This window comes from Cryptomeria japonica, chromosome 1 (assembly GCF_030272615.1).
Source record: "Cryptomeria japonica chromosome 1, Sugi_1.0, whole genome shotgun sequence".
NCBI lineage: Eukaryota > Viridiplantae > Streptophyta > Pinopsida > Cupressales > Cupressaceae > Cryptomeria > Cryptomeria japonica.
In genome coordinates this window covers 584781775-584853863 of record NC_081405.1, presented here as the reverse complement: position 1 = coordinate 584853863, position 72089 = coordinate 584781775, and the positions used below count along the sequence as shown (strand labels likewise).

The following is a 72089-nucleotide window of genomic DNA, read 5'->3' as shown; positions in this document are numbered from 1 at the left end:
TAGTCAAGTCCTCCAAATTGTCGATTAGGTCATTAGAATGCTTGATTAGGGTCTGATAGTGAAGGAAGCATCTTCTTATATAGAAGACACAATATAAAATGGAGGGATAAGATTAAGAGGTGTAAAAGGAGGTCGGCTATGATTAGAGGGTAGGTAAAAGAAATAGTAAAATAATGAGAGGGGTAGGTAGTGTATGAGTTAAGAGATGAATGACATGTGTCATGTGTAGAAAAGGCTAATGAATTAATTAAATAAATAAAGATTTATTTAATTAATAGAAGAAGTGGGATAATTAAATAAATAAGATATTTATTTAATTTAGGAAAAGGATAATTTAAATAAATAAATGTATTTATTTAAATGAGAAATAAGGCTAGAAGAGGATAAATGAATTAATTAAATAAATCTTTAGGCTAGAAGAGGATAAATGAATTAATTAAATAAATAAAGATTTATTTAATTAATAGAAGAATTAGGCTTAGATAATTAAATAAATAAAATATTTATTTAATTAGACTGGACAATTTTAGGTGTCTACAATTATATATATATATATATATATGAGATGACCTATCCTCATGATAAGTATATACATGTGTTCTTATATGATGTTTCTATATGCTTTATGATTACGTGATGTGATGATTCTATATAATGATGCAGTTTATATATGATACATGTTATATTATAATTCTATGATGCCTATGGAGACGCAATGGGATACGTATATGATACAATGCATTGTTTTTTGTGCTTTGATGTTCTATTTTTACTTATATGATGCACTATATATACATGATGGGATGCATCATTTTTATGTTATTTTTATGATTTATATGAGAATGCAAATACTTATATGAGATACTAATAAGTGGTGTGTGCAGGATGTGATATTATTATGATTTGCATATGCGTATGGTGAAATTTACTAACATGTGATGATGCAGATGCACACTACATGAGATGCAGATATTTTTTGTGTATCATTATACTCAGTCATGTGATAGCGAGCTACATGGATAAATGAAAGACAAAGGGAAAGGGGGATGGAAGGTAGAAGATATAGAAGTGAAAGAACTTCTTGTGCTATTGTCATCATTGAGCTTTATTATGACAAATAGGTTATGACCATCCAGGTATAGGTTCGACCTAGAAATTCATTGTACCCATTTGCATGGAGATCAAATAGTCACAAACAAAGAATTCCCCTGTTCACACTAGAGTCACAGTGTCCTCATATCCTTGGATGAGCCATAGTATTACTAAGAGACAATCCATAGACAACAAAATAGGTGAACATATCTCATCCTCGTCTTTCTAGTCAAAGACATCTTGGAGATAGAATTTGTAGTCAGAGACATCCTGGAAAAGCTAAAAGATATATCACCAAAAGATAAAATCAAAAGAAAACCAAGACTTGACACCAACATCCAATGAAATCCTCAAGTTATTTGTGTTTCTTGCCACATATGTTAACATGTTTGATTTGGTCACAATGTTATTTTCCTAATAAAGGACAGAAAATGTTGAAAAAACCCCGTTGTTGCCAAAGTCTGTAGAAAGATTTGATTTGTTGAAAGCCCATTGTTGATTGCGTCTCATCTGAAATTGACTAAATCCATAAAACTGATACCTTTATTGCGGAGAAGAATGAAACTTTATTACAAATCGACAATGCAAATGTCCTTTTATTGTGAATCATGCGTGAAAAAGGAGGTATTAAAAGACAATGCTCCTCAAAACACGTGATGCTCAGGGGACCACTTCCATCACTAGATTTAGGATTTTGCCCCAGTTTCAATTTGGACTTGATTTATTATGGAAGGAAAAGGTGAAAGGGTATTTATTATGAATGACTAACTAATCTTAGGTAGATCTTCAACAAGCCATGATGCGAATAGATAAATTTATTATGGGATGGTAGACTGTGAGTGTGTGCAAAGTGAAAGGATGATATTGAATCCTGAAGGAGGGAGGAGAAAAGTCTCTACACATGGTATCGGTAACCCGGTTTTCACGATGGTACTTGCCTAGGGTGCCATCGAAGTGGTTTTCACTGTTGCATGGGTTTATTTCTCTTTACTTTTCTTTTTTTTGACATTGGGATACTAAAAAAAACTATGTAAAACCTATGAAGGTGCATGCTATTAATAGGATCCTCTAAAGGTTCTCCATCTGGTGTTGAGAGCTGATATGCACTTGATCCATAGATTGATGTGATGATGTAAGGGCCAAGCCAATTTGGTTCGAACTTACCCTTTTTCTCTCTATCTTGCTGATTTTTAGGATTTTCTCTTAGAACTAAGTCACCCACCTCAAATGTGTGAGGCTTTACCTTATGATTGTAGCTTCGACTCATTATTTTCTGATATGCTTTGATATGATTGAAAGCAGTTTGTCTACGCTCATCTAATAATTCTAAATCTAATAAGCGGGAGACCCTATGATCTTTATCATTGATTAGATTATGCAAAGAGACTCATAGGGATGGTAGCTTGACCTCAATAGGCAAGATATCTTCGGTAGCATAAACAAGTGAATAAGGTGTAGCTCTAGTAGGTGTGCGGACACTTGTGTGGTAGGCCCAAAGTGCAGGGTTAAGTTGGATATGCCAATTATGGCCAGCGTCATCAATAGTCTTTTTGAGGATTTTGAGGATAGTTTTGTTAGACGCCTCAGCCTAACAATTACCTTGGGGCTAGTATGGGGTGGAAAAGCGATCATGGATATGGAAATGATCACAAAGCTCATGAACATCCTAATTTTTGAATGGATGCATATTGTTTATAACAATGGAAAGGGGAACACCATATCAACAAATGATAAAGTTAAGGATAAAAGTTGCGATATGCTTTCTGGTGACTTGAGTGAGAGGAACAACTTCAATCCATTTTGTAAAATATTATGTGGCTATAATAATTAATTTATAGTCATTGGAAGGAGGGCGAATCTTACCTATGAGATCAAGTCCCCACTAACAAAAGGGTCATGGATTGTCAATTTGTTGAAGTTCCCGTGGTGGTGCATGAATAAGGTCTCCATGAATCTGACATCGCTTTCACTTTCTAACAAACTGATATGATTCTTTTTTCATAGTAGGCCACTAGTATCCGATCCTCATCAACTTCTTGGCTAAGGTTGGACCACTAGAGTGAGCACCGCATATACCTTCACGATCCTCATGTAATGCAATTTGAGCTTCATCACTTTCTAAACATCTAAGAAGAGTACCATCTAAACCCCGACGATAAAGGGTATCGACTAAAATGACATATCGAGAGGATTGACAAATGAAGGTATGATGTTGATTATTGGAAAGGTCAGGTGAGAGGACATTATCGCAGAGGTAAGTGAAAATGGTACTATACCAAGGGGAATCAGGACCAACAACACATATCATTTCGGCAAGAGTGATCTCATATGAGGGAACCAAAAGATTATCCACCAAGAACTCATAGCGGGTCTCATTCTAAGGCATATCAATCAAAGAAGCAATGGTAGCCATGGCATTTGTAGCTCGATTGTTATCCCTTGGAATCTGTTAAAAAATTATCTATGTGAAATATTGCTTAAAATCGTCCACCATTTTCTTATAAAGCATTAACTTTTCATCATTTTCTTGACGAATCACGAGTTGAGAGTCCCCAAAAACATGAAGTTCCTGGATCTTCCACTGAATTGCAAGTCATAGTCCTATTGTCAATGCTTTATATTCTGCTATGTTATTTATGCAAGGGAATGCCAATCGATATGACTTAGGAATGGAGTCCCTTTGAGGTGTGATGAAGAGGATACGAGCTCCTGCACCATGCTACGTGTATGAACCATCAAAATATAGTTGCCAAGGCTTTAAATTTGTCATTGTAAGAATGGATTCATCTAGGAATTATGAGACAATAGGAGTGTCATCAATCATAGGTGCATCTGCCAGTTGAGCTGCAATAGCTTGTCCTTTAATTGCTTTTTTGTCCACATATTCAGTGTCAAACTCGCTCAAGTTCATAACCCATTTAGTTAATCTGCCAGTAAGTGTTGCCTTATTAAGAAGGTATTTGAGTGGATCTATCCTTGCAACAAGCTTTGTTTTATGAGTTAGCATGTAATGATGTAATTTTTACGAGGCAAAAACTACAATAAGACATGCACACTCAATCGAAGTGTAGTTAAGCTCATAACCAACCAATGTGCGACTAATGTAGTATACTGCTCTTTCCTTGCCTTTGTTGTCCTATTGCGCCAAGAATGCCCCCAGTGTTGTTTGTGTAGCTGATATGTAAAGTAGTAGAGGTTTTCCTAGAATAGGTGGCATCAATACCGGTGGATTCAAAAGATAATCTTTGAGAATTTGAAAATTCTATTGACACTTATCATCCCATTTGAACTTGATATTCTTGTGAAGTAGATGCTGAAAAGGATGACATTTATCTGCAAGTTGTGCGATGAATCTATGTATCGATTGAAGTCTACCTTGCAGAGACTGAAGTTGACTAATATTCTTTGGTGGTGGCATCTCTAATATAACTCTAAATTTTGTTGGATCTGCTTCAATTCCTCTTTGTGAAAATGTATCCAAGGAGTTTCCCGAAGGTCACCTCAAAGACACACTTCTTGGGATTTAATCTAACTTTGTATTTTTCTAGATGTTCAAAAACCATATATAGGATATTTGGATGTGTTTCTCTTGTTACTGACTTTCCTAGGAGATCATCAACATAATCTTCCACAATGACGTGCACGAGATTGTGAAAAATGGTTGTCATTACTCTTTGATATGTAGCACCCACATTCTTTAATCCAAAGGGCATAACAATCCAACAAAAGGTACCCCAAGGACAAGTAAATGTTGTTTTATGCTTGTCTTCAGGTACTATTTTTTATTTGGTTATACCCAGATAATCCATCCGTCAAAGATAACATTGCATGACCAGCTGTAAGATCCACTATCAAATTAATGTTTGGTAGTGGGAAATCATCTTTAGGACAAGCCTTATTGATGTCTCTAAAATCTGTACATATTCTAATATTGCAATTTGGTTTACTGACAAGTACCAAGTTAGAAATCCACTCGGGGTAGTCAATTGGTCTAATGAATCCAACATCTAATAATTTATCCAGCTCTACCTTGATTAATAGTGCCACCTGCAGATGCATCTTTCTCAATTTCTATTTTACAGGTCTAGCTCCTAGAATAACTGTCAAATGATGCATTACTAGATCAGGGTCCAATCCAGACACATCCACATATGACCATGCAAAATTGATTTGTCATAATGTGAAGAAACTTATGAACTTTGGTCTTTCTTTTTTCTGTCAAAGACTGTGCTAAGAATATGTTGTGTGGAACTTCCTCTGTGCCAATATTTGTCTTGATAGTTTTCTCCATCAGCATTGATGATTTCTCTTCATATAATGTCATGGGAAGAGTGTCAAATCTTCCATCCTCAGGCGCCTCAGAGAGGTTTTCACCTTCAAACGGGTCCCTTATTTTTACTTTTTTAGGGTCAGATAGCGCCACAATGTGGTTTTCACCATAAGACCCATGAATTTTTATTTTTTTTATATTTTTGCGACTAGAAGGTTTGGCATTCTCTCCAAGATATGTCACACTATCGAGTTCTATGATGTATCCTACTTTGTGGTCCCCAATAGGAAGGCCATTTCTTATGCCAAGGTAGTCAATGAAGGCCTCATCATTTTGGAAGGTGTCTAGTTGTGGAGGCCCTTATTGGTTCCAATCAATTAGTTGTGGATGAACAAGGGGAAGGCCATCAGCGTTTTCAAAGTCAATGGGAGTAAGAGTAAAGACACAAGAGTCTTCGGGTATTTCAATGCAATCATCGGGGTCATCGCTAGAACTCTCTTCATCAACCTTGATTGTAAATGAATCCAAATTCGACATCGCTAGAGGGACACTTAGCAATGAGATTCTTCACTCTTCGTGGCTTTGACCTAGAACCTGAAGATGTTGAGGGTTCGGGATCCCAAAATGTTTTTATCCATGGATCTCCACTATCTTTATTTTCTTCAGATGTAGGCTCTAATAGAGTTACTTGACCAACTCTGAATTTTCTATTAAACTTTTCTTCTTTTGTGGGTTCACCTTGTTCTCTGAATGTTTTAGTGAGCTCTTAATCACTAGATGACTTATTTGAACCCCATTCCCATTCATTAGAGCATGTGGAATAGTGTTTCTATTGTGGTTGGTCATGAGGAGAGATAAAATCTATGATTTGCAATGCTTCTTTAGAACCTAATTTAAAGGGTATGAAGCCAAGTCCTTTGAAGTGTTGATTCTTGAATGTTAACTCTGGTTGCAATGGTTCAACAATTCCTTTCTTTTGTAACCCAAGAGGGCCTTTACCATCATAGCCAATTTTTTGTAATAACTTAAATGCTTTTCCACACTTCTCACATGGTATTTTAATGTGATGCATAGATTCCTCTTCAGGTCCTTTATAAAGCATTTTGTGAAGATCTTCTTCTTCCATCTCACCCCATTTTTCGAATATGGTGGGATCCCATTTTATAGTAATAGCGGATACTTTTTTAGAAGGATGTGGTTGTCCATAATCTTTAGGAGAATCCATTATTTGTCTTGAATACATGGTTTGATTCAAAGTATACTCTCCCACGCCATTGTCCTTGTATTTTCCTTTGAGCTCACCTTGTTTTGATGTAGAAGGCTTTAATGATTCTAGATCCACATATGCTGATGATGGAGTTGCTTCTCTATTTATTGAAATTATTATCTTCGATCTTGGTTAGAGGTTATTACAATATATGAACGGATTTGGATCACCTTTTATTGTTACTTCAACTCCATTATAAGGAAATTTGATACATTGATCACATGTCGATGGTACTGCTCTCATTTCATGTATCCATGGACGTCCCAAGAGTATATTGTATGTGAGATCTAGATCAAGGACTTGATAAATCACATCCTTCGTAACTGGCCCAATTCTCAGAGGTAAGGTGACTGTTCCCTTGGATGAGCATTCTTCGTCATCATATTCTTTAATGGTGATCTTATTCTTTGAATTCACAGTTTATTCAGAATATCCCAATTGTTTAATAATATTCAATGTACAAATGTTCAGACCGGCTCCTCCATCTATCAAGACTCATTTGATACGACTTTTATGGAGAAAGGCTTCAATGTGGAGAGGTGCATTGTGTGGTTGGCATACAAAGACATCATTAGATTCTATGAATGTAAGGCAATGTAGAGTGGAAAGATATACCACCATGGCTTGAAACCGGTCCACGTTCAAATTAGTGGGTACGGAAGTTTCTCTCAAGGTTTTGTCAAGAATAGCCTTATGTGAAGGGGATATACACAAGAGCTCAAGAATGGAAATGAGGGTAGTTGTCTTCCCTAACTGGTCTACAAGATCATACTCATTTTGGGTAGATGATGAGGCTGTGGTCTTGGGTGGAACACCTTGCGAGGTGACTTTACCTCGACAGGTTGTGACATTACATTCAAAGGTTTCATCACTAGATGGTGAAGAGGATGATCTAATGCCTTTCAAAACAACTTTACTCCTTTGGGTATAACCTTTGAGAATTTTGTCCTTTATGATAATGCTAGAAACATAATTGTTCTATTGAAATGTGGTTAACGGTGGAATCATAACCATAGGACATCTTAGCATAGTTAGCTTGATTATCTGCTTTGGCTTTTCCTTTATCACGTTTAAGAAATGGTTCCTTAAACATCACATGTTCCTCTTTGGAGGCGTGACCATCAAATTCTATGTCGCCTTTGTCAATAAGATCTTGTATAACATTCTTCAATTTGTGACAATTGCCAGTTGTATGTCCTTTGCTCTTGTGATATTCATAATACTTATCATCATTCCACCATGCAGGTTTTACTTTTGGTTCATAAGGTGGATTCTCTAGTATTGTTATAAGCTTTTTTGCAACCAATTTCTTAAATGGTGTATCTATTGGTTCTCCTAATAGAGTGTATTTCCTTCGAGGCTTTGATGGCCTTTGAGTGTTCACTTGATTATTTGAGTTAGATGAACTTGCACTGGGGAACGCCATTTTTGGTTTTACAATATTTGCATCTACTACCTCGTCATTGACTGTGTCCTTATTCTTGTTCCAAAAGTGAGGTTTATCTTTCCCATTTGATTCCTCTTTGTTTTCCTTGAATAGCTTGATGGTGCCTTGTTCAATAAGGACTTTTTCAGTTGCCAATTCCTTTTCTATGACTTCCTTAAAGGTAAACAAACAAGCTTTTCTTAGTTCATAGCCAATGTCCTTGTTGACATTTTGAGTGAACATTTCTACCATTTGTTTTTGTGGGATATCACAAGAGCATCGACTAGCAAGACCTCTTCATCACTGTAAAAATGAAGCAAAGGGCTCCCCATTTTTCTATTTGGTATTGCACAAATTAGTCTCTGACACATATATTTCAATATTGTATGAGAAGTGTTGTATGAAAGCTTATGCTAGATCACTCCATGACTTGATTCTGGGTGGAAGTTGGGAGAACCATTCCATAGCTTGTCCACCTAAAATTTGTGGGAACAATCTCATCAAGTATTTTTCTTCATTGGCTACCTCAATACATGCTGTGAAGATTTCTCTTATGTGTGCTTTAGAATCTCCTTTGCTTCTATACTTATCAAATTTTGGTGTCATGAAATGTGGAGGTAATGAAGGCATTGGAACACTTCTATCAAATGGATACAGACATATGCCTTTCATTGTATACTCTTGCTTTGGTGCATTCATGTCTGCCATTTATTTTTGTAAATTATTGATTTGTTGTTGCAAGTCATTCTTGGGTGGTGTCTTTTCTCTTTGAGTTAGTCCCATGCCTGAGCCACTGGGCAGAGGAGGGATATAATGCATGTATGGATGGTATTGATCACAAATGTATTCATATGGAGGAGGAGCATAGTTGTAGCTAGCATATAGACCGCTTGGTATTGTATTTTAATGAGGAGCACTAGGTCTAGGTCAATACATGTCATGACCATGAGGATAGGAGGTATCATAAGAATGATCTTGGATATTGCCCCCAAATCTGACATGGGGTCTCCTTGTGTCATGATTTTGAATGTTCCCTTGAGTATAATTGCATGCATTGGTATGATCTTGGGTATTATCATGGGTATGAGCATGTGTATTAGCATTTCTCCTCCACACAAGAGGATGATTATGGGGTTGTTCATGAGAGTTTCTAGCAAAGTTGGCTTGAGCATGAGTGTTGGTAATTTTTGGTTTTTGCAATAAAGATGAGGGTGACTTAGGCATGAAACACTCTCTCCTATTTCCACCATTATGTCCTCTAGGATTTGTATTTGCTTGATTCACTTGATTTGGATCCTCCTCTAAAATTTGTGACACATCAAAATCATGAGGTAGTCTTGTTCCACTTTGTGCCATGACTTGAAAGAAGTTTTGTCTGTCTCTTCTCATGATTTATTCAACCAATCTATTGAACCTTGGATCTATGATAGTCTCTTCAATGTCTGCGAAACTGATAGATGCATTGTCATTATCATTGTTGTTCTCATTGTTGTTTTCATTGTCATTGTCTGGCATATTGTTGTAATTCTCAAATGGGTTGTAAAATTTATCCCCATCAAACTCATAGGTACTCATGTTTAGAGATCTTAGAGCTTCCTCAACTTCTCTTCTAGACCTTTGGGAACGAGTTTCAACCATGAACAAAACCTTGGCTAAAATGAGAGATGGAAGAAAATGTAAAGACCATGGAAGACCAATAAGGAATATGGGATGAAATGAATCTAGGGTTGTCTTGCAATGTCCAAAAATGTAAGTCCAAGATATGTGTGATCTAGAGTAAGGTGTGGCTTCCAAAGAGATGATAGATCTCTTGTTGAGGTAAGTTGACCTTGACTAAAGAGGACCAAGTGTGACCCTAAGATGATAGATCTGATGCGGGAACCACTTAGTGATATGTTGTAGTGTGTTTGCAAAATATGATGAGGACCACAAAGCTGTTGGTATTTTGGTATGGTTTTGTCATTGATGACAACCCCTGCTAAATACACCTACTTTGGAGATCCAGCAACATTCACCAACAATCAGTAAACTGTTCCGGTATATGGTTAACCAGCAGGATATAATGTTCACCGGTACCTGCAATGACATGGAAGACATTTGGTAATGTCGAAGACATCATGTGGATATTTTTTCCTTGAAGTAATATCATTGGTATATTCTTATTTGCATATTTGCTTTTACCGACAAATAGGTCCAGGTTATCTAGGGTTACACCGGCAGGTTTATCTTTTCCAGATCAGCATGGCACGCTATGGAAATGATTTATTATTGTTATAAAAGCATTAAGCCGACATGTTCAATCGGTTATTGCATCGGATATTGTATTATTTGTAAAATGTTTTATTGTAATATCTTGTAGAGCCGACCTACTAAAATTGGTCTTAGGGTATGGTATAAATGTAAGATCTTATTTGTAAGATCAAATGTGGAATGCGAAAAAGATTTAAGGATATATGTGAGATCAAGCAGAGATATACACGAAGACATCATTTGAAGGTGAAGTTAGGTTTTTGTAGAAGCATAACAGCATTACACAGGTACTGAATCCAGCATATGAAGATGCTATTTTGTGCAGTACATTCTCATTGGATTTAACCATCCAACTGTAGTCAGTGTGACTCCCATTTGTGTTTGAGCAGTGAGCTCTAGGCTGTTGGCTTTTCTGCATGTGCAGACCCCTCTTTGTACACTTACTATCTGCAGTAGTATCATCTGATTGTGGGTAAGGTTTCCCACCGTGGTTTTTCCCCTTACAGGGTTTCCACGTACAAATATTTGTGTCATGTGTTGTGGTTGACTTTGTGCTTATGTTTCATGCATTAATTCTTACTGGTACAACATTTCCTGTTAACATTGTTTACCTGCACAATTAACTGTCTTACCGGTATTAAGCAATAAGTTGGTTAATAAGATTTTGGTTTGAATTTATTTGACAACCGATTCACCCCCCCCCCTCTTAGTTGTCCCTGGGACCTACAAAAGCAACCTTTTAACTCTAGCTTGAAATATGTGTTTTGCAAATGAGGGAAAGATGGTTAAAAATGGGAGACAAGGTTAAGGACTAATTGACTAAAGGTGAAGCCCTAAAAAAAGAAGCTTCATTGGAAGCTCTTTGAATCTCAAAACCTAAGCACATTTTTCCTTGACAACTTTTGCAAAAATTTGTTCTCTGAAACACATATGCGTTTCTGCTTTGCGCAAACGCGGTTTCCTAATGGCTGGTGATTGCTTTTTGCATAAACGCGATTTAAAGAAACCCATACATAGTTTTAAATCACAAACACTGTTTAAACTGTCATAAATGTGGTTTTTACTATTGATTTTGACAATGTTCATTCTTTAATACACACGTGATTTTAACTGTCATAGATGCGGTTTTGAGAAAATTTCCTGAATTTGTCCAAATGTGTAATTGTTGAATGTCTTGTGACAAGAAAACACAATAAAAATGAAGGCACAATGTATGAAGGTGTTTTTGTCCAAACTTTTTTGTGCACGTTTAAAAGATTTCCACTGGTAAAGCACAAATTGAAGACACTTGAAAACATGCACAACCTAGGCTGGAAAGAGAAACCATTTAATGGAGCCCCCGCAACATAGAAATACCTCAAACAAGTGAACAACTAGAGATTCTGGTAGCACTGGCTCCCCCACCATGACACTCACTTCTTAGGCATACCAGATTCTCTCACCTGAAAAGACCAAAGATAAAATGAGGGATTCTTGTCTCAACATGAAAGGGTACATGAGCGATATCTATAGGGTACGATTTGCACTCCCTGAACCATCAAATGTAGGGATTTTTAGCCTCTAAAACAAAAGGTGTTTAGTGGGGGAACTTCTGTGGTCCCTGGTGTCTATCCATGCGATGGTAGCTCATTTAAGAACCCACTCCTAATCCCCAAAGAGGATTTTTAACGCATCCAACATGTGTGGATACTAGGAAGAACCGTCGGTGTAGATACATGTCACCAAGTCATCATGACTTTCGCCTAACGTATTAATTTATATAGCGGACATAAGAAGTATTGCTTGGGTCGTTATCTCTCACTTGGCCTTATGGGCTACCTGGGAGATAGGCCCTCCTACCTAAATAGAAAATGATAACAATTTCTTTTACACCCAAGATCCAATGGTAGGCGAGGGGAGAGGATACTTTTGTTATCACCTCTAGGGTTATAAATATAAAATGTGCAAAACACACCAAACACTTCAAACAAGTTCTTTAACCCCAAATGAAAAAGATGTAACCCTAATTAGACTAAAAATCAAAGACACACAACTAGACTACCCCTACAACAAATGATTAGTAGTTTTGATAAATTACCCCCACCTGCAAGCACACTAGTTAGGTAAATTTTAGAAATCCAAATCCAAATGTGAAAAGGGGCCTTCAACAATACGTTTTCTTCTTTTCAAGACAACTTCACCACTTGTTAGTTCAAGCAAGGGGTTAGGCAAAAAACCAGATCTAAAAACTCTAAAATAAAAAATAAAATAAAAACTGCAAATAAAAAACACGGTTATACTAGATGCAGATGTGTAAATATAACTCATACGCAAAAAACCTGAATGCATACGCGAAAATACCGTGAACCTAAACCTGCAAGAACAAACAAAAAATAGAAACGCAGAAAGAACTAACAGAGACACAATTTCTTGTTGGAGACGCGGAAAGACCAAACACAGATGCGAAAATACAGATTTGAACCTGCAAAACATAGAAGAAAAATAAAAACACGGAAATACGAAACCTAGATGCGATTCTGCACAAAAACATGGAAATATACAACCTAGACGCGAAAACAGATTCCTGAATCTGCAAGAAAATAACAGAAAACATAAACGTTGAAATATATGACACAGATGTGATTTGTGATCACAGATGCAAAAATAAAAGTTGCAGACCCGCAATAATTTGAAATCGTCGCTGATCTGACCTACAATTCGACAAAAAAGCTAAAAACAACCAACAAAAGTTAGAAACAAGGGGACAAGAGTCCCATCGGGCGTGCCAAAATGTATTCCATGAAAAATGATGATGATAAACTATTGTAAAACCACAAAGATCCAGCCACAATAAACCCTAGTTCTACAACCAAACATTCACCATACACCAATGAAGATACCTAAGAACATGCAAATCAACAAATGAAACAATATTACCATTCACATGCCAAGTAGGGTTTCAATCTCCATTGTCTCCTATCTCCATTGATCTTGTTTGATACATTTGCTCTCAGATTTTGTATGTGCACAAGAGCTCAACATAGAACAAATTGTTGTTGTGAAGTCGCTTGATTGCAAAAAGGCTTGATAGTTGTATAAGGTGTTGATTAAGGTTGAGAGCGATGAGAGAATCCTCTTATATAGAAGATGCTTTAGAAAATGGAGGGATAAGATTAAGAGGTGAAAGAAATAAATGGTCGGCTAGGATTAAAGGGTAGGTAGAAGAAATAATAAAATAATGAAGGGGGCAGGTAAAGGAAAATTAAGAGATAAATGACATGTGTCATAGTGCAAATAAGCTAATGAATTAATTAAATAAATAAAGATTTATTTAATTAATAGAGGAAGTGGGACCAATTAAATAAATAAAATATTTATTTAATTTAGGAGAAAAGATAATTTAAATAAATAAAAATATTTATTTAAATGAGGAAAGGGGCTAGAAGAGGATAAATGAATTAATTAAATAAATAAAAATATTATTTAATTAAACAGGATAATTTTAGGTGTCTACAAAAACAAAGGAATGATTCTTCAAATGCCTAGTTAATATTAAAATTTCTTTCAAAATTTGACACAAATTTATCTAAAAGCTTTACAACTTAAAAATACATAAAATAAATTTGTGTAGTGTTGATAGAATGTTTACAAATGTAACAACAAATAAACTTCATTTTCCCTCCAATTTTTATTTATATTTTTTTAATTTTGGTGAGAATCTAAATTTATATGATTGACAAGTGGTAGACAATATTCCCAAGCCAATGGGATAATTTCTAGACCCACCCCATTTTCACCTACTCAAATGTGCATGTCTAAAAAGTAAGAGCTCATATTTTACAAGAAAAGATTTCAAATAATATTCTAGCAATTTTTTTTCTTCATGAGACTTCTTGATCCTTCAAAATAGAAGTTGACTTTGTCAAAACTATTTGATCCTTGTATTTATCTAATATTAAGGGCTAGGATAATAGGAATAACTTTTCTTAGCACGAAACCATGTTTGGTTATGTACAATAAATGCAATTCCTTTTGGTTTTTTTATTCATTGAGTTTTTATGGCTATTATGAAAATTGAAAAATGAGGATATATTTCAAGGCAAGAGGAGACACCTTATAGAGTCTTCTAGAGGAATCATAGTTTATCATGTTGTGATGAAGGTTACCATGATGATTTAGATATCCAATGATAAGTTCTTGAAACTTATGGATGAAGAACAAGCTTCTATAAAGAGATTAGAAATAAAACTTACTTAGTGCTAGCCTCATAATGTTAAGCAATCTAATGACAAGTTCTTTGAACATTATATGCAGTTTCAAGAAAAAAAGAACAAAAAATAGTATTTTGAGAATCTCTTAAAAGATATGGGTCTCAAAAAGAAAGATACATATGTTTAGATGGGATTAACCTAGAGGTGGCTAGGGAGAATGCCAATATTTTTGCTATCTCACTCTCTGATGCAACTTTTTAAATTGACAACTATAGTGAAATTTGTAATAATAACAATTGAATGTTTTGATTAAGCAAAAACAGGTTTTATGGGGACCCGAAACCCCTTACAAAGCTGTTAAAAAGTAAAGCATTAAAGTTCAGGACACCACAAAGACCACAAAGAAAAACACACAAAACTGGAAAAACAAATAATAACAATTGAATGTTGTTACTTATACTTAGGATGGAATTTTTTTTTATGATTTTATATGATAAACTATAATTGATTAATCTTCTTTAATTGACTTGACAATCTTATCTTTTTGATCAAATTGCCCATAATTGAATCTTGTAAAGTCATATTATAACTTAATTTTCCTTAAAAATATAATATCAATTTAAAATAAATAAAAGTTTTCAAAAATAGACGTTAATTTCAAACCTAATTAACTTCAATTACATATACACTAGTACAACACGAAATCTTCAAAATTTATTTATTTTTAATTATTATTTAATTGTTACCTTTTACACTTGAATACGTTTGCTAATGTTCAAAAGCTCCCTCCATGGAACCACTTATATCGCTACAAAACGTGGCAAAATAAATTATTAATAGGCTATAGTTTACCCGGATCGTCGGAAAAAAATAATTTTCAGTAGGTGAAACATTCCTTATATTTTCGTTTTTAAAAGGCTGCCAAAATCTCGTCTCTTAAACCCCGATAGTTTCGCTTACTGTGAACGGATTGAAGCAGCAGGTGAAGGGAGAGTGGTTTTTTGTTCGTCTCAGTGTAAAAAAATTCTGTTGTGGTAGGGTTTCGAAATATTTTTCCTGCAGACTCTGCCTATTTTTTCTCATCAGCTTTGTTGACAGCACAACACAGTTTGCGCAGAATCTTGGGGTAGGTCATTTGGCATGGTTTTGTTGATTTTTTATGGGGAATCTGTACATGGCCCGATCATTTTTGTTGTATTTTATTTCGTTCTAAAACAATTCTGTTGTTATCTTTTAAATGAATGGCCTTGATTCTGTGGTTTTATCTATGGGTTTTTTAAATAAATGATATTATTGTAATACCTAGTGTTAGATTTTATTTACATAACTGTGAAATGAATTTTTTTTTTGGTGGTTTTAAATTTTTGTTTATTTTGTTTTCCTTCTTCTTGAGGTTATTTTTGTGACAATTTCACTGACAGAGTTATTAAGTTAGTATTGATTGGATACCAGCTGCTGCAATTTTCACATCGGGTGAATAGTAGAGATTGGACCATCTTCATTTGTTAAACTTATAAACTTATCACATACTTCTTCACAAACCTTATACATTGTACAGCATATTTCTTCACAGTTTTGTGCCATTATACTGGCACTTGTACTTCAAACACTGAGCTTCACAAGGCAAGGGATTGGTGTAACACAAAACGACTAAATTTTATAAATATTATGTTGAATAAGTGACAAACAGATTGGTTTTTCAGATGGGTACATCCTCTCACATGGCTGGTTACATGATTAGGACTCGGTGGTACAATTAGGTATCAATATTCTTTTGATATGATTACTTTTTTTTCTGAAGCCATGCATCTATGTTACTTCAACAAAAACAGGGGTGCTACATTTGAGAAATAATCTCCTCATAGACAAAAAGAGCTAGCTTCTCTGCTTGTGCATCAATTTGGAATGATTCAACATCCTTTTAGAAGCAATTCTAGACATGATTGTGTTTGACAGGCCTATCCTTAAACTATGAGGGTTTTGCAATTGCAAAGAAGAATTCTCTCTCTAAAAATTTGATTCGTATTTTGTATGCAAAAAATTTGCACGCACTTGTCTCTTCTGGTCTCTGATCATCCAGATTTCTTCGCTTAGTGTTGTTTTTCATTGCAAGCCACACAAAGAGTCCTCTATAATCTATTTTTTATGCACCCCTGAAAGGTTTTAGCACCTTAAGCAGAATTTTTGTTTCCAATGCCTGTAAAATACCATTGGTAACTATCATAGGTTGCAAACCATAGGACCTTGATGGCATGCAAGAGGTTCTATGGGACAACCTTTGGTAGCCATCATATAGTGTAAGCTAGAGGGTGTTAATTGAGAGATGGATCCTAGATTTACATTTTGAAAATTATGATAAACCACAATACAATGAGTTTACCAATTCCGCATGTATATACAGTAGAAACCCATAAACCTCCAGTCCAAACTATGGCAAACATTATAGCTTTGCTAGATCTTGTCTCTCTCTTAACAAATTCCAGATTACTCCTCAAAGTACACTGTCATCAATCATGTAGCAATAACAATCACCTCTATAAAACCCTTTTGTGATCTTACCGAATTCCAAAGAATACATGATTTAAAATCAAGATTACACAGGAAAACTCTCAAAGCACTTTGGTTTGCACCCCCAATACTGGCAGAATAACATTGAATATTGAAGACAAATTTTGTTTTCTTAAAACATTGTGTTGGGGGTTACAAGCTACTTCTAAATGTTTCAAAGATTGAATTCAGCACGTCAGATTTATGCTCCGTGTGACAAACTTCTCACTTAATAAGAGTGAAAAATAATTTTGCTTTATTTGTAGCAATAAATATTTACTGCTTCATTAAAAATATTTAAAATGATGTGTATAATTTAGTAAAGAAGGGTCACATAATTTCTTCTCACTAGTCTTTGCATTTTCCTTACTTTTTTGGTGCAAGTTGCTCGTAATTCAATGAGCTCACTTGGAAAGAGGTTAAATAATGTATAATTAGTGTAGATAGCTTAAATACATTTATATGCAACTTGTTGCATTTCAAAGCTATAAATAATATAGTTTAAAATAAAATAAAATTTGTTGAGTAATGATTGCTTAGGAAGAGTAATCTCAGCTTAGGAAGATATCTCTAACCCTGCTCTTGCTCATTTAGGAATTGTGATTTAGGGCTAAATTAGGGTATTCACAAATAGGGACATTACAACACATACACATACACATACACATACACATACACACTGTACACAAACGTGTCGTACCTAGGGGGAAAAAAATTGCCGTATCAACCTACCGGTACTGCCATAGATTCAAGAAAGGATAGTAGAACTGTAATGTCCCCACTTTGAAATAGAATTTAATAGTAAATAATAATAATAAAATTAAAATTCAAAAGAATAAAAAATTATATTTAAATTAAAATGTAAAAGAATATAATTAAAATTTAATTAAGTTAATGAATGGTCAAAAGACATGGAATGAAAAGTTGTGACCCCTCAAACATGAGATATAAAAGGGAGAAGAGAACCTCATTTGGGGGGGGATTTGGGAATCAGAAGTGCAGATCTGATTTAAATAATAAGTGCAAATCTGACTCAAAAGCAAAGATAATAAATCATAGGCACGAAATTGATTCAGTTTTTTTTTGAAAGTACTCCAACATAAAACATCACACAAAAAAGGAGGAAAGAAAACCTCAGAAAGAAAATTACAGAGCGAGATTTTCCAGAGATCTTTACTGATTTTAAATTTCATTAATTAAGAAACAGCTACACTACAGCCACACCCTATCATTTCTGTATGGATGTTGTGCTTCTAACCTTTTGATTGGACATTTTTTGGATCCTTTAAGCGATTTGTGTTTGAGTATATCAAGAAATAAATAATGGGAGTACTCAATTTAAGTACATAAAGTTATATTGCCATTCGTAAGTCACTCCACAATTCCATCCAAATGCCATCCATCCCTCAAAAGAGGATTATCTCCAGGTTCAATCATCCCATAACTAAATAATATCCTGTAACTAATGTCTAATTAGTGTAAGACTAAGTAGTATGTTATGATTATTATGCTTAATTCACCATTTAACCTACGTAAAATCAGTGACAATCTCTTGCATGGACAATCTACTTCACCTGATGACAATTTCTTGTATGCACAATCTACTTTACCCAACAACAATATCTTACATGCAATATCTGCTTAAATAACTTGCTTTGATGTTCAATATCATTTCATTTCTTTATCTTATGCTTTCTTTTCACTGACTTTTAGTATTTATGTTTAAATAATGCATGGAACTGTGCAGTTGTTATGCATTTTGTAATGCCACAATCCATATTATATGCTTTGTGATTTCACAATGTTGATGATTTAGTGCTGGCTGCCAGATTGCTTGATTATTGATTTACATTTTCCTCTTAACTCTATTACTTTTGAACTTATGTTGGGAAAAACTTGGATCAAATCTCAACATATGTGGTCGAAAATGATTACATTGAGAATGATTATGTTACAGCAAAATGACTTAATGTTAACAGTTCATTTGTGTAACTCATCTGCCGTTGCTTGCAGGAAATAGCTTACAACTGCATTCCTTGAAGAATTTTGAAGGATCAAGGAAAAGTACTTTTTAGCGAGCTTGATTGGGTTGGGAGAATGGCTCACCGCATCTTGCAGGCTTTTCAGAGATCACAGTTAGCTGCTTCTTCATCTGTAAGATATAGCTTGATTTATTCTTGTGGTCTACATCAATTCTTGTTCAATAAGCCATTAGGGAAGGGCCTGCCATATAACAATATGAGTTTGGACCATCAGATTAAACATTTTAATTTTTTTTCATATTTACTTTGTTATTTTCATATTGATAACTCAAGACTCAAAATATTAATAAACCTTGTATGTCTGACTTGTTGTTCTATGGCTTCTGTTGTGTCAAATACAGATGTATACCTGATATAACTTGTTTGATCTTCTATGCTTTATGTAAACAGTAATACATTTAAGAGGACATGATCACTCACTTAATTGAGTGATGATCTAACTGACTTCCAATGTAAACATATGGATATTTTTTCTCTCCCCTTCGCTTAAAGGCCTTTTTGTTTATAAAATTTTCTTTATTTGGTGCTTGGAGAACATATTTGTTACTTGGTCCTGCACTGGGCAGACAAAGCTCAATTTCTTTGTTCTATACAAGGCGGCTAATGAAATGCTGATGTACTTAGTTGTGGCTTAATGTAGGATTATGAAATAGTGTTGGCTCTGAGAATCTTTCTCAAACAAATTGATTTGCATGCTGCTTTACAACTGCTTAGAAGTGCACCTGTAAAATATTAATTCCTGCAGAGGAGGCTGTGTTTGAAATGAAAGCAGCATGTTGGAGTTGATATTCTGTTAACTATCCAACCTTTGCAATCTCTGTAGATATGGCCAGAAGTAAGTTGTCATTCTTTACATAGTGAAGCCATAATTGAAAGTGCCATTGAAATTTTTACAGATACACAATCTGTTTCAATGTTTTCCAGTGCACTTTTTTGGGAAAGTCATCAAAGATTAACCCATTTGAATTATATAACTGAGATTATGCCTAGTGAAGTTGGGATAAGATGAGCTTGCCTACGAAGCACTTATAAAGCCTCATTTGGTAGCTTTGATATCTTAGCATATGCCTCAATCTGTCTATAAATTTTGATGAGTGTTGATTGGAAAACATGCCTGGGTTGCCTGGATCTACAAGGTTCTCAGTCAGGCATGGCTGTAGTAAGTTGCTACAAGTGTCTAGGGGGTTGGTACAGGCATTGGAAAGGCTGTTATGGGCATGTCACAGATTGTTATAGGCAACTCGAAAGGTGCTATAGTTGTTGGAAATGATTAACAACAGTGTGTGTGTTTGAGGCATGGTTCGAGATGTGTTTTGTGGCAATCAAAATGTCAACGTGATGCAAATAGAGCTGGCTGTTTATTTATGCTTGCTACAGGGTAGTCTGGGATATCTATATCAGCAGTTGGAAGTCAGTAGGCAGTTTGGACTGGTAGTTGACCTTATTTGAGCAGCATTTTGGTCCTCATCTAGATGTCAGATCAGGCAGTGCTTGATTCCTTTATTGTGCCAAACTGTTTTGTTGAGTTGGCAGCCAATTTGGGGATGTGAAGGCTCATTTTTTCTTCTTGGTTAGGGTTATATCTCTTTGTCCGCATTGACAGACCGTTTTGCGTGTTTTATTCTCATGCAGACTATTGGTGCATAGGATTCTTGAGTGCCTTGGTAGTTGGATACATGACGGTCACCACCTATGCTAGCCATCCGCCTTTGATGGGGAAGAAGGAAGGGAAGCAAGAAGCCAAGTGATGCTATCCTTTAGCAGAGGCAAGTTGGGAAGTATATCAGGCTGAGAGGAAGCTAGTTAGGTGATTGGATAGCTTGAGAAGAAACAGAGAGTTGCAGATAATTGTTGTACAGTAACAAACTGGAGGTAAAGGACACAATGTATAGCTAAGAAGATCTTTGCAAGCCATTATTGACAATTTTATCTCTTGTAACAGCACAACAATTAGTAATGGGATGCTACTAGCATACTCTTACTGGAGTTGTTCACCTCATTGGCTTTCTCTAGAGAAACCTTGGTGTTGTGTGATTTGTGTTCTATTTTATTACATATATTCCTTCTACTATTTCAAATGTTATTTTTATTTTTGTAATAGTCACACAATAGACTCAAACAGCTAGGATCACCTACAAAACCAAAAACAACCTTCCACAAGAGGGTATTTGTTGATGTGTTTTTTATGCACATGCGAACATAGAATAAAATACCTAAAGGGTACCTTATCCTCTCTTGAATAAAGTCTCCGAATGCTGAAGATGTTGCGAAAAGGATCAATCGGGATGACTTCAAGGTTCTTTGTATGTAGGATCTCTACGTGTGGATAAACTCTTTGTGGTATAATGTGATTTTGCTGGAATCACAAGGGGACTTACACTTGATGACCTAAACGTTTGATTTGCTGGAATCACAAGATTTTACTGGCTTAGATTTGAAAAAAAGGAAAAAGGACGAGGTCGAGGAAAGGATCTAATTCTGATACTAAGAAATGTAGGAGAAATGATTGATCTTTGATGAAATTCTAACTAAGTCTTGTTTTGACATCGCAGGACCATCTCCACAAGGTTAGTGCGATCTTCGGAGGAAAGCTTTATGATGTTCAGATCATCGCTACAGGCATAGACACCATCAAGCTGATGCATATCAGTGAAGAAGCGACAATTGAAGTTGAGCTTAAGCTGAATGATTCCAGTTGACTACACAAGGCAAGTCTGCAATCAACAAACTGCTAGTAGTATGGAAATACAAATTTCACCATCAATCAAACACATTTCTTCCACTCATCTAATAACATGAAATCAAATCTGAGAAGTATAGAGACCATGCAAATTGTTGAATCGACCCATAGATTTCACCATTTCTTCAATGAAGTTTTACAAGTCTTTTACAACATCTTGGCAACAATCTTTGCCTTCTCTCTCTACTCTACTCTAATTGCTATACTATTAACTGACTATTCACTAACTATTTACCCACTATTTTCCACTATTCACTAACTACTTTCTATCAGCTTTTTCAAATGAAGAGCCGGGGCTTATATAGTGCCCTTAATACAATTCAATGGCTAAGATCAATTTGAGATCAATGGCCAAGATTTTACAATGAAACCCTAATTAGGGTTTTGTTACAACAAACTCAATTCTGACCAATGAAATAATTGTATTAATTGGACACATGTCTTCTTTGGAATATTTGACCAATGAATGGAGGGGGTAGGTACATCGAAGTTTGTGCCACCTTTAATGAGTCAGGTACATTGAATCTGGACATGCTGAGGTGGACCAATCCGACTGGAGGAGTGATGACTAGGATGCCACCTTGTCTGATACTTGCAACTTGGTAGATATCCAATTCGATGATGCTGAGAAGCTAGCTTTAATTAATTCCTCTGAAACTATCTGCTTCTTCAACGAACCCTTGCTCTGACTTCTTTTGTCTTTGATGTGCAGGATGATGATGTACTTCGCCTTGGAATGCTGGATTGGAAGAGGCTATTCCTGATGATGCTTGATCGAAGAAGGCCGTCCTTGTCGATGCTAGACGGGAGGAGGTCGCCCTTGTCCTTGCCCGATCTTCTTCGTTGAGAGTCTGCTAAGTAATAGATCCTCCGGCTTTGGGTGGTTATTTGAAACCTACACAAAATCTTAAAATTAGTCTTTGAGCATCATACCTTAAAGCATGAAATTTAAGACCTTTCAAGGGTATAACTTAAGATATTAATTTGAAAAAGACATGATAAATCAAGAATTATACATTTTCAAATTAACTATGAATGGAAATTGGATTTTCAAGACTTAGACTTTACAAAATTGCTATGAAATCACAATAAGTCTTGAATAAGAACTTCAAAAAAATGATTCTTCATACCTCCTCCTTGAATGATTAACTATGAACCTTGAAAAAATGGAAGAAAGAAGCTCAAAATTTGCTGGAAAAAGATTGAATTTCTGGCCTTCTTTTGGATGAAATATGCCTCAATTAGCCCTTTCGCCTTCCACTAGCCTCCAACCACTCAACAATTTCTGGAAATTAGCCTCCAATCTTAGCAAGAAATTCGCCTCCAACTCAGCTAGGATTCGCTCTTCTAATCTGCTCCCCAAATTCGCATGTGAATAATGAATGAATGATTTGAATTCACCACAATGCATCTCCCTTATATAGGGCGCTCACCCTAATCCTTGTTGAGGCCGACCTAGCAAATTAGCAATAAAATAAAACAAAATCCTTTTCAAAGGATGGCTGACTTGCTTAAAAAGATAAAATAATAAGTTTGAGCGCTCACCTTGATTTCTTAAATTTTAAAATTAATTACAAGGCTTCCAAGGGGAATTTTTTATTTATTTTAAGACTTAAAATTTAATTAATTCAATTGCAAATGCCTTAATTCATGCGAACTTGCTTTATCCTCCCAAATGTCTTGAATTTGGCAAATTTAGTGAGAATTGTGGGCTAGCTTAGGAATATTATGGTTTGATCAAGGCTCAATGAAGCTTCCTAATGATTTCGCCCTGGACCCTTTGGAAGGGTTAGGAGCGATTTTTTCAATTTAGGCCAAAATTTACCTTAGCTTGATCATTGAACTCTTCCAATGCAATCTCCAGGGTCCATTTCCTTGCATCACTGAGTTATCTCATTAAAATTTTGAAGGAAATAGTGCTTTTAGGGGAATTTCGCTCTGGACCCTCTGGAAGGGTCAGGAGCGAAATTCATAATTGGGCTCAAAATTTTCATTTTCTAAAGTTCAAAACCTCTTCAAGGCATTCCAAATAGGTTCTTTCACTGAATTCCAGGCTTAGTTTCATTCAACTTAGGAGGAAAAAGGTGGATTTAGGTTTTTTCGCCTTGAACCCTCTGGAAGGGTCAGGAGTGATTTTTCCTCCTTAGGCTTACTCCTTTATCAACTTTTGTTGAATCTTTCACTCTTAGCTAGGCAATGTTCTTCCTTATTCACTCCACCCAAGTTTGGCTTGTTCCTGCAAGGTAAAATAGGGGTTTTTCAAATTTTCGCCCTGGACCCTCTAGAAGTGTCAGGAGCGATTTTCCCTCTCTGGCCTAGAATCATCAAGTTTTGAAGCAAACAATTACTCATTAATGGTCTTAAAGGTCATTTCTACCTTAGTGCATCCTTGCCTTAGCAAAAACTTAGAAGGAATATGTTGATTTTATGATTTTCGCCCTGGGCCCTCTGGAAGGGTCAGGAGCGAATTTTGAGTTTCAGGCATAGTTGAAAAACTCGGACTCGCCACGGACTCGGCAAACCAAAAATTTGGACTCGGACTCGGACTCGTGAAAGACTCGGCAAGGACTCGGCAAAAAAAAAAACCGTAGTTTTACAAAAAAACATAAAGAAATTAATGCATTTAGAGAACATAAGAGCCATAATTGAAACATTACACATGTCACATACTCATAGTTTCAAACTTTCAACTCTAAAATGTATAATACCAAGATTTCTTCAATGCTAATTATGCTTTTATATGGAGCTTAATCAGACTTGGAGGTTAAATTTTCCCTACTTCCATCGGCGCAATTTCCCCCTATATTTTTCGACGGGGGTTTGGGGGCAACGCCCCCAAGTTGGGGTCAAGGGGCATCATCGAAGGATCCTGAAATTTGACTAAGTCTGGAAAATTGAAGAATCCTCCAAAAACTAGATTTTGCATTATAACTCCTGGAGGTCCGAAACCACTCTCAAACATCCTGACAGTATATATGGAATATAACTTAAAGTCTGGAATGTCATCCTGATCTTCAAATGCCCTGAAATCTGGCTAAGTCTGGAATGTCTTCCTGATCCTGAAATCTGACTAAGTCTGGAAAATTGAAAAATCCTCCAAAAACTAGATTTTGCATTATAACTCCTGGAGGTCCGAAACCACTCTGAAACATCCTGATAGTATATATGGAATATAACTCAAATGTCACTTATACTTAAATGTTATATTCCATATATGAATCCTAACGGAGAGACCAAATTTTTTCACATGTTAAACTCAATTTTAAAGCTTGCATGACATTTTTTCTGGGTCGCGCGAGTCCATCTGAAAGACTCGCGAGTCCATGCAAAAGACTCGCGCGAGTCCTTGCAAAAGACTCGCGAGTCTTTCAGATGGACTCGCCAGGACTCGCCTCGCGAGTCCTTGGCGAGTTGACTCGTGGCTCCCATGGACTCGCGAGTCCGTGGCGAGTCCACGAGTTTTAAAACTATGGTTTCAGGCGTATTTCTTCATGCGTTTAACTTGAAATCCCTTCTAAGGCAAAGAACATCATGCCTCTCTACCATCCAAATCATTAATAGCAAGATTTTGTCTTAAATTTGCAAGAAAGAGGGAGAATTTAGAAATTTCGCCCTGGACCCTCTGGAAGGGTTAGGAGCGAATTTCTTCCTTGGCTTCAAAACTTGCATTCATGGCAATCCATTTCCACTCTAAGGCAATCCAAATGTCGTTTTAAACCCATGCCTAGGCTTATCTTTGGCCAAACTTTGGAAGAAAAGATAGTTTTTAGAATTTTCGCCCTGGACCCTCTGGAAGGGTCAAGAGTGAATTTCACCATTTGGCTCAATTCCGTCACTTTTCAATGAATTCTAAACATGCCTAAGGGTTTGAATATGCTCATTCTTCCTTTCATGATGCCTTAGACTTCTCAATTTGACCAAATAAGGCAAGAAATACCTCTCATAGAGATTTTCGCTCTGGACCCTCTGGAAGGGTCAGGAGCGAAAATTAGGTTTTAAGCAAAATCCTTCATTCTTTAAAGTTGAAACTTCTTCAGGAGGCAAAAACAAGCTATTCTTCTTCCATTCATGCCTATGCTTTGACCTTTTTCATTTCAACATGAGAGCTATTGGGAATTTCGCTCAGGACCCTCTGGAAGGGTCAGGAACGAATTTTCCTTCCTTGTCCAAAACTCATCATTTTGCATGCTTCCAAATCTTCAAATGATGTCCCATCTTCATTCCAAGAGACCCTGCACCTAAAAATTTAGCCAAAATTAGTGACAAATAAGCTCAAATAAGATTTTCGCTCTGGACCCTTTGGAAGGGTCAGGAGCAAAATCTTCATTCCAGGCTAAATTGCTCAGTTTTTTAAGTCTCAAACCATTTCACAAGGCAAGGTTAGATCATTTTACAAGTTAGGAACAAGGTTTCAAGCCCAAACAAGGTGGCAAATGAAGTTTATGATGAATTTCGCTCTGGACCCTTTGGAAGGGTCAGGAGCGAAATTCCTAATTTTGGCCAAAATCCTGACTTCATTTTCACATTTTTCCATCCAAACAAGTGTTTTGCCCTCAAAGATGCCTGAGAACGAGTTGGTTCTAAGTTTGGGTCAAACTAGAATGTCTTATGGAGATTTTCGCTCTAGACCCTTTGGAAGGGTTAGGAGCGAAATTCGCCTTGGACCCTCTGGAAGGGTCAGGAGCGAAATTTGACCTTTTGACCTCTCCATCAGGATCATTTTATGGAATATAACATTTAAGTATAAGTGAAATGTCACTTATACTTTAAGTTATATTCCATATATACTTTCAGGATGTTTGAGAGTGGTTTCAGACCTCCAGGAGCTATATTGCAAAATCTAGTTTTTGGAGGATTTTCAGTTTTCCAGACTTAGTCAAATTTCAGGATCAAGACATTCCAGACTTAGCCAAATTTCAGGATCAGGACATTCCAGACTTCATCACTCATCAACTTGACCTCACTCAAGCAGAACCTGCTATCTAGGTGATCCCCTTGGCGACACTTGAGAGCTAAAGGCTAACAGACAAAACCCTAAAAGACCTAAAAACAAACCCTAGAAAGCAAAAAAGCAGGGGTCCCCATTTGCAATGGGGCGATGTGTGAAATGGTCACAACAGTATTAACAAATGAATTCTAGATTATACAATCAATACAATGGAATAGGGTGCATATTGTATAAGAGCAACTTTGATTATCTAGGCAAGGTGGAAGAGAGTGTCACAACCATATGACATGAGACATAAAGTAGATAATCTAAAAGTTCTCTAGGTAAACTTAGTTAAGTGTTAATAGGACCTAGATGGGAACTGGTTAGGTAATATGCCCCATTCACACCAGCACCCACCCACTCTTAATTATGCCTCCACAAGTGCAACTTATGGAAGAACAAACAAATGCAAGAATATGAAGATGGATCTTGACAACTAGGCCTTGTTAGGTACCCATGTACAAAAAGTCTCACACAAATAGAGCTAAGTAGAAAATTCTGTAGGAAAAAGTCCCTCTAAAAGAGAGAAAAAATGAAAACAAACATGTACAAATGATAGGACGACTTAAAATGACCCCCAAAGGAATACATCCAAAATAAATAGACAATTGATATCTGCCTCGTAGGAGAGAAAGAGTGAGATTATAGACCCCCCCCCCCCACAAAGAATTAGCTCCTATGCCACTGGTGAATGCTCAAATATGAATGTTGAAATCTGTCTAAAATTGACATATAACATTTCTCCCCTTTGGGAAGAAATAAATCCAATGATGTATGTAGAAAAAATTGCCTTTCCAAGAGAGATGAGGGAAGAAGTCTCATGATATATGCCTTTGAAAACTGATCAAGTGTCCACATGTTGGTATTAAAGGATGTCACAATGCAATGAGTTGAAATCAATCTAGACACTTGTGAAGACTCATAAAGATCAATCTCCAAAGAGAAAGATGATGTGACAATAGGTGTGTTGTAATTATCATCAAAGAGGAAATGGATATCTTCAAGTGTGTAGTCCAAATTTTCAAGATGGGAGACAAAACAAATCTGCAATATGTGTCAAAAAGTCATCTCATAAAGCTGAGTTTGAAAGACAAAAAACTTCTTGTTGAGTTGAAGTACTGGAAGTTATAGCAACATTGAACTTTGAATAAGCATGAGGTAGAGGAGATGGAAGCTCACAAGAAGTCTCAAGAGCTGGAGTGGATGAATGAACACCAAGGTTTAAGTGATCAAACTTCACCTTAGAAATACAATTCACACTAGATTCATGTGCGTGAGTATCAATCAAAGGAATTGCAATATCATCAAGGGCAAAATATAAAAAGGTGTATCTCTTTACTCTCCAAGTCTCTGATAATCACATAATTAGGTGTATCCAATAGCCTTCTTTGCCCCACTATCTACAATTTGATAGATGGAAAAGAGAATTGTTGACAAGCATGGAACACAAAGTACATCATTGAAAGTGCTTTCTCCCATGCCAATAGATCCTTTTCCACAAACACAAATGTATGTGTTGTTCCCCATTAGTATGTATGGTAAAGTACAAGGCTCAAATGAAGAGAACATACCTTGTGATGAAGCCATTTGATTTGAAGCTCCAGAATCAAGAAGCATTCTCCTTGATTGGGACTTATAGGTGCAAAAAGTGCCTTGCTTTTCATCTTTTCCATCCCACTGCCACTCCAGTTGACCCTAACCATGTAGATGATGATGCTGTAGAAGAAAAAGGCAAATCAAATAACATTGTTTTTAAGGCAATTTGATATTGTTATTTTGAATAAGGTGCTTCGACTCATCAATATATTTTTTGTAACAACTATTTTCATCATGCCCAATTCTCTTGCGATAAGTACATGTGGGTTTTTACTTCTTAGATGCATTGTCTTTAGAAGAGGTGAGAGGCTTATTAGATTTCGTCTTAGATATTGGTTTTTTGTTGTCTCTGTCTTTGGGTGATTTAACTACCAATGCCCGACTCTTGGGAAGTGCATCTAATCGGATAATCTTAGCTTGCTCTCTAGTCAAATAGTCACAAAATATCTCAAAAGAAGGCATAGTAAATGCATCACCTAGAGCATCCATGGTGGAATAAAAAGAAGAGAAAACTACATATGGTTTTTGTAACTTAGAACAAAATCAAGAATATAAATTCCTTATTATATTTATCTTTCCCACTACCTCAGATTTGAATTTAAGAAAATACAATAAATTAACTTCTGCATTAGACCATGTAGCTTTTTATTGCGTATGTTTCAGATCAAACTCTATGATCCATCATCAAGGCATAAAGCAAATAGCTAGAGAAGAGAAATGTCAATAAAAATCTAGCTATTTACTTTTTGCCCTGATGATGTTTAATAGAGTTTGATCCGAAACATTAGCAATTAAAATCTACATGGTCTAATCCGGAAGTTAATTTTTTGAATCATTATGGACTGTGGAAACTTCATGAATTTGATTTAAGCAAATAATCGTCAATGGAAGGAAATTTATCAAGAGAAAGAGAAGTTAATTCTCCCTCTATTTGCAAATCATAAAAATTCACTAACTGTAACAAATAGATCTTTGAATTTATCTCATACCTCATTAGGTGTTGTACAATCCTCAATATGGAACAATTTGTTAGAGGCATGTAAAGCTATCAAACCCATAGCCTTATCAAGTTTGTTTTTGTAAACAAATCTCTCATACTCCCTATTGAAATCACGTTGAGTATCACCCAATGTAGACCTAAACCCTTAGAACTAATTGTTGCATCTTTATTCTCCATCTAGAATAATTATGAAGAGTGAGAAGCTCAAATGAATCAAAATCTGCCATTAGAGCAACAAACACCAATAGAGCAAAATGGACAATGTGCAACAATAGTTTGCCTTAGAATCTTCCAAATATGACTCAATACTAAAATGAAACCTCCCAGATATGAATCAATACTAAAAATGAAACCTCTCCAAGCAAAACTAAACACCATTTTGAACAATTCTTGAACAAATGAACCAAAGTACAAAAATCACTTCAAACTAAAATTTTGATATTTAAGGTGCAATATGAAAAATGACATGGATGGATGTGTAGTACTTAGAAATGCCTTTGCAATGCCTATGAGAACTCCAAAATTAATTACTATGGGCACAAGATATGGCTTGTAAAACAATAAGAGCAAATTTTGGCTTTAAATTGAAATATTAGGCACTTACAACAGAATTTGGAAAAAAACACCTTTACCATTGCGAAATGTGTGGAGCTAACTTTTTAATTTTTATATGAATGTGAAAAATTGATACTTTGGTGAAAAGTTATGCCTCTTCAAAAAAATAACTTCTTACGGCATCGATGTAGAGGGGCCAACACTATTTAGGTGGTGCTTAGGTGGCATAATCGACCTTTGTGGCATTGGGGTGATAGATACAAGTCATGCCTTTAGGGTTGAGCAAGGCTGCACTTGGGCGACCAAGAGGAGTTGCAGATCTATCGAAGTGCAATTGAGGAAGAGGTAGCAATAGCCATGTTGCTTGCTATGGATGAGCTCCTATGGGCTAGAGAAGACTAATGGCTATGTTCTCTATGACTTGTCACCAAATGTAAATAATTGAAAATTGTTCCACAAATTGACTTGTTGATGAAGGCTTACATAGAAAATTGTACGTTGACTATACCACGAATAGAGGGAATATCCCTATAGAATGTGCCAACCAATCCCAATACAAAACCGTATTGGAAGTCTGCATCCTTGCACTTACCAGAATAATCAATAGCTCTAAGCAAATAAAAGCTAAGTGAACATGTGACTAATATTGATGAATGGTTGATGTTTAATATCGGTCCACCCATCCATGACAATAGGGACTCATTCTAATCCAAGTCCACCTCATGTCCTCTATCATCAAACTCACCTTAGAATTTTCTTTGTCAAGGAGGGTGGTGCATAGTTTATATTCTATAAGGGGGTTGATTGAGGGACCAATAGAAGCTACACCTTTGAATATTTGTTTGAAGTAAGTAGAATGCTACTTGGAATGGTATGTCATGAGCATAGAAAAATTTGGCAATTGAAGACTCTACCACATCTTGTGCTTGCATGAACATACTTACTATTGTCTCCACCTTCCCACTAGCACTAGACCATCTCTTTCCTCTTGTGGAAACATCAACACTACTTACTAACCATAGAAGGCATAGACATTGTTGATTGTGCAAATTGTGTTAGCATTGGTACACCCTTAGATTTTACTTCCACTTCCATATGCAATCTATGTACCTCTACCTTCTCATCCTCCTTTATATCTGGACACATCACTCCATGTCTTGTAGGGCACTGAGAATACATGCTTGTGCAGCTCACTCTAAAATTTAATTTTTGCAAATATGACACAACCACACTCTACTACCCACTGAACTTTTCTTTCTATCTTTGTTTAGGGTTGTGACAAATTGGAGAAGAGGTTTTTGGAATTAAAAGGACCCTTTGCATGAGGTTTTAAAATGGGTTTTTTGAGTTAAAAGGACCCTTTTGCATAAGGTATTAAAATGGTGGCGGGCATTCGAATGGATTTTATGGCTGTTTCCCTTCACCCACAACACTTCCACACCCCAATTAAGCTTGGAAGGCTCACATTTTGATTTATTTTTTTCTATCTCATGTTCACTACTCTCATTGCTACTGCTCATGTTTTGTGAAATAACAATGAAAGTGCAAACTCATAAATAGAAAATAAAATCTTGTGTTTCTTCCTTTAAACTTTGAAAATAAAATTTAAAAATTAAAAACAAATGGAACAATCACTTAACCTTTTCCACTTCTCTTGCTACCTCACTCCTCACTGCTAACTAATGCTGATTTTCTTAGCTGCACCTTCAAACCCTGCTCAGTATGTCTTTTTTTGTTGATTTAGAGCTAAGTGTAGTGTGGGGGGCCACAAAAAATAAAAACTAAAACAATCATTTTTAAATTTTAGACCTTTTAAAGAATACTTGCATAGTTGTGGGAATGGCTGGCTGTCTTTGGGATGGTCAGGGGATATATGAGGCCCTTGACTGTCTTGAGGATGTGTGACTATCTCCTACTCCCCAATCCATCCTCCTCTTTCAGAAACATCTAAGGCATTTCAAATTTACGGGTTGCTAGGGGATGTTCTTGAGCTGCCTCGACAACACTGGAATGCCCTTAGACAGCTATGCCTTAAAAAAAATTGTAGCATCCCCAAGGAACATAGGAATTTTTCTTTGTATATCTTGTGTCCATGGAAACTATCCCACAATTTTAAAAGGTGAAAGAGCTAAAGTTGGAAAGTTTTTGTAAATACACTTCAATAGAAAAGTAGGACATGTTTTGAGGCAAGAAGTTTTTGTGGACACATTTGAAAACTCTGTTGGGCCAAGGTAATGTCCTTACTATTTTGGGTTCGACCTATATCAACATCAAAATTAAAAAAAATTCTTTTTATTTTGTGTAATTATCATTAATTTTCAATAATGTTATAGTTCAGATTTCTTGTCCAATTCTTAAAATGGCGGGACATGAAATTGCAGATTTACATAATGAATGATACAATAATTAAAGGTATATATAATTTTTGAATGATCTGAATTTGTATTGCAAAATTTTGCGTTAGGTTATATATGTCACTTCCCTTCAACCACCCGACGACTACCTATGAATTACCAAAACTGCTCTACTTGACATTATTAATAGAACATACAATATTTTCTCTCTAATCTAGATGTAATATTCCAAGTCGAACATTCCCCCCATTAACGCATGATTCCAAACAAAGGTAGGAACATTGGTATTGGATTGAGACAAACAACTTGTTGATGTGTTTTAACTTTTTATGCACTACGCAACACAAAATAAAATACTAAGTATCTTATCCTCTCTTGAACAAAATACTCCCAAGTGCTAAACTGTGTGATCAAATGGGATGACTCCAAGGTTCCCGAATGTCAGGTCTTGACGTTCTCTTGGATAGACTCAATGTGTTTGATGTGATATTGCTGGAATCACAAGGGGACTTACGTTGATACTTGAATGTTGCTGGAATGTGGAAATTTACTTAATTTAAAAAAAGATAAAAAGGATGAGGGTTTAGCAAGCTAGTCTAATCCCAGGAATGTAAGAGACTATGAATGACTTAGTGAAATTCAACTAGACTTTGCGTTGCCATGCAAAGCAACATGGCAAAGCAACAACTCTACAAAGTTTAGTGCAATTTTCTAAGGATAGCTAATGGTGTTCAAATCACTACCAAGAACATAGACACCATCAAGACGATGCATATCAATGAAGAAGTAGCTATTGAAGTTAAGCTTGGCTAGATGATTTCAGTTGACTACGCAATATACTTCATAATCAATGAAATACAAGTAGTGTGAACATAAGAGTTTGACCATCAATCATCCATATCAGTTTTCGTCCATCTAATCAACATGAAAATAAATGAGAAGTAGAGACCATGCAAAATGTTGAATCAACACATGAAGTTCACCATATCATCAATGAAATTAACTTGCTTCTTGCAACAAAGTCTTGACAACAATCTTTTTTTCTCCTACTCTACTCTAGCTGCTATCTAACTATTGACCATTTGCTATTGCTAAACTATTATTGTCTATTAACCTTTACAAATGAGAAAATTGAGCCTTATATAGACAGCTCTTTACAATGAGTGGCTTAGATTGATTCACAATCAATGGCCAAGATTGAAAGATTAAAACCCTAATTAGGGTTTGTTACACCCATTACATAGCATTTAGTACTTGGCCAATGATAAAATTACCTTGAATAGGACACATGTCATCTTTTGAATGATTGACCAATAGATGATGAGGGTAGGTACATTGGACTTTGTGCCCACGTGTGATAGTTATCCGCCTCATTGGATGAGTCAAGTGCATTGAACTTGGACGCCTCAACTTGGATTGATGTGTGAAGGTGAGTTGGTGATGATTGGGAGCCACCTCAACTACTTGTTTGATTGTAATTCTTCTTGATCATCTCACTTTTCATTCTCTTGTTTGGAGAATTCTGCCTTAGTGCTGCATTTGATGTAGACCTTGTGATGCTTATGCTTGATCCTTCCTTTGCTCACAATGGGCCTGATCATGATTCCTTCCTTGTAGCTCTAACTTGAGTACTTCGTCTATTGGCAATGATTCTTGGATTTTCGGAGGAAATTCAAGATTGCTTCAGCATCTTTTCATGTCTTAGTTCTTGATTTTGTCGCTTCGTGTAATCTGATCTTCTATGTGATTGTACTATTCTTCACTGCAGTATAGGGTCCTCCATCCATGCTTGCCTTTGTATGTCTTGATGTTCACCTTGTACGCTGCCGAGTCCTTCGTCTACATCCTTGGAATGCTCTTGACCCTGTTTCCTTGATTCCCTTGCACTGATGGGTCTTGATGTTGAAATGCAGTCTGCTCCTTTATCCCTTTCTTCAGTCGTGACTGAATCTGCTTGTTCATGGTTTGAATTACCTTAATCATGCTGAAATGAGCAAGTTCACTCTCTTGACTTGCTGCTGGACACACTACACTCAATGGGTTGATGTATCCAGTGAAGTCCCCATAACCTAAGAGAAAGAAAAGCATAAGAATGCTTCATAAACAATGAAAATCAATAAATCTGATCAGACCTATAAGCAACCAAATCAGACCTGCAAACTGGAAGTGCTCCATAGCAGGTCAGGGTTTTCAGCTCCTATTGGAATTCACATAGCAAAGTGATCGGACTTTTTAGGGGGCACTGACAGTGGTGATAGGAGGTTGTGCATTTCATTGTGTCATCTACATCCTTTGATCATCATCCTTTGATTACTAATTTGATCATCTTGAAATTGCCCTCTCTTCTACACCTTAGGTCTGACTTTTCAAGTCCCACTGGAAGTGCACTGAGCTTGGTCGGGGATTTGAGCACTTATTGATAGTGGTTGGGGATTTGAGGTCCAATTGGCAGTGGTCACAAGTGGGTCGAAGATTTGAGGGGTAACTGGAAGTGTTGACAAGCAGTTCGGACTTTTGAGGTGTCATTGACAGTGACCGCTAAGTGGTCGGGGTTTTCACCTATAAGTGGAAGTGGTCATATATTTGGTTGGGGTTTTTGGCTTGCACTGGAAGTGCTACATCAGCTTGTCGTGGATTTCAAGTGTAAGTGGAAGTGAGCATTAACTTGTTCAATGAACCATTCAAGGTGCTTCCAATCCCTCTTAACTGATTTAAGCCAATCTCAAGCAAGATTATCCTTCAAGTCACAAAGCATTCACCTTAATCAGCATTGATCTTAGCAAGAGGAAGGCATATGCATAGTTGAACTACTCGCCATTAGCAAAAACTCGCCAAGGCCTGAAAAAAAAACTCGGCAACTTAAAAACACGCTTAAATCTAATTAGAAATGCATTTTTTTTGCAAAATTCAATGAGAAGATGCATCCAATGAGTCAATAAATGAGAACACAAAAGAAACAAGCTGAGTCTAGATATATTTAAATGCAAAGTGGGTACAAAATCGCATCCCCATGAGGAATGCTGATGGTTGGAAGCAAAATAGTAAATAGTTTTTGTAAAACTAAAAGTAAATATATCATTACAATTACATCTTCCTCTTCTCAGCTCTAGCAAAAACTAGGGGAGAGGTAGAACTAGAGGGTCTAGTCCTAGAAGTCTACTGTGGGCGTGACTGTGCCTCCTCGCTCGGTATGTTTGGCTCAGGCTGTGGCTCGTCCTCCATCTTGGATGAAGCTATGTCTCTACCTGCTCCTGCCATTGGCAATTACTCCTCATCCTCCTCCTCCTCCTCAACGTCATCCAGTGTGAAACCAAATCCACCCCCCTCCTCCTCCATAGCTTGCCTCTCCAAATCAGTGATGTCATCCTTGGTAAACAATGGAGGCCGCTCCTGTGATGTCCAATCACTGTAAGGATCTATATCATCCAAGTTAATTGGACTAGCTGGTGCTTCCTCTACCTTCCTTATGCGCAATCGAAGATTATATTGCACAAAGAAAAGGTCATTGAGGTGTTTCTGCGCCAAGTTGCTCCTCTTCTTCGTGTGGATGGCTTCAAACAAGCTCCAATTGTGCTCACAATTGGATGAACTACAAGGTTGACATAAGATTTTGAGGGCAAATTTTTTGAGATTTGGGGTATTTCCACCCCAACTTTGCCACCAAGCATCTGCAAAATAAAAAAATATTGAAAAGTTAGAAAGCAAAGAGAAGCGAAAACATAATTTATCAATTTATCAATCACTTTAGACCCCAAAATCCAAATGGCAAATGTTATAACTTATTTATGGGGATTGAGTGGTTCTTCCTCTCCTAGCCAGCTTTGAAGAGAATAGCTTACCCCTTGCTTCCTCATAATTTTAGAGTTCGCCCACAATGAGGTCTCTCACCTCAACCTCGGGTATCATCCTCTGAATGCATGTAGTGAGGCCTTGTTAGCAGCAGCCAAGAAGGAAGATTGAGGGGGGGGGGGTGAATCAGTCTTCACCGGAATATAAAAATTTAAGCACAATAACCGATCTACCAAATTACAGCAATAGACAGATAATTAAATTAACAACACAACACACAACACCAAGATTTTGACATGGAGAACCCGGTTAGGGGAAAAACCACGGTGGGAACCTACCCACAGTAAGATAATACTTTGTGGTAATATGTGAAAATATTACAATGGGGAATGCACATGCATTCAGGCACACTGCTTAGAGCTCATTGCTCAAAAGATATATGCCTGGAAGGCTACAACCCTCAGGGAAGTCTCACTGACTTACAATAAGATTCTGACTACAATCTGGAAGAAATGAACTGAAAGAATAGCATCTCCAAATGGCTGATTACAGTTCCAGTTAAGCACAAATGTCTGCCCTGCAACACCAATCTCACCTCAAACTCAACACCAAATGATAAATCACTTGATCGCACACAAATGTCTCTTTGATAATGCAAACACAACATCGACACCCAAACTACATGAATAACTCACCTATATATACAAATCATTGTTGGTTAACAAATTTGTCCTTAAATACCTTTCAAATATCACAAATGCCCAAATCTAAAAACAAAAAAAAGAACCAACAGTTGAGTCACTTGTAATGGCAATTGCAAGTGCTCTCTGAATTTTGATATGGAGGGACAACTCCTTTCGTTGGATAAATTGTATGTTTTCTGAATATGCTTTTAACCAGAAAGCAATAAAGGCAACTAACATTTGCTCATAACCATGACACAGATGCGAACAACAGATTTATAAACAAAAGGATACTGAAGTAAAAGACACAAAGATCCTTGCCTAGATACCCACAACAAAGAGGAAAATATTAAATAATTTGCTTTCAGACGTATGAATGAATGAGAAATCAAAGTCTTTGCAACAAACATACACATAACTGAGATGCATAAGAAAGCATTAAAAGAATAACTAGAATGACTCACAAGCCAAATTACAGTCAAAAGAAATACACACAAATACACAAATCTGAAATATACTTCTTCTTTTCTCAAAATGCAAATAGAATGACTCAAAGATCATCTTATTCTTGCACAATAGTTATGCCCAAAAACAGTAAACTACATTCTTTTTTCCCCTTTACAATAGAAAATCAGAAAATCTCTCCTTGCTGCCCTCTTTTTTTACAGCAGAAAAAAAGAAAATCCCCTGTGCTCTTTCTTTTCATTACATATATATCCCCTTCTTTTTCGAGGAGACTTTCAGTTATCAATAACTGATTCTTTAAATTATATCATAAACTAGAATGTAAATTTCTTTTTCATGACAGATCTTGTTGTTCTGTAAATTTTAACAAAGACGATCCCTTTAATTACACCATAAAAGTGAAAGTGTGAAAAATCTTTTTCACCCCCAAGAACTTAAAATTGCTTTATGCACCAACTCTTTCTTAGGTTGAATAGAAGAGCTCTTAACAAGTAACATTGCTGATGCCATGTGTTTCCTTCAGTGTTTTTTTTTTTTTTTTAAATTTGAATTTCTCCTACACCCACCTTTTTATTAAATTCACCCCGGGTTAACCGAGCATCCTGGAGCCGTGAAAATTTGCGAGCAGTTATGATATTTAAAATTATAGATGGGTTTTTAACCATTTTTGAACAACTTGCCAAATCAAGGTACTTCCTTTGTAAACTGACCTTGCCAACCATATTGCTGCATTGAGAAAATATTAAAATAATATATTATGTGAGCTCGTATGGTCATGAAATTAAATCTGGGAGCATTTAAGGCTAAAATATTAGGTGGGTTGTCTTAAGATTTTGAAAATTTGCAACTTTTTTTTTGGCTGCATTTTTGGACTGGCGGATATATGTGCAGAATTGGACTGAACCGACTGAACCGTTGAACCACTGAACCTATTGAACCGTTGAACCTTTTAACTTTTGAACCGCGGGGTTCAATTAGAAGGTTCAAAATCTCAGACTTCACCCAAAGTATGCTTCATTAATCACTTTGCCTTTACATTCTCTTGCGTGTTGGAACGAAGGTTCAAAGGTTCAAGTTCATTCTCCGCTCGGACTTTTCTGCACAAGTTAGGTTTGCCGCAACTAAGGCATAATACACACAAAGACTCAATGAACTGATGAACTCTTGAACTAAACTCCAGGTTCAAACAAAAGGTTCAAAGACACGAACACTTAGGCATAAAGACGCATTGGTCGAGACAGACTTAAAGCCGAAAGATGACAACTTAAGGGAAATAATTATGCTGAATTAAACACACATTATCTTGGCACAAATATACCAATGTAAGAAAAATCAATGAGTGCAAAAATAGGGGTAACGATCATCAACCTTGATAACAAGGTCGGCTAAACCCTCAACCTTCAATTACAAAATTACATTACACGATACAAAGATCGACCACCTGACCAATATGATGATTTACATGACATAACATGGACCTAATTCAAATTCCCAAATGATCAACTCCGTCGGAAATCACGCCAAGATCTACCGCAACATGCTACACCACCAGAAATACCGCATAACACAAAAATCAATACCGGTTGATGAAAACCACCAAGAAATCGCACAACGATCAATGCGAATTGCCAAAACAAATAGGACACGACTAGGAAACACTAGCAAGCATGTTAGAATCATTCGAAACAGTTGCACCAACACCATTTTTCAAATCTTCATCGGTCAACATCTAGAAGCTCAAGAACACAACCAATCAGCAACTGTCATGAAGAAAGATAACTTGCGGAGCACCAAATCACGAACCATCTGAAATGAAGATACACAAGACCAACCAAAACAATATCCCAAAGTCTCAACACTGGATCTGATCACACCGAAATAAATCACAGGAATATGTTGACATCAATGACAACAAAATATCCTAGTAGCAACAATGACCAACCATATCCAACAGATCTTCCATGACCTCTCCATTAGGATCTGAGTAAGAACCCCTAAACTTAAAACGAGGGTTGAGGAAGTACCCTATTGCATGAATGGGTTGGTGGCGCTGATTGTTCCACCTCTTATCAATAATTTCCCAAATGGGATCAAATTTGAGTCTATCCCCCTTGTAGAAATTTTTGATAGACTCCTTGGCCCTATCCATGGCCTCATAAATATACCCCATTGGGGTTTTATCCCCATCTACCCAACAGAGAACTCTAACCAAGGGCTCTAACACCTACAATTGAAAAATACAAATTACAAAAAGATTAATTAGTGAAGTTACAAATTAGTAATGAGAGACTTGAATCAAGAATAATTAAAAATTCAAGTTTTGAAGTTACCTTCACAATCTCTGCAGCCTTCTGTGCAAAATGGTTGTCGAAGACTAGGCATGTGACACCCTCTCCTTCAACCTTCTTTGAATAAGGTGCTTGACTCACAAACATTTGTTTCAAAGAAGTCAATGTAGCAAGAATGCTTTGCAACGCCAAGAAAATCGTTGCAAACCTTGTGACACTGACTCTCACCAAATCTCTCCCTTGGGTGTGCTCTCTCATCAAATGTAGAACCCAAGGGTGATTGTAAATATATTTCGTGATCCTCCTTGCATCTTCCACAACTGGAGTCACCCAATCAAGTTTTCCTATGTCCTCCAAAAGAAGGTCAAGGACATGTGCTGCACAAGGTGTCCAAAAAAGAGTGGGGTGCTCTTGGAGGATTCTACCTGCAGGAGAAGAAGTTATTCTTAAGAAAGATACAATCAAGAAAAACAAAGCCACAACAAATGAAAATATTCTTAAAGGTGATAATTCAAATGGATTCTACCTGCTACCACATATGCTGTTGCATTATCTGTGATGATTTGCACCAAATTCTCTACTTCCACCTCCATGACAATGTGCTCTAACATTCCAGCCAATGTTTCTACATTTTTCACTTTATTGGAGGCATCAACCGATTTCAAGAACACCACATTGTCCTTGCAAGCAACCAAAAAATTAATAATGGTGCGGTTTTTGCCATCTGTCCACCCATTAGAAAGAATGGTGCAGCCATATTTTCTCCATTCATTTCTTTGGCCCTCCACTGCTTCTTTTGCCCTATCAACTACATTTGTGAGTAACCTACAAGAACAAAGTGAAATTAGGTCTTAGTACACGATTTTGATTTAATAAACAAGAAATCTGAAAAAACAATTAAAAATGAAATCAAGTGGACTATTTACTAACCTCCCACTCAAATCCCTGCGAGAAGGGGCCTTGTACCAAAAATCAGCACATGCAATGTTTGTTTTCTCATGTGCCTCCCTTTTCCATCCAGTGGCCTCTAATGATGGTTGTGCTCCAGGTGTGTTCCTGGGCACAAAATTACTACCTATGGATTGTGTCCCTGATGGTGATGCAACAGTGCCAGGTACTCTACTAGAGGAAGCAGTAGTGGTGGTTGAGGTGGTGTTGGTTTTGCGAATACGTGGGCCACGACGAGAGCCCACTATGCCTTGAAGTGCTTTTTCTTCTTCTTCAATGTTAATTGAAGCACCTTGAGATTTAGCTACGACTAATTTCATGGCTAGTTTTGCCCTCTCCCTCTGCAATTTCTTCTTTTCCACAGCTGAAAGTAAGGCACATTCATGTCTCTTTTTATTTCATCGTTGGTCCCACGACATACTCTAGCATCATGCTTTTCGATGCTTGCAAGGTGGTATTTGAGGCAGTTTATGCCTCCATGAATTATTTTTTCACATTTTATGCAAATCGCGGTCCCAGGTTCCGGTCCTTCATAGGCATACCTCCAAGCCCTATAGCCCTATCTCTAGCACCTTTAGGACGAGTGCCTACATATCCAGATGGGCATGGTTCTAGTGGCCAATCAGAATTTTTCATATTGAATTAATGGTTAACTGTTAACCTACACATACAAAGTGAAAAGACAAAGTTAATATTTTAGTTAAACAATTTAGCAAACTATCTAAATTAGTTTAAATAATTTTAGACATCATTCAAAGTTGAAAAAAAAAACTATTAGGGTTTGACTTGTTTGAAAAACTAGAGATTCTTCAAAAAAATAGTGAAAAATTCAACAAAACTTGTCAAAAATAGTGTTAAATCTTGTTCCAATGATTCAAAAACATTTTTGACTACTTAGGAATAATTTTCTATTCATGTAGATGCAACAAAAAATAAATAAAATGTTCTAAAAAAGTATAGAAAAAAATCAGAAAACCTTCTTGGGATTCTAGTTTTTCTTCAAAAGCCACCTCAAATTCGCTTGAAATCCGTCTCAAATCCACTTCAAATCGATAGAAATCAATAGTCAAGTGTTTGGAAGAGTTTTTTTCCCCCCCTTTGAGCAAAATATAACACAAAAAATGATAAATAAACTTCATTTCTGCCATTTTTCCCCTTTATGCACAGGCGGCCAAGTTTTTAACTTGGACTCACAGAGTTTTTGTGGAACTCAGCGAGTTTTTTTCAAAAATTTGGCGAGTTTTGCCTGCGAGTAAAAGTGGTATTTGCTTGCCAGGCAAAAAAACTCTACGAGTTTTCAAAACTTGCCAAGTACTCTGCGAGTGGTGCATCTATGGGCATATGTATCTAAGGCGGGCTCTTGGTAGCCAAACGGCAGTGATAAAGAAGTTCGTGGATTTCAAGAGGCACTGACAATACTTGGCTAAGTTCGTGGTTTTTGCCCACAACTGGAAGTAACCTCTTCCTTCCATTTCCATAAGCCCTTTCATCCCTTCATCAACCTCTTGATGATCCTTGAAATCTTTCATCTCTCAATCACATAAACATCATCTCCATGTGCTTGGGCGGGATTTTAAGTGCCAACTGGAAGCCTCCAAGAAAGTTCGTGGATTCTACCGTCAACTAGAAGTCAGCATAAGCATGTCGTGGATCTTGGGGGCAAGTGGAAGTCATCTTTAGGCAGATTGGAGATTTTGAGGGTCACTGGAAGTGACTCCAAAGCATGAGTATTTAACTTGCTCATTTGGCATTTCAATGACTTTCCATTCATTCATAGGAACTTCACCAAGCATCAACCTTCAAAACCTTAAGCATTCACCTCAATCAGCATTCAACTCACCAAAATAAGGACATATTCTTCCTGATCGAACTTTTGATTGGCAATTGGAAGTGACTTGAAGAGGCTGGTCAAGGTTTTAGGCACCAACTGGAAGTGAGGATGAAGCAAGTCGGGGATTTGAGGGGTCGCTGGAAATGATCTGATTTATCTCTTTTTGCTGCTTCTACCACCTACCGTTGTCCCTTACAACGGTTCTTCCTTCATCTTGTAGAAGTAACCTCATCATCAACAAGTTTTATTCATCATTGCTTATTGCCTGACTACCCTCTCATTAAGCATTCCACTTTGTTCGACAATTTTCCACACTTGGACTCAACATTTCTATCTTTGATCTTGAAGGCGTATGATGATGATCAAATGGAATGATGATCTTAAATCGTTCATTTCTAAGGCATTGAAAGCTAAACTGACCTCAATCACTTCCTGGCAACCTAAGACACTGCACCTCCTCAAGTAATAGGTTAATTAGCAAAAGACTGCTAGACAACTAAACTGAGACAACTAACCTAGAAAAAGAAAAAAGTGGGAGTCCCAATTTGTAATGGGGCGATGTGTGAAAACGTCACAATACAACCCAAAATATCACACACCATCAAGGACACACCTAGCCAAATATATCAATAGATGCCCCTGCTACCTATGAATTGAGGCATGCTCACTATTTGCAAGTAGTAAAGTACAAACCTCTCTTTGAATCAATACACAGTCACTGTCTAGAAGTACAGTCCGTTGCACATGAACCCGGACAAACAACACTCCACATGCAAAAATCCCCCCCTGATCCAAGAAAGGAAATAATAAATATGTAGCGTCTCTCAAGCAGTTTTCTCAATCATCTTAAGATGGGAATGAGTCTCCATCCTCCTAGTGAGTCCTTCAATCTCCTCTTTGATTTTCATAGATCTAATTTGAAAGGACATATTATTGCATACTGCCCTGGGGGAGAAGGTCTCTATCTGTGCTACAAAACCACATTCATTGATCTCATTTTCAGTGGCAGCCGAAGCTTTGTCTTCAATTTGCCATCAATGAGGTCCTTGGCATGTTGAATGCATTTTATTAAAGCATCTCCTCTTTGATTACAATAGTAGCAGTTACAAACTTTATTTTGTATGTTTGATGAAATGTTGAACTTATGTATGACGAGTAGAACAGTTTCTTCAGCAACTGAGTTATTTTTCTTGAATCGGTTTTCATCATCAATTAGGGAAAAGATCACAGTTTTTAAACTCATATTGAGTTTGTTAATGTAAATATAATGATACCATTGCTTGCTGACATACTATTCAATAAAATTGCTCGTGCATGATTATTTTCTACTTTAGAGTTAGTATTGATGGAACAGAAATAGATAGAAAACTACATTGCAAATAAAAATGAATGAACACATAAAAATATTTTATGCCAGATTGTTTTGTACATTGGTTTCAATGAATTTTCCAAGCCCATTCATGCTTTCTCGTGAACTAACTTCCCAACCACTTATATGGGAATTCAGTTCACTATCTCCCAACTAATATACTAAAACAAACTTACTCGCATGTTAATAAAATACTAACACATCTACTAACTGTAAAGGGGTGCCCCACAAGGAGAAGCATGCCTCAACAATACACACATTCATAAAAAATAAAACTAACACTTTGGATCACAAGACCCAGCGAAACCCCCTTGATCCAAAGGGGTCTAGAAATGATCCAGAGCATATGATTGTAAAGTTATTCAATAGTCCCTGGCATATTTGCATATTGGCACACTGCACATCTTGTTATTGATCAATTAGTGCCACTTCACACAAAAGGCCGTTACACCATGAGTTGTGACATGAATGGGGAACATCCTACTAGCATGCTTATCCCTTTGATCATTCTGTGTTCATACTGTAGTATAAGCACAATCATGGTTCGCTCAATTACATCAACCCACTAAGCTAGTGACTATTTAATATTGTATATGGTACAGCTAGCCTAATGTCCAATAACACTGACCTCACATTGCACAACACAATTGGTGCTAGCAACCCTTGTCAACTTATACAATCATTGATGATTGATTGAAGACTAATATAGTCTCTTGTCCCCCATCAATGAAGAGGTGAGAATTCCTTGTAGTCAAAAAAGATCCTAATTACTTTGTGTGCTCCCCATCAAAGCTCAAAAAGGAAAACCAAAATTGAACAAAATTGCAACAATCAAATAGAAAGAAAATGCAACTGCTCCTAACAAAATTGCCTCTCAAGCAATGTCCTCATTCCCCAAGTGAGAAGTTAATTGAAGAAGGGAATTGTCCTCCAACGTCCATTTTAACCCCTTAATAATCTCAACTAGAATGATCTTGATGGACTTGTAGCTCACAAGATACTACATGTTTGTTTCTGAAAGCATTGGTAGATGTAACATGTAAAATGGAGAAAATACCAATCACACAAACATGAGGTGACATGATAGAAATTTTCATTTTCAAGGTGTTGCTATCCACTGAAAATGCACCTTTTACAAAGAATTGATAAAAAACAAGCCTTCACTGATACATGAAAAATAACAAATCTCCTTATTTTGTCAAGAGAATCTGACTTTTCACCCTTTTTACCCACTCTAAAGAAGATTTTCTACTTAAAAAAAATATTTCTATTAAGAAAAAGATTTGAACTCTAAACCGGTCAAATTTCAAATGGAAACTCTCACCAAAGCTTCTACACGATGATGTTTGTATTATTTTACAAACTACTACAATATATTACACCAACAATTCTTATCATCTAATTTGAAACGTATATAATCTTTAACTAACTCACCAACCTCAATGTATAAGAATAAACTGCCCTTGTGTTATCACATAAACATCACCTACACCAACACACCGTTTACGGTCCCAAATACTTTATAATTCTTTTAACTCAAACATTCTCTTAAACATCCTTATCATGCCCTCAAACTAGTTAAGTATCCAAATATTTTGAAAATATAAAGTTTTATGCTATAGATGAAAGAGATTATGGTTGTTTTTGTGACAGCATTGTTTTGTAAACAAATGAGATGACATGATCTGGCATGTGGTATGCACAAGCATTTATATTGAATCAACATGCATGTCAACAGTGATATGGATCTACTGGCTGTGGCCTTCTGTTGTCTCAAACCAACAAGCACTACTCTTTGGAATGACCTTGTCCAATAGATGCAAAGAATCTGTGATATAAAAAGGTCATCTTGTTGCAAATACCTAAACATGCAGTGATGGCTTGAGCAGCTTCAATTTATATAGGTATCACTTGGCTGAGTACTTTCATGACATGGGATGCTATGTCAGTATGATGGCAGGCTCCATTTCTCGTTGGGCACAAGCTGTTTGTGAAATATCAGATGTCAGGTTGAAATGAATATAGATTCTGATCAAGTCTGTTAGCAAACTTTAGCATCTGTTATCAGTCAACACAATGCATTGTTCAATAGCTCCTCCAGCCCCTATCTTCCTTTGGCACCTGCTTTGCTATGAGAAGTGAGGATTTAATCCTCACCCTACATTGTGCTTGCCAATCTGATTCTTCTTACCAGGCACTTCTTGACAGGTTCACAACATCAAAAGCTCTGATACCATTTGATGGAACAAAAATTGATAGAATGCTCCATTGCAAATAAATATGAATGAAAACTGAAATATATTATGCTGGATTGTTGTGTACATTGATTTCAATGACTTTTATAAAGCTATTCACCTTTTCCCATGAACTGACTTCAACGGTCTATAGAGGAATTAACTTTGTCCCAATTAACAAACCAACATAAGCTTACATATTAATAAAATACTAACACATCTACTAACTCTACTGGGGCTTTCTCACAAGGAGAAGCACACCCCAACAATACACACATAAAAATAAAAATAAAAATAAAAATCTTGGATCACAAGACCCAACAAATACCAGCAAGTTGATTGAAAAAAGTATTATGCCTAAGTTAGCAAAATTTCATATAAAAATGTCAACTATATCAAAGGATATTGAAATAATCATAATGCAATCTCTTTTAAGCCCATGGGAGAAATATATAGGTTTTAACTTTTTACTTAGGTTTAAACTACCTAAACTCTTTAAACCCTGTATTTTCATTAACTTTATGACAGCTAACATTAACAAAAACCTTGTTCTTCACAACTCTAGGTATCCTTTGATCTTGTTGGACAGTGCTGCTATTTGAACTAGATGCCACCAGCTACATTAAACACCATTGATTCCCTCTTGACAGAAAGCATTGCATGAAGTCTCTACTTGGACCAAGGTCTGATGAGATGGAGTGTGTAATGTCCCCTTTTAGGAGGCCGTCAATTCCCAAAGAGCAACACATTTTACTACCTAGTATATTACATTAATTCAGAGTAGATAATTAAAGTTTTTCCATAATTCAACTTAATATTGTCATTACTCCTGTCCTAATTCCTAATCCCTTCTCATTCTTAATCCCAGAAGAGGGCATTGGCTTGTCTAGGGTGCTATGACACCACTTTCCTAATTCAGCCCATACGTCAGGAACATCAGTCCTTTCATCCTTGGGGCTCTTTCATCTTGGAGTGTATTTACTCTGTCTCTCCCTAACAGCACCCGTCTCCCTTGGGGAATAGAATTAGACTTGATTAAGTACTTAGACTGTGAATATACTTGTCTTTCAATTATTATGAATGTATATAAAATTAAGTATGTTTGTCATAAATATTGCAGTCTATATTAATATTATTAATATTACCACTAAACTCTGCATAAGAATATTATCAGGCTGTATATATTAAGCACATCCCCATGCATACCACCAAGAACAAAGATGTTATTGCCTGTAACTTAATAACGGTTCTGATCTGATATGATCGATGGTGATATCCCTAGATGCTTTTGATTCCTTTCCTTTATATCTCTCAATGTGAGGGAGAGGTTACACCTCTTCATCATGTATGCTCTTTGGCAAGAGACACACCCTTTCACCATTAGCACCCTTTAAAAGAGTGCAACTCTTCATTATTTTTACCCTTTGAAAGGGACACAACCTTTCACAATCAGATCTGCACTTCTGATTCCCCAAATTATCCCCTCTCAAATGAGGTTCTCTTCTCCCTTTTATATCTCATGTTTGAGGGAGTCTCAACTTTTCATTCCATGTCTTTTGACCATTCATTAACTTAATTAAATTTTAATTATATTAATTATATTCTTTTATATTTTAATTTTAAATTTTTTTTTATTCTTTTGAATTTTAATTTTATTATTATTATTATTTACCATTAAATTCCATTTCAAAGTGGGGACATTATAGTCTGCCCCACTCAATATTGCTTGTCCTCAAGCAATGATCATGGAGTGTTGAAAATGATTCCCAATATGAAATGGCTATGGAAACACACATGGAATAAACATGCCGGAAACATACCAGGCATGAACCAAACACAAAGCATACACATAAAAACATTGTGCATACACATGGATATATGTACATGTATTATTGGATTCCTTCTTATTGACTAGAATGATTCATTGATTCATGTTTACCCTACAGGATGGCAGGTTCAAAGCTCTGATACCAATTGTAATGTCCTGTTGATGGTATTTTTACACAGTATGCAACATAGAATAAAATACTAAGTACTCTATCCTCTCTTGAACAAAGACTCCTAAATGCTAAGCTGCGTGATCAAGTGGGACGACTCCAAGGTTCTCAAATGTCAGGTCTTGATGTGCTTTTGGATAGACTCAGTTGTATATGATGTGATATTGCTTGGATCACAAGGTGGACTTACATTGAATGCTTGAATGCTTTGAATGTCTCTGGAACGTGGAAATTTAACTTGATTTGAAAAAAAGGAAAAAGGAAAAAGGATAGGGTTTGAGAAAACTATTCTACTCCTAGGAATGCAAGAGCAATGGAGAGTCTTTAGTGAAACTCAACTAAGTCTTGCTTCAACATGCAACAAACATCTGTACAAGGCTAGTGCAATCTCCTAAGAATAGCTTTATTATTTTAAAATCACCACTACAAGCATAGACACCATCAAGTTGATGCATATCAATGAAGAAGTGATAATTGAAGTTAACCTTGGCTAAGATGGATCTACTTGACTATGCAAGGCACTTTACCATCGGCAAGGTGTTAGTAGTATGGATATATGAATTTCACCATTGATCATACACAAAGTTCTTCCATTCATTTAAATAACATGAAAATCAAATGAGAAGTAGAGACCATGCAAATTGTTGAATCAACACATAGAATTCACCATATCTTCAATGAAGTTTACATGCCTTTTGCAACAATGTCTTGGCAACAATCTTTGCCTTCTCTTCCTACGCTAACTATTTGCTATCTGCTATTGAGCTACTAACTATTCTCTATTAACCTTTACAAATGAAGAAGTGGAGCCTTATATAGTGCTCTTATTACAATTGAATGACTCAGATTGATTCACAAGAAGTGGAGCCTTATATAGTGCTCTTATTACAATTGAATGACTCAGATTGATTCACAATCAATAGCCAAGATCGAAAGATAGAAACCTATTGCAAAGCATTTAATGCTTGACCAGTGACAAAATTACATTTGATGGGGCACATGTCCTTCCTTGAAAATTCGACCAATGAATGACGATGGCAGGTACATCGAACTTTGTGCCCATGTGGTAGTTATCTTCTTTTGATGAATAAGTCAGGTACATTGAATCTGGACGCCTTATCTTGGAATAATATGATTGGATAAATGATGACTAGGCACCACCTTAGCTTTGCTCGATCTTTGTAACCCATCACAAGTTGTAGATGAATAAGGCACATCTCTTGATACTCAACATCTCCAAGCTCTTGATGTGATAATGACTTTGCTCCTGTTCATCTTCTAACTTTAATTAACTCTTATGAAACTATCTCTTGTCTTGATCACTTTCGTCCTTCTGCCTGGCTATATTGGCAATGATTATTGGATTTCCAAAGGAAATTCAAGATTGTGAAAAATTTCTTCCTTGAGTTCATGCATTCCTACACTTGATGAGGGTCAACTGTGCTCCAGCCATCTTCTACTTGGGAGAGTTGTTTAAGTTAATTTTGTAAAATGATATTCGATTTGCAAATAAAACTTAATCATCTAGGCTAAGATTCATAACCCTAGGGAGACAATTCTCTCAAAATTTCTTAACATAAATTTGAACCCTTGGTTGCATCTCTAACCCATAACTGAAATATGATCATCTATGCTAATAATAAGTCCTTGTAAATGCTCAAAGATGATCAAAATATATTGAAAGAACCTTTTAAGATTGAAATTGATAAACGATAAGGTATACCAATGCTAAATAAGGTCTGTTCGTCTTGAAAATATGACTAAACTATCTTGTCTCAGACCTGCAAACTGATTAAAAATGGGCTGGTAATCAATCTTTGGGTTTGTCAAGTTGCAGATGTAGGATCACTGATTACTTCTCAAGTTCGCTGATGTCTAACAACCTCAACGTGGCTGCCTTCAACAGAAAATTCGCTGATCAAATGAGGTTGATTAGCTGTTGATGATGATTGATTTTGCTTGCCCTATTAATAACTTCGCCCTGATTCCAGTCCAAGTCACTTTTGATCAAAACAAGGTTTGCTGTGCACTCAAATAAGATGGATTCAGTATTCCCATGGATCAAAATTGGCCCTGGATTAAGTTCGCTTTGGTCTAGCAATAATGAAATGACTTCACTGTCCTCCCAATGACCAATTCGCTGGGGATACTGATGAAATTCGCTGTCTCCTGAAGATGCAAATGGTGAATTTGCTGCTGTCAAATGAATGTTCGCTGAAGTTTGTGGATGCAATTTTGCTGGGAATGATAACCAAATTACTGCACTTAGATTGTTACCCTCTTCATGCTGATCAAATTCGCTGACACCTGAAGGAAATCGCGGCTTTAAGATGCAACTTTCTTTATGTTTTGATCAAATGAAATGATCAAAACGATTTCTATATAGGCACTCATTGAGGGGGGTGCGTTTTCATCTTCCAAAGCTAATTCGATTGCATTCATTTAATTATTTGTATTTATCATTTTTAAATTTCAAACGGAAGCATCTTTTTCAAAATCGTGGGGTCCTGGGAAAATCAATTTGCTATGAATCGCCCCCTATATTGAATGCCTTGCAATCAATTCTTGAAGTCGATCTTGAGCCTTGAAATTTCATGTTTTTAACGTGGGTGCCCAGCTTACATGCATTGATCAAAACAAGTTCATCAAATTAAATACTCCGGCTTGTACATGTTTTGTCTTAAGGGTGGCATCATCCCTTGCTCATTGCATTCATTGAATGATGTATCCTTAAGGCGAAGCTAGCCCAAGACTTGCTTACCTTTGCCAAGAGAGGCTTTAAAATTTCGAGTCATAGAGGTGCTTGGTCAAAGGACGGGATATCTTGCCTTAGTGACGGCATTCTTAGCCAAGGGATGAAACGTCCTTGGCTCAGGGACGAAATGTCCCTAGAATTCCATGCCCCAGCCAAATTTTTCATATCAAAGGTGAATTATTCAAGTCCATCCATTGCAAGCATAAGATCATTTAACGCTGATTCATTCTAAAAGGAAGATGCTCAACAATCTATTCAGAACCAAAATGAAAACAAAGAGGGGGTCTCTAATCCATAAGTTACTGATTTCTTAAGCCAAGGGACGAATTGTCCCTCTTAAGGCGCTGATGTGGTTTAGGCAAAGGACAGATTTAATCCCTACGTTCGTGCCTTTGACGGTAGCTGGAAATACAACACTTAATTTGCTGCTTTTTGGTGGTAATGGAAGTGGTGATCTGGCTAGTGGTTTGGTATTGCTTATGCCTTTGAAACATTTTATTGCTCTTTATTGTAAGGTTTTGGTGGGACCCAAGCATGCTGCGTGGTAGTGGGGGATGTAAAGGAAATTGCAATGCCTAAAAAAAACTTTTTAAATCTCTATGTGGTAGTGGGGCCCAAGCATGCCATGTTAGTGGAAGGAGGAACCGAAGTTGGTGAGGTGGAAGGGGTGTGCGATGAAGAAAGGATAAGGGGAGTGATAAAAAGATGCCACGGGGGTTAGGAATTAGGAAAGGAAGATGCGGTGGGTTAGGAAAAGGTAAGGACAGTGGTAAGAGGGTAGTGACATGGTGGATAGGAGCGGGGTTAAGGAAGGGTAAGGAAAGGTGATAAGGGAGGTATAAGGGATAAAAGGAGACCGTGGCAAGGAGGGATAAGGTAAGTGCTGCGGTGAGGTCATAAGGAGTTAGGAAAGGTAAGGATGGTGGGCGGAGGTAATAAGGGAGGTGCCGAGATTGGGGAGTTATAAGGGAATAGCAAGGGGTTGGGTGTAGGGTGTAGGCTAGGATAGGATAGGGGTAGGAGGTAGGGTGGTAAAGGAGTTGTCGGTCGTGGATAGAGGGTGTAAGAAACGGTAGGTGGGAGGTATAAGATAGGCGGGAAGTGGGAAGATGGAAGGCAGGGTGAATGGAAGGAGATGGGAGTGGAATGGAAGGGAGTGAGGGGAAGTAAAAATGTAGGATGGATGGAGAATGGGATAAGGTGAAGTGAGAAGGTAGAAAGGTGAAAGGAAGAAGGAAGGGATAGAAGATATAGGAAATGGGGAAGGTCGATGAGATGGGGTGAAGTGGAAGGGATAGAAAGGTGAAAGGAAATGGAAATGAGGGGAGATGGAAGGGGAGCGATCGGGCTTGGGCACCCACTGGCAGTGCTGGGAGAGGCAGGTTGAAAGCGTGGTTGGGTGAAGGAAGTGTTGTGCTTGACTTCATCCTAAAGAGAGATAGTCTCGACCTGATTACATCTTAGCCACCTGAGATACTGCACATCTTCTAAATGAAAGGCAAATAGCTAAAAGACTCAACAACAATGCTAGAAAGCAAAAAAAAAAATGGGGGTCCCCATTTGCAATGGGGCGATGTGTGAAAATGTCACAACATGTCCCCACTTTGAAATAGAATGATTCATTGATTCATTTTTACCGTGCAGGATGGCATCTCTACCCTTTTCTTTTTTCTGTGCCATCCTTCTTGCAATTCGTTGCAGTTATTTACAACTGCCTCACTTCCTCCTCTCACTTTTATTCATAGGGCCTCCCCTCTTGCCTCTCCCTGTTCTGATACTATATTAAAATGGTGGGCATAGCATAGCATGGAAAAATTGGACGAAAAGCATGTTTTCACTGAATGATATATAAACTATGTATAAGGCAATGTTGTCATATTGGCATGACATAAGTATGACTAAAATTGCAAAATTCAGTTGGCATGAATTAAATTGTCAGTCGTAGGTGCAAGAACTTTAAAGAAAGCATGGGAAGTATCATTTTATTATCAGCATGAACAATCTGATACCATTTCATGTCTCTTCAAGAATGAGAGAGTTTTATTTGCATAAAGAATGACATTTTGAAAGTGTTCAACATCTTAGGAGCATTACCCCATGCCAAAAGACAAATAGCAGAACAAGATATTGAGAGTCTACTTTTGGTGGTGGGTTTTAAAATCTGTGAAATTAGTGTTCATAATTTATTTGGGCTGAAGAAATAATTGTATCTTTATTTGCTAGTATTTCAATGGTGTGATGTTTGTTCATTTATTCTTAACTACATTGTTATTATATATGTTATAATAGCTTCTTTGTTATCGTATATAACATATAAGGAATCCCTATCTAGGTTTACTGTTGTTTCTAAAACTATCCGAGGTCTCTGCATAAACTGGAAGCTGTGCAGAATCAAGGTCTTTAACTTTAAGGATGAATGATGTGAACTTTGAATTTAACAATTATACTAGCTATCTTATGTGTCAGGATAGTTTTCTGAATTTAGATACTAATGCAAAATTATAAACATGACAATGTAATTAGAGTTGAAAGCAATGGATGGTTAATGCAATTGTTTTACAATTTATTTGTTTTTGTCTTTGTGTCTGATTTATTACTTATTTTTGAGGAAGGCAAGAGCCAGGGCACCATATGGTTTGGGCATACAAAAGCAGCTTTCAACAATAGGAGAAGACTCTGACACTCATAGTGATTTCAGATCTATAAATAAGGCTCCAAGTGATGCTCCTTCAGCACGTGAGTTGGTGGAGAAGGTATAAAGATTTGCTTTTAGATTTGTGAATTTCATCTATAACTTTAATCCTCACATAAGATCAATATTTTTTTTTGTGTATTTTTTAATATTTCAAATTGCAAAATTTTAAAAGGAATTCTTATGCTATTTGGAGTTTTTATTTTAAATTTTTGTTTTGTTTTTGCTCATGAATTTTTTATGCAGGACGTGAAAGAAAATCCTATAATGCTATATATTAAGGGAGTTCCAGATGCTCCTCGTTGCGGCTTCAGTAAATTAGCAGTTAGTGTTTTGCAACAATATGGTAAATAATATGTGTATCCTATCACTTTTTCAATGAATTGTGTGAATTTTGTACATAAGTAGCTTTTCATGGCTGCTCCTCGCTGTGTTTTCAATTTTCACATAACTCTTCTTAAATGTTATGCCAAGATGGACCAAAAAACATTGATTGTTTTAGGTTTTATATTTGGGTTATGCTTTCCTGTAAGATTTTACAAGAACCTGTTAGTGATTGGATGGTCTTGGCAGTACCTTCCAAAACCAAATGACTATCAATTATTAATTAAAACAAATCAATGATAATTGTAGTGGCATAAAATATTGCTCCCTGTAGCTTTGGTTAGGGCAATTTCACTCTTTGTCTAGGTTAAGTTCAGAAGTTCAAATAAACATATAAGCCAAGATAAATAGCATACATTTAGGATGAACAATGATTCAACAGTTGGTCACTGTGGAAAGCTTCAAATCCTACAGAAATATAGATGCTGCTCTATATCATCCCTGTGCTAATGTACAATTTGAAATATCTATCCAATTTATGTGTAGGTACAATTACGTCACCCTGGCATAGTTCCCACCTACATATGTGGTCAGAGTTGGATGGTTTTGTTTGGAAGGGAACAAACTGTTGGAATTGGGTGAAAGGTATTACCCAAAGAAGTTCACCCTCTCCTTTCCTAACGAATATTTCAATATATTTGTTATGTTCATCATTTCAACCAGGCCATGGCAGAATTGCTAAGTTACCGGTCGTGGTATGGGTTCGCAGGTTCTCTCGTGGGTTTGGTCAAAAAAACGTTTTGGGGTTGGGTTTGTCCACAAAAAAACATATTTAAGTTACATAAATATAAGGTTTTTTCTTTAATAAATAATGGATAAATATATTAAAATAAAATGAATCTAACATCCATTAATTTTATATATATATATACACACATACACACACATTAATATAAATTAATAAATTATATAAACACATATATATTTAATAATAAGTTATATTGATATTCAAAAATAAATTAAATATATTAATAATTATATATTTTATATCTTAATTTTAAAAAATAATTAAACATTTTAAAATTGAATAAAGCCCTATCGTAATAGTTTGGTATGGCATTTATTATTTTAACTTTTGGCGAGCCCCTTTTAATTTTTGTTTATCGTGAGTTTGGCAATGTCATTTCGTTTTGGGTATAGCAAGGCTTGAAGCCTCAACCTCATGGGGTTTCGAAGCTTGGGGTGGAAAGAGAAGTGGCATGAAGCTTCCAATCAATTTTGTCTGCCTTTATTCCTTCTCCTATCGGGTGCAAGACACAGGAATTTCAAACAATTTATTTCAGTTTCCAAAATTTTTGCCGAATTTCATAAAATCAGCAAACGTTGTGACATGGTGTTGGGAAAGAACATCAAAAATTCGCTGCAGGTTCTCCTAAAGTCATCTGGAACGAACCCACAGGAAAAAATCTGAACCCAGGCTGCACCCCTGCCACACCAAATCAGAATCCAAACCCAAAACGGATTGTACCCAAACCGACAAGGTTACAGGGGTGATCCAGTAACATGATGAAACAACTTATCAATTTCTGACCCCACTATGCTGATGATTTCGTCATTGGTTTTTGTTCACCTATCCCTAATCTAATGCTTATGTGCCTTCTTTTGTTTTCAACGGTGCTGGATCTGATTCATTGTCTGCTCCCAGTTTAAATAGCTCTCATTTCAACAAGTCCTTGTCTGAGCAAATATCATGAACAAATGCATTTGGCTATATGGAATATTCCGTGCTTCATATATGTCCATATTAAACAAGTGGCCAACTCCTCTAGTCGTTCTTGATTGTATGGGTTGGCTATCTAGAGGAGAAAGAAAGCAGAAGAAATATTAATGTCATTGAATGACCAAGAACAGGGCAAAGGGACTATAACAATCATCAAGTATGATAGCAAAGTAGTAGGGCAAATCGGGCCCTAGACATGCAAATAACTAGAATAAATTAGCAAATGTTAACTACTTTTCTGAATGCAAAAAGCTGATCGATTTAAGGCAACATTGGCATGGATCTTTTGTTCATAAATGTATTGCATCAGATGCCTTACAGGTCAAACTAATAAACTGACAACATAAAATTTCCTATGTCAAACACTTGGGTAAAATATAACCAAGTGTATTTGATGCGTTTAAAACTCCGATGCGTTTAAAACTCCAAGTGAGGGCTGTTATAGTTCCAATTGCTACAAGTTGCCCTTTTGAGCTACAAATTTCGTTCCTTGCCTTCAAATTAATTGCAATTAAGTTGAGCATTAGTGCATTGAATAAGTGAATGTAGGCAGATATGCAATTTTTTGCCAAACCATTGATAATTTTTTTGGCAAAATGGTTTTGTCAAATAACTCATCAAAGAGTTAAATGATGAATAGTGCCTTTTTGGCGGCCCCTAGTTCTTGATGAATGCAGCATTATATTTTAGATATTGGTCCCTCGCATTGAATCTTGAGGGAGGGCATATAAACCATGGCAGAATTTGTGTGAAAAATGCTGTGTTACCGGGTACATTAGCAGAACCCCCCAGGTCCTGGTCTGGTTTGAACCGAGTTTGGGTCGGGCTCGGTTCGCTGCTAGTTTGTGCAGGGTCCTACTGGGAGCCTATGGGTTTGTGGTGGATGAACTTGGCAGACCTAAAACAAATTTGTGCGTCATTTCCGGTTGGCAGGCGCACCCAGGGTGAGTTTGACGTTTTTTTTCAAAAAAAGGTAAAAATGCCCTCCCCCCCAAACCCTAATCCACCCATGCAAAACAGAAAAAAGGTGAAACCTATTTCATTTGTGCTCTTGTGAATGAAAAACAAAACTATTTCACTCCATCGTTGAACAAGTTTTTTTGCTTACCATTGCACAAGCAAAGTTGAAGGGTGATCATTGAATGCTCCAAGCTGATTGTTATGCTTTTCCCTACATGTTTGCAAGTGCTGATTTGTTTTCAAAGAGTTTACAAAGCAAGATTTTTTATTTTTTATTTTTTTAATGCTTGGTAAACTTTTTAACGTGACCGGTGACACTAGCATGACACGCCCTTCGGCTCCACGTGAAACACTTTTGACCTGGAGCTATGAACTAGTGAGGCCACAAACGCGGGACCTCATCCCCACACTTCACTTGTTCAAACTCGCGAGCACAATGGCCCAACGAAGACACAAGGCTTGCGAGCACAGTGGTCCAACAGGGATTTGAACCTTGGTGGTCACTTCACCAACGGAATGTTTTAACCGCGACACTACACATCCGAAGACTACAAAGCAAGATTTTAACAAGAGGTAGGTTTTTTGTATTTTTTTCAAAAAAAAAATTGCATTTTTTTTACTCTGTACTCTCTAGTTTTGTTTTGTTTCTACTGTTTTCATTTTGGTTTGTGTCTTTGTTACTTTGTACATATCCATGTTGTTTATAGAATTTTGTATTAGGTATTAAAATGGAAATAACTTCTAGTGCTGGGAGCCACATTCTCCCCTTCGAAAATTTGTGGAATGGTAGCCCAACTTCCAGGTGGAGGAGGTTTCACTAGGATTTGTTCTCATTGCAAAAAACAATACAACAACTTATCCAGTTGAGTGAAAGCACATTTGTGCTTTATCCCTCATCAAGGCATCAAATTTTGTCCAGGCAAGCCAAACGATAAAGGCTTTCTTGCAGAGGAACAAGTAATGGTATATATTGGAGAGCAAGCAAAAGCAGATGAAGTAGTAGGGAAACAATCCTTTGCCAAAGAGGGATCTAATGTCTTTTCATCACCTTCCAATTTTGGACCTTTTGAAACTAATGGCTATCCATTCTTGTCTATGCCTCAAGAGCAACTTGTGACACATAAGAGAGCAAAGGGACCATTGCAAACAACATTTTAAAATGAGGCTAGAGAGATTGCCGAGCAAAACATAACTAGATGTATCTATGCTAATGGATTGGCATTTAATGTTGTTCGCTCACCTTATTGGCAAAGAATGGTGAGATCAATTAATGAGGCTCCAAAAGGGTTCAAGGGCCTGGGTTATGAGAAGGTCTGTACCACCTTATTGGATAGAGGTGAAACATGTAGAGGACTCCTTGAAGCCTATCAAGGATTCATGGATCGAAACAAGGGTGTCCATTGTATTTGATGGATGGAAAGATGCAAGAAATCACCCACTGATCAATGTTATTGTAGTGTCCAGGCAATGTGTTTGATAGTAGTGGATTGTGAAGGGCAATTGAAGGACGGTCCATTTATTGCTAATATTCTTTGCCAAGCCATTGAGCAAGTCGGCCTCAGAATGTTGTTCAAGTTGTAACAAACAATGCCAAAAATTGTAGGACTGTTGGGTTATTGATTGAGGAATGCTATTCACCCATTTTTTGGACACCTTGTGTTGTCCATTCACTCAACCTAAAGCTGCAAAAAATTGGCAAAAAAGTAGAATGGATCAAAGAGGTGTATGCTGATGCCAAGGAGATCCAAATGTTCAGCACCATATGTCACAAGGCATATTTAGACAACTCTCAAAATTGGAGTTGTTAAAGGTAAGTTAATTATTTATTTTAATTTCTACTTTAAGTTTTGCAAACTTTTTAATTTAATTTTAGTTTTAATTTTTCTTATTTTGTTTTCATCTAGGCTGCTGAAACCTGTTATGCTTGTTGTCTCAATTTTTTAACTTCCAAAAAATTGACAACTCCTATGAATTTTTCTTTAAAATTCATAGTTTTCTTCTGCAAGGCACATTTTACGAGGTTTAAAACCCATATTTGTTAATGTCAAGTCATCAGGGGGTGTGTTTGCCATCGTTGTCCAAGTGTTGGTTCGTTTTTGCCTTCATTTTCCTAGCTTTCTGTGCAATTTCAGGTTTAAAGTCAGTTGCTGCAACTAGGAACTTTTTGCTGTCATTGCAAGTAAGTTTCTTGCAACTTGCAATGGGGGTTCCAAGACACGATTACAAGTAAGTCTCTTGCAACTTGCAATGGGGATTCCAAGACCCGATTGCAAGTAAGTCCCTTGCAACTTGCAATGGGGGTTCAAAGACCGATTGCAAGTATCAAAAAATTGAGACAACAGCTATGAATTTTTCTTTAAAATTCATAGTTTTCTTCTCTAAGGCACATTTTATGATGTTTAAAACTCATATTTGTTAATGTCAAATCATCAGGTGGTGTGTTTGCCATTGTTGTCCACGTTTTGGTTTGTTTTTGCCTTCATTTTCCTAGCTTTCTGTGCAATTTTGGGTTTCAAGTCAATCGCTGCAAGTAGGAACCTTTTGCTGTCATTGCAAGTAAGTTTCTTGCAACTTGTAATGGGGGTTCCAAGACCTGATTGCAAGCAAGTCTCTTGCAACTTGCAATGGGGATTCCAAGACCCGATTGCAAGTAAGTCTCTTGCAACTTGCAATGGGGGTTCAAAGACCCATTGCAAGTCTCTTGCAACTTACAATCGGGATTCCAAGACCTGATTGCAAGTATGAAGGTGCTTATCTTTCTATTGCAAGTTGTGATTACTTGCAATTGGGTTTCCAGGACTCGATTGCAAGTCTTTCTATTGTCTTTGCATTATAATTTGCAATCAGAAACCTGATTGCAAGCATGTAACCCTTTGTCTTCAAATTTCAAGTTTCCTTTACTTGCAATTGGGTCCTAGAGACCTGATTGCAAGAGGTCTTAATACATGTAAAGATGGTAAGCAAAAGCTAGTGCTGTCATATGTTGATGACATTAAATGAAAAGAGTATGATGTCATATGCACACAGAGGGTCAAAATGGCATGAACCATGAAGCAAAAAACAGTGGCTAAGTCAAGTCCTATCTAAAATTAGGGATGACGATTCTAGTCTCACCATTGGGAATATTTTCTTTCCTTTACTAAATGTGGAGAACTTGACAAATGAATAAGTAATGCAGTAGAGGAATGCATTGTAGTAGCGCTATGTGGTAAAAAGCAGTGATTTTCACTATCATAGTGGCCAACAAAGAATGTTAAATATCTTCAAGTTCAGTGGTTGATCTTCTGAGGTCACCGTCATTACCATTAAGGTCAAATGATGCAAGTTTTTGCTCTTGGATAAATACCTTCACCGATCTCAAATACTTCAAGTTACAAACATCTTGTAGTAGCATGAAGACCTCTTAGACAGATGATGATGTAGATAGAGTCGTGTCTTGGACACTTAGATTAGTTTCAATTATGCATTTTTTGATCTCCCTTTGACAAATTACATGTAATGTCAATTGTAATTACAAGTAATCTCGTTACTTGTAATCTCATGTAAACAAATTACAAGCTGGTTAGCAGTAGGATTGTAATTTGAATAAGTCATATTAGTTATAGTTAGTTGTGGAAAAAGTCTCAGTTAGTTAGACTTCTACCACTTTTTGCTCTCAGCTCCTCTCCTATATATATAGGAGGGTGCTCTTTGTAATTTTTAATTTTTTTCAACAAGCAAGAAAACTCTGCAGAAATTTACAGTCATAAAGACTTTGTGCTTCATACTTGTAAATTGTTTTCTCAAGTAATATCAAGAAGGCTTTGAGTTTCAGACTTTGTGTTGAAGTCATATCCTTATATCTGTTGTGTTCTTGTGTCATAGTGGTATATTTTTATGCATTTGCTTGATATTATAACGAGGTTGTTGAAAGGAGCTTTAACCTGATTTCTTGCAGACTTTGTGTTGCAAATAGTGAGGGTTAAATTAGTGTAGTTAAGTGTTAAAAACTGAAAAGAGTTGCGAGACTTTGTGCTTGTGGTTGTTCCCATTTGAAGTAGTTTAGAAGTGCATCATATTTGCAGACTTTGTGCTGTTATATGTTGTATATTGTTCTTGTTTTAATCATTTTGGAAAGGTAGATAGGAGAGTGGGAATTAAAGACTTTGAGCTTTCACGGAAACTTCACTTCCTTTTTGTATAAGCATTCTTGTTATTATTAAAGTTCTTTAAGCTACTGTATTTGTTTTCTTAACTGCTATTTCTTTTCTAGGAAGAGAAAAGAATATCATCTTTTCTGAAAAAAGAGAAAAGGATGTTGTCCCACCTGAATTAAATTAGTATTTAGTTAGTAATAGTAGAAAAGGGGGAGCGTTCCCTTAAATTAGGAGAGTTTTACACTCACACGTTGTGGTTGAAACCACAATTTTGCACATCTTCCCAGGTGTAAAAAATTTTCAACCAACAATGCCTCCAACACACTTGTTGAGACGACTTGTGAAGGTTCGTGAGGCATTGTCTAGCATGGTAATCAGCCCTAATTGGAGCATATGGAGACAATCTAGCACTACAAAGGCAGCAAACATTAAGAAAATTATAGTAGATGACACTTGGTGGGATTGTGTTGAGTACCTCCTTAAATTCACCAAGCCTATATTGACATGGATAGGCCTTGCTTGGGTTACGTATATGATGGCATAGACTTAATGATTGAGTAGATGAAAGTCATCATAAATGAAAAAGAGCAAGATCCTAAAGAAAAATTCTTCAAAGAATTGTAGCAAATCATGGTGGAGAGATGGAACAGAATGACCACTCCATTGCATCTCCTTGCCTTTGCATTGAGTCCCAAGTACTATAGTCAACAACTCCTTACTGGCACAAGACTTCCCCCATATAGAGATCCTAAGTTGCTCAAGAGTACAAGGCACCCCTTCATAGACTCTTTCACCAAGACATACGTACTGCAGCGAGGGATGAATTCATGAGTTTTGCAAGTACAAATGATTGTGACCTTGAAGCTCTTTGGGACAAGCATAGGGTTGCTGCTCATAGTTGGTAGTACTTCCATGGAGAAGCATACCAGCACCTACAACCACTTGCCATCAAAATTTTGTCACAATTAAGTTTTTACTTCCTACTATCTTCTATATTTTATCTTGCTTTTGAGTTTGCTATTTTATTTATATTTTAAAAATTAATTTTATTTATAACATTTAACTCTGTAATTTCAAAATCTTGATAGGTTATTAGTTCATCTTCTTCTGAGTGGAATTGGATCACATACTCCATCCACTCAATAAAACACAATAGTCTACACTCCAAAAAGGCAGAGGACTTGGTCTTTGTGCATTCAAACTTGTGGCTCCTCACACATGAAGAAAATTCTGAAAAACAAAGGGAGACAAGGCAATTGGATATTGATCCAGAGCATGCTAAGATGGATGATTCAGTTGCCCACCTTGCTTCTCCAGAGTTGATGACCTCAAGCTACCTAGTGATCATGAGACTGAGAATGATAGTAGCGCGGCCTATGCTAGTGCGAGTGCCAATGCTAGTGGCACTATTTGTGGTTCTAATTTACCACAACATATGGAGGATGATGATTTATTTGATGACCCATATGATATTTGATCACCAATGGCTGATTGTAGACACTTGACATTATGCTTATTCTTGAAATATTAATATGGTAGTCTATTTTGCTATGCTATTTGAAATTTTGAACAAAAACTTTAATATATGCTATTTGAAATTAGCATAATGGTGTATTTTGAACTTAATTACTGCATCTATATATATATATATATATATATATATATATATATTTATTTATTTATTTATTTATTTTTATATGTTTTGTATGGACAAACCCAAATCCCCCCAAAAAATTTGATCAAACCCGCAAATCTGAACCCGATCCAGAACCAGAACCAGAAACTTAGGAAATTTGACTTGTTGATGCCAATCACAGCTATTTTGTATCTGCTCCTCCTTTGGTATTTGGGGTTTCCTCGAAAAAATGTATTGATGACCTGGACTTGCCCCTTTCCACCATGTAGCTTGCGTTGTGGATTACATCTGTTTCGTTGAGGATGAAATTTGAGAATTAGGTTCCACCATATGATTTGTAGCATAACTTTATATGCTGCCTCCAAATTTTGTTATCTACGTTGATCCCTATTTCTGCTGGTAATTGTTTATAAAGATTCATTTTCACAAGGATCCGAGCGAAGGTGAAAGTGGTTTCTAGCTGAGATATTTCTAAAACTGCAATGGAATTCCTAGTGGAAGAAAGGCTGGGAGATAAATTGCAAGCAGAAGGTTAGGGAGCTGAAGCAACCAGAATTCTGAGAGAGTCTCAATGGGAGGGTTGAAATCTGGGTACCTGGGTTTCAGATCAAGATAACTATTGTCCCGGAACTATGGCACCTTCCGAAGCAGCAATTTCCCATCCTTTGTGGATCCTTAGATCATCAGGAAGAAACCTTTGGCACAAGGGCTAATGAAGAGTTCTTCCAGGTTTTTAAAATTGACTCATTTGGAGCAATCAAAATTGGCTAAACATTGTGAAACTGACAGATCAACATATACTCCATATGTATAATTTCAGCCTCTTTGATTTCCACCCCAATCTCCACAATTTCAAATTATTTGTGCCAAACCCAATAATATTGAGACTCACAAAACTCAGTAAAAACTGTGCACACTGTTTTTTATAGTCTGGGTTTGAACTCAGGTTCGTTGAAAAAATTTAACTGAGTCTGTAAGTTGAGGCTGCAGACTCACCAAGATCAACAAATAGCTCTAATTTTATGGTCAACATTAACACTAGAACCAATCTTGTACGTAGTTTGAGGTCTATGCCATGTTGCAATTTGCATGTGTTGCCGCATCAACATTTTTGTTGGCACATGAAGAGACAGTTTATATATCTCCTCAGTCTCAGCCTTCCCTGTTACTTTGTGGGAGAGAGATCTTCACGAGTTGAGGGGTTCTTGGTGCTCAGTCAAGGAGTAGCGGCCTAAGGCAGTATGGTGCAGCTTTGGCCTATGTTCAACCTTTACTTCTTGATGCAGCTTCATTGTAACTGCTGGAAAGTGAAGAGTTATTTTGAAGAGTAATCATTTATTTTCCATATTACTAAAATTCTATTGTATCCATTACATATGTACACATATATCATTCAAGAGGATGTTATGCACAAAACATTCTTTCTTTTATTGATGAAAGTAGCAAAGTCAGGGCCACGCCTGGATACATCTTCTGTTGCTCATCCAACATGATTTTGCAGTAGAAGTCACAAAATACAAAAAAACCCTATTCATCATTCACCCAAAAAACTTACATTGCTATCATTTTTACAGAGCTCCCTAGCATTCGTTTATATGCATCATATTCACTATTACAGCGTGTAACTTTCATTTGGTGTTATCCCTTGCCCACTACCACTCTGCTCCTCACCTTCTCCCATCAGGATGCCTAGTGAATCCAGAAGGTGGCCAATGCCAACAATTGCTTGGCCCTTGTATGTATTATCCTTCATCCCTGTCCCTTATATAAGGAAGGGGACCAGAGGGCTATCATATCTGTAGTAGAGTTGTGGCCACCTTCGCCCGTGCACAAAGTTTTGTGCCCAAAATTGCCACTACGAGCCATTGTGCAAGTCCCACTTACCACTGCCTCCATCACCTTTTTATCATTGCCATATCCTTTGTTTCCAACAGCCAAGCCAAGAAGAAGGAAACCACTTCCGAGTTGGTGCAGTATTTGTTTTCCAACTCCACGAATCCATCTCCTAAAATCATTTTGATAGCTTGGAGGATCATGGGGGAATGGCACCAAAAAATTTGCTTTAGGCGCATGTTTGAAATGCCCCCCCCCCCCCACAAAAACTAGCTACTGCACATTCGCTTTCAAGTTGATTGTCGTCTCCATTCTTTTGTTGGCAGAGTTGTTATGCTTGAGGCTGTTAAAAGCCACACCATGCTTATTAGAATATTTAATTATATTTTAGTCACCTATATTTAGTTCCTTGTTTAATGGTCATTTAGCTTTTAAGCTTTATTTAGCTTTCACGCTTAATTTAGCGTTTAGCTCTTTAATCTTTTACTTCAACATTATGTTCTAATTATAGAACATCGTCTTGTAACCTCTATATATACGTGTGTATATCTTTCAATGTAACCATTCGATTATTTGAATCATTCATTCAATTTATTTTTCATGGTATCAGAGCGGGTCGATGGGATTCTTTAAAATTTGGCGAATTTTTTAATAAAAATTCATGGCTTTCTTTCTGGAATATTTTCCAGATTTTTTTTTTATTGCTTTTTTATAAAAAAATGATTTTGCTTTTTTGAAGGCTTTTTGAAGGTTTTGAAGGTTTCTGGTTCGTGGGAGAATTTCTTTGTGCTGGGCAGCAGTTCATGTTTTTTTTTAGCGTTCTGGAGATTTTCGGGCCTGCAACTTAGAGTTGTTTTTGCAGATTGAAAATTTTCCTAGGGTTTCTGCAATTTTCGACTAGGGTTTTGACCCTTCAGTTCAAGTCAAAATTTTATTTTGCTTGCAGATTCTTGGTGGGTTTTTCGAGACCTAAACTAGGTCGTTATCAGATTTTTTTGGGTGCATCGTTTTTCGTGCCTTGATTTTTGAGCCATTGGATCTGTATTTTGTTTTTAGATTCTCGATGGGTTTTTCGAGAGCTTTTTTGGGTTGGTCTCAGATTTTTTTGGGTGCCTTGTTTTCCACGCCTCGAATTTTGTTCCAACAAATTTGCCTTGGAATTTAAAAACAGTTCACAATTTCTGCTATTTCTGTGGACGTTGGGATTTTTGCTGTTTTTTGGGCACCATTTATGCTGTTTTAAGTGTGCAGAAAATTTTAATTTTTGGGTTTCTTCCAAACCTTGAAATTTGCACCTTGAAATTTGTGCCAGAATTCTCCTCCAGGGTTTCAGATTTTTTGTGCAGCTGCTTCTATTCTGATTTTTGAATCAGATTCTTCTGTCTCATGCTTTCACTAGGTTGACCTCGTTCAACCTCCATTTTTGTGATGGCATCTTTGACTAACATCATGTTGGAACACAGACAAAAGTTCAACAACTATCACAACACCTAGAAACAGTGCATGTTCACGATATCTAAATATCGTTCCCTTGATCAGATTGATTTTGGCCAGACCTTGTCTTACAGGTCTCATGGTTTTCACGATTTTTTCCTGAAAAATTGTTTGTCGGTTTTCTGATTTTTTCACAAAAAATCATGGGAGGGTTTTTACGATTTTTTCCTCAAAAATTGTTTGCAGGATTTATTATTTTCCCAAAAAAATTATCTCATCTGTAATCCGCGGTATTCGCATAAGATTTTAGTTATCTGCCATCTGCAACGCTTGCGTGGGATTTCTAGGTTTTCACAATTTTTTCTTAAAAAATTGTTTGCTGGTTTTACGATTTTTTCCTAAAAAATTATCTGTAACACGCAAAGTTCGTGTGGGATTTGTGATTCCGGAAGTTCTCTGGTTTTGATAGATTTTTGTCCTAAAAAATCGAGCTTTGTTGCAGTTAGTTTGGGTCGCACCTGCCAGGGCGAACATCTACAATCGTGGTATCTTGCAGTCAGTTTTGGAGTTGATACTCTTCTGCAAAAGGGTTTGTCGATTTTCCTCAAAATCATGGTTTCAGGTCTCAATTTGGTTACCCATCGTCAGGTTGGATGGATTCTGGTATTCTTGGTCACTAACACTTTTCAGATCCAGGGAGGGTCTCCATGCAGCAAAGTGTTCTTTTCATTTGTGATCAAAAGACCTGCAATGTCTTCTGTAGGGTAGTTAGTAGATAGAATTACCATTAAGGGAGGGTATTAGAATATTTAATTATATTTTAGTCACCTATATTTAGTTCCTTGTTTAATGGTCATTTAGCTTTTTAGTTAATTAGTTTTTAAGCTTTATTTAACATTTAGCTTTTTCTTTTTAGTTAATTAGCTTTTAAGCTTAATTTAGATTTCACGCTTAATTTAGCGTTTAGCTCTTTAATCTTTTACTTCAACGTTATGTTCTAATTATAGAACATCGTCTTGTAACCTCTATATATACGTGTGTATATCTTTCAATGTAATCATCCGATTATTTGAATCATTCATTCAATTTATTTTTCAATGCTGACTGCCCCACCAACCTTGTCCTTCTGTCCCTTTAGCATTAACTCTGTCTTCTTCAAGAAGTAAATACATTTTTGTTTGCCATACTCCGCCTCTACACGAAGATCCCTCACATGTGTCTAGTAAATTCTCCAAATCCATCTGCCCCTGTTCAACAATCATGTCAATAGCCCACTTTAATAGGTGATCCACAGATGCGTGAAATCCTGAATTCTTCCAATTCTTCCAAAATTCTCCAAATCGGCTTCAATTTCCAGTTGGGATTTTTGCGGTATCGCATTGCATTAAGAGTGATTAATGAGTCTCCATCCAGGGGAATTTTGTTGAAATTCAAATTTTTGCACAAGGCCAAGGCCATCTAGGCTTCTTGGAGTTTGGCTTCGTTAATGATCCCTGTTTTCAGTCTCTTCGCTTCTCAGGCCACATTATGCCCATTGTGATCTCACACAACGCACCTAGCTCCCGATGGACTCAGGTTTCCCCTGGCAGCTCCATCAAAATTTACCTTTACCTAGCCCACATTTGGTGGTGACCATTTCATTGCCGCCCATGGATACTAGCGGATCAACCCACTCAGCCCCATCAGTGGGGAATGCACAAAAAATTCTTATTAGTAAAATAATGTTATCTTTCTATTTATATCTATTGGATATGCACTCTTTGCAAGTTCTGTTTTCAATTTATTAGTTATAATTCATAGGCAAATTATATCTAATTACTGTTTTTAATACCAAAATATATATTCAGATCCAGATGATTGATTAGTTAATTACATCTTGCATATTTAGATCGTAAGTTAATTGCATAACTAGCCATGGATTCTCCAAGGCATGAATTGATCTTGCACCTAGTTAGTTAAAATGGTGGAAAGGAGGATTTCAATGAACAGTGACCGTTCAGTGTTGTGGGGTGTGATGGTGCTACAAGGGCCTGGCAGTGGATCATTGGAGGGAGGTTTCCATGGGTGTTTTAAGTAGCTAAATAATTTTTTGACATTTCTCCTTTGGACACAATGTCTTTTCACCTCTAGCTGGCTTGCATCTTTACAAGATCTTGTTCCTTGGTGAGTGTTAGAGATAATAGTTTTAATTTAGTTAAAGATATCTTTAATTCTCAATATGTTGTCATTATTCAGATACAAGTTTAGTAAACTGCTTTTTGCTATAAATGTGATTGCTGATTTTATTAATTAGGATATATTGGCTTTTTCAGGTTAGTGATCTTGTGTGCATGATAATGATAAGGTTGCTTTGCTTCATGCAATATTTACTGTGCAGGTGTTTCATTCAGCTCAAGAAATATACTGGAAGATTCAGAACTTAAAGAAGGAATTAAAGCTTTCAGGTGAGCATAGTTAGTTTCTTATGTTTTTTAAATTTGATGTTGTAATATGAACCCAATCTTCTAAATGAATGCTTTGAAAGGCAATAGTCTCGCTGTGATCATGCTCATGTAATCCTTACCATTTGTTTGTGCATTTTAAATCACATCTACATTCTTGACTATTTAGGTATATATCCAAATTATCCTTCAACAATTCATACGTGAAATGTTGAATTTTATCTGAATTTTGTTAACTCAATTTTATTTTTATAGACCAAGTAATTTTCGTGAGTGTTAAGTCTCCATGAATACTGGAATGCATGTTGTGCGATATTTACTACAAGATTAATGTTCCAGTTTAGCATTGAACTGGGATACAGTTAAGAAGTCCAGCAAACATTATCATCTTTTAGATGCGGTGAATTTTGATTTTAGCTTATCTCTGTAATTATTACCTGCTGGGGAAATATGAATCTTTTGGCTATATGCATAGATCATCATTTGGTGGCTATTATCTTGCTTGCTGGTCATGTCTTGTGCTGAGAATCTGAGATGATACTGGTAATTGTTGTTATACTGCATGCCAAACTTGTGAACTGTTGCAGATTTTTGTGATACAATGCCCTTCAGCTTACTGTAACAGAAAATAAATCCATTGTTTGCCTCGCTATGCAAGAAATTTTGTTTGCTTCACTCTATGGGGAATGTTTGGTTTCATTTTCAACTTTTAAAGACTTTGGTTGCCTCAGGATGGAGACATTTTGTCCAGATTCAAAAAAGCTGTTATCAATCTTTAATTATACAAAAACATTGGCTGATGCCAATCTATTCCATATAACTAGTATTTGGAATCTCTGTAACCGAGCTTAGATCTTATCTCAACCTTCCCTTATAATTTTCACATCATTCATCTCAGGGTCTAATTATACAAGACAATACTAGAATGGTTTTTCCCCAATTATACTTATTGCCTTGTGTTACATTTGAATGTGGCTTCAAGGTTGACATCTCAAGTTGTTTAGAGTCTTTGGTTTTGAGAATTTTGTGCATTTCAATTCTAATCCCATATTATTTTTGTTTTGGTACTGCAGCAATTGGCCCACGTTTCCACAGATCTTCATAAAAGGGGAGTTTGTAGGAGGTTCGGACATTATTTTAAACATGCACCAGGTAAATGCCTGAATTAATGGTCTCGTTAATGTTATATTCCCCTTTTCTAGATTATGCCAAAAATTATGTTGCCTTGTGTGCAGTCTGGAGAACTGAAGGAAAAGCTAAAGGATCTCATGCCAAGTAAATAATTTAGAGGAACACAGAAACCTTGTGAAATTATCTCATTTCAGATAGAAAAATTGCATGTATTGACTCTCAAAAATTGAATCAAGCTGAGGTTTTTATGGTTGTCACTGTTTTCAAGCATCGGCCTGTTCATTCAGACAGTGTTCGATTTGTATCATAGTTTTAGCCTCTGAGATTTAATCAATATTTTTTATACGGTATCTTAATTTGCATGTGCAGCCTAATGAGATACTTTAGCAGCTGCTGTATTGCTAGAAATAGTTTGATATGCATATTCTAGCTTCTTAGAGGCACTCACAAAACACATAAGGTGAAAGGCCTGTTTGAGGGAGGATTAGTTCCTAGCTGTGTTTTGGGGGAAAATTGATTGGTCACAGTAACAATCTCATTATGAACTATATTATTAAAGTGAATATTCATTCGGGCCTTGCCATGGGGAAGAAGAAATAAATGAGTTTATATTTTGTTTTATTTGGTTCCGCTGCTTGGGAAAATGTTCTTTTATTAAGCTTATTGTGAAAATTGGTCATTCCTCTTTCTCTTGTTTTAAAATTCCTTTAATATAGTGAAGGAAAAGTGAGATTAATTCAGTTTTAAGGGTGAATTTAAGCAAAGTTATCTCTTATTTTTAATTAGGTAAAGGTCAAGCTTGGGTTATATGCTAGTTTGGATTGGATTCCACTGAGAAAAGATAGGTCACTTTCCTTAAGAGTTTAATCTCTGGTTATGCCTCAGGTGGGACTCATTGAACATCGGTTGCCTTCAAAATGGATGTTATCATTGTCATTAAACCAACTCCCTCCACATCTATTGGTGTTAGGTGATTTGGCCTTTTAAGCTATATGATTTGATCAAAATTTACAGTTAGAATTGTCCACACAATTATTTATTTTTTATTATCAGATTTAGAAATGGTATTTTTTTTATATTTTAAAACACAGGAAGTTTAGATTTTGCTTTTAAAATATTATTTATTTTATGACTGATAATTAGTAAAATTTAAATAATTTGAAAAATGAAAAAGTCCTAATATTGTACTTATTTACAGAGTTTCAAAATACCAGCTAATTTCTTATACTGTTTTATGTTTTTTATTTTGTTTTTTTAAATAAAATGTAAAATGTCATACATATGAATTAGATGTGTTTGATATATTATATATAAAATTCGATTTGGGTTCTTTGGAGCTCTAGTTAAAGATAAAAGTCATCCATGAGGGTTTCTTCACTACCTCATGTTGGATTCTTAATTTAGGGCTGTCACTAGACACAAACGTGGGCTTCTAGAAAATAAAGGTGTAATCAATACAAAGTGGTTTCAAATTGGGGAATATCTACCTGTTTGTGGTCAACTATCGTACAAGCCTAAAACCATTGGGGAAGTTTTAATAATATATTGAAGGATTATTCTGCATAACATGAATGCTAGGGTTGTCTTTGCTTTAAATCACAATCATTCTTTAATTAGATATGTTAGAATTTGATGTCTTGGAAAGATTTCTAAATACTGTACAAGCTTGGGGAGGATTGTTTTTAATTTTTTCGTTTTAAAAAAAAAATGTCCTCCAGATCTTTTCAAGGCAAAAGAGGCAATGCTAGTGTCTGAGATCTAATACATGTGTTAAATCCCATTTCTAGCAGTGACCTGTTTGAGATGATAATGAATATGGTTTTATGATTCTCCACTTAGTAGGAATGTTGTGATAGATGTGGTTAATGATATACGAGAATTAGTACATGTTTATATTTCTAATAGTGACTTGTTTTAAATAACTGAATATTGTTTTATGATTCTACACTTAGTAAGAATGTTGTGATAGATGTGGTTAATGATACATGAGATCCATTACATGTTTTAAATCCTATTTCTAATGGTGACCCGTTTTAAATAATTATGAATATGATTTTATGATTTTCCACCTAGTAAGGATGTTGTGATAGATGTGGTGAATGATACATGAGTTCCAATATATATTTTAAATCCTATTTCTAATAGTGACCTATTTTTAAAAAGTATGAATATAGCCTTATGATTCTCCACCTAGTAAGAATGTTGTGATAGATGCGGTTAATGATACTCAACTTTAAAACCTCAACTTGACCTTGATGATGCATATAGTATTTGCAATTTTCTACAGCCAAGACTGTAAAACTTGCTTCCAATTAGAAAGATGTAGCCTTAGTAGTGTTGTTCATTTGTACAAGATCTTGTAAAATCCATAGAACTTTTAGAGTATATAGAACTTATGGTATTGAGCACAAGGAATGGAGATAGGGTTACATCAATTGAGTTATCGACAACTCATTTTTCACTGGTTAAAATGGGAAGGAGCAAGGCCTCTCTATATCAAAATGGTCTACTTCTTTTTGCAGCCTCTTTATAGACAAATGGTCTTCTACTTTTTGTTCTAGAATACTTTGACATAAAAAATATCCCACCTTAGACTATTATTTCTTCATTTTAAATCAACTCTAGGATGTTGTATGGTAATAATTAGCATTTTGTGGGATATTATTTATATAGAATTTGAGAATATTAAGCATATTTTAGAGTTGATAAAAAAATTCTTTGTTGTGGGGTGATTAAGTACGAAAAGTAAATATATTGTCAAGGAATTTGAACCAACATTCTAGGATCATAAAACCATAAGAAAAATTTAATGTTTCAGAAAAATGGTTGATTGCGTATATTGGTGATAGTAAAAAAAAATGGACCATGAATGTGAAGTTCATCTAACTAAGCCACTTACCTCAATTCACTAGTCAAATTGGCTATCTATGTGACTAGAAGATATTCTCACTAACTTTGTAAGAACATTTAGTAAAGAACATAGAGCTGGCAAACGAAAATAAGGCATGTAACATATGTAGGAAGGTTCAAGGGTGATCTATAAC

The 72089-nt window shown here is 36.4% G+C and overlaps 1 protein-coding gene across 1 annotated transcript; it reads left to right on the top strand.

Annotated features, from left to right (window-relative positions):
* Nucleotides 1-15324: 15324 nt before the first annotated feature.
* Nucleotides 15325-69666, top strand: LOC131027978 (monothiol glutaredoxin-S15, mitochondrial). The gene is made up of 7 exons (XM_057958083.1): nt 15325-15621; nt 19056-19196; nt 53291-53431; nt 53617-53716; nt 67851-67917; nt 68988-69066; nt 69150-69666. Exons 2-7 carry the CDS (start codon nt 19140-19142, stop codon nt 69195-69197), a joined length of 492 nt encoding a protein of 163 aa, XP_057814066.1. The 5' UTR covers nt 15325-15621; nt 19056-19139; the 3' UTR covers nt 69198-69666.
* Nucleotides 69667-72089: the final 2423 nt, after the last annotated feature.

Coding starts and splice junctions, on each gene's coding strand:
- LOC131027978 (XM_057958083.1), top strand. CDS start 19,140: ATGGCTCACCGCATCTTGCAGGCTTTTCAGAGATCACAGTTAGCTGCT. Junction 53,432..53,616: donor CACGTGAGTTGGTGGAGAAG/GTATAAAGATTT, acceptor TTTTTTATGCAG/GACGTGAAAGAAAATCCTAT. Junction 69,067..69,149: donor TTATTTTAAACATGCACCAG/GTAAATGCCTGA, acceptor CCTTGTGTGCAG/TCTGGAGAACTGAAGGAAAA.